This window comes from Schistocerca piceifrons, chromosome 5, assembly GCF_021461385.2.
Source record: "Schistocerca piceifrons isolate TAMUIC-IGC-003096 chromosome 5, iqSchPice1.1, whole genome shotgun sequence".
Lineage (NCBI taxonomy): Eukaryota > Metazoa > Arthropoda > Insecta > Orthoptera > Acrididae > Schistocerca > Schistocerca piceifrons.
Genome location: NC_060142.1, coordinates 178,357,683 through 178,426,918, shown reverse-complemented (window position 1 = coordinate 178,426,918; position 69,236 = coordinate 178,357,683). Strand labels below are relative to the sequence as shown.

The following is a 69,236-nucleotide window of genomic DNA, read 5'->3' as shown; positions in this document are numbered from 1 at the left end:
TTCTTGCAGAATCTTTTCCCGGAAACAGCGATGCCTCGGAAATGCTGTGTCCCACCGCATATGCGCCGACTGTAACACAACGTTCAAACTCACTTAAATCTTGATAACTTGCCATTGTAGCAGCAGTAACGGATCTCACAACTGCGCCAGATCCTTGTTGCCGACCGCAGCGTCGTATTCTGCCTGTTTACATATCTCTTTATTTGAATACGCATGCCTATACCAGTTTTTTTGATGCTTCAGTGTATGCTGCGATTGTAAAGAACCAGTTGCCCCACAGTGCAAAGCCAATGCTAGGCTAGTTAGTATGAAGACACAGAAACATGGAAATGTCAGAACAGGGTGAGTATGCAGTTGATCCATGCCGAAAGTTGCAGACTGTAAGGGCATGCATTACTACGTTAACAATAGATGCGCTCAGAGAAGTGTGAGAACCACAAATTTCATAATATCTCATTGCATTCTGTTTAGAGCAATAGTGGACTCAGTACTGAAAAGAACGAAGGGGCAGTAACACAGATGAAAGAATAAAAATAAAGTCTTCGCGAAAGAAATAGTAGATATATGTAGAGCTTCGATAGAAACGTTGACAGTTGACGACTATGTGTGTTTGGAACGCAAGCTTCATATAGTAGGGTATGAGTTGGACGTCGCATATGAAGCAGTCTTAGACAGAGTTTTCTGCGAAATTTTACAGGTAATCATAGATTATACAACAAATATTCTGTGGTTCTAGGATAGACCATTGCAGATGTTTACAGGCAGGATCCGCACCGTCAAATCTTCCAGACCGGGTCGTAGTACAAAGAGAGAAGCATTGACTCGTGGAATGGACATGACGCACCCAAGAGAAACTGGTGGCTATGGGAAATATGGCACCGAAATCTTCAGTAGGAATCCAGGTGTAATCCGAAAAAGATCCAGGAGAGAAGAGGTAACTCCGGAGTGAGGAACCGAAAGATATAATTAGCAATAGCGCGCTAGATCTAAGGAAACAGAGATATATAGTTGTGCAGTTGACAGAAAGGAGAGAACTTGAGTGACTTTATACTCAGAGGGACATGAGAGAAAAAATCTCCAAGGATTAAGGTGCAGATCTGACCGTATGAATAACGAAGGAGCAACAGTTGTCCACACACGTGAATACGCCTGCAGCATTGGTGACCATGCAGAGATGCGCTTGCAACTTGTGTTTTCTGGATACCACAGAAGATGAAGTTACATAGGAATCACCCAAGGTGAAGAAAGGCACAGCACATATCATGGGAGAAGACAAGTTATGCCACATGTATAGTACAGTTTCAGTGGATACAAGACTAGTCGCAAATCAGCAGATTAAAGGAAATGGTCTGAGTTGACTACTGAGCACTTTGACTACCTCACGACGTATGTGTCCACGATAGGAACCGATTGGAATTTGGTGCTTGTTATTGTTATGTGTCAGTGTCCCACTAGTAAAAGGAAGCCCACTAACGGTTACAAGAATTCTTAGAGTTGCTAATTGCACCTGTACGTTATACTGTCCTCAAGTTGCACTGTCTAAAGTTGTAGGTTGACCAATTTGAAGACTATGGAAGAAAGTAATTTACGTAGGGCACTTAATTACGATCCGGATCCAGAGAAGATAGGCGCGAAAAAGAATGTTTGAGACCTTGTACTACCAAGCAGTTGAAGAGGTTCTTAGGGATAGTGTCATTTTATCGATGGATTTTGAAGGACTCTAGCTAGATGGTGAAGCTGTTACATGGCGTATTGACGAATGGAGGAACAACGAGCGGTCAACATAGCAAGAATAAAAAAAAATTCTTAGCCCCAGATCTTATAGTTTCCTGATTTTACGAATTAGTTCATAATTACAGTGGATGTGAGCAAGGAAGCTACTGGTTCCTTACTGAGTCAAGGATGATTAGGACAGGGTTAACTAGCAGTCTTCGTGCCTATAACAATGAACCACACTGTCAAGGGATATAGTAAGATTAGTAAGAGAGTTCTTAGCCATAGAGAGGGCAGTGAAGCACTAACGACTTTTAAGAATATGGAAGATAAATTTATAATACACATTGATCGCACAACCTTAAATTTGTTGGCGCATATCTGTCATTAAGATGAATGAAATTCAGGATTAAGCTGGCTGAATACGATGTTGTGATACGTACAAAAAGAGACTGAAGAACACAATAGCAGTTGTATTGTAGCGCGGACCAGAAAACCCAGCTGTAGTCAATACGACTGTGGAGGAAGCGCACAAGGAAGAACAAGATCACCAGCACTCAGTGCTTAGTGAAGAAGAGAAACAAGCTATTTTGAAACAGTTTCATGATTCGCCCACAGGTGATCACTAAGAGGTCAGCGCCCATATGACAGTCTTAAAAGGTGCAGATCATGAAGAGGCATGAAGAAATACATAGAAGAATACTTTCTAAGTTGCAAGTGTTTTCAGAAGTACAAAATTACGCACAACAGGTCAATATGCTTTTAGTACTGATAGAAATACCTAAGGGGTATTCTCTCATTGTGACATCGACGTGGGTAGTCCACTTTGGATAACAGAGAAACGGAATAGATACATTCTAACATTTCACGATACCCTCAAGAAATTGATTGTAGCAGAACATATAGATCAACAATATGACGAAAAAAGTGAGAAATGTTGGTACAGAAGTTAAGTTGCAATTTCAGGACTAGCAGTCCTGGAAGAAAGAATATTACGGAGACATGGCTTAGCCAGAGATCGGGGGATGTTTTCAGAATGAAATTTTTACTCTGCAGCGGATGCTCATAAGAAACTTCGTCGCAGATTAAACCTGTGAGCCTATAAAGTGTTTGTCCTCTACTGAAGACTGGGAAGATTCAATTTTGTGCATACCATATGCATACAAACGATACACTCGAAAGAATGCATCAAACAATAGCAAATTATCTACGTCATTACTTAAGAAAGAAGCAGGAGAACGAGGACACGGCATTAATCTACTAGGTTCGCCCCATTGAGCTGTTTTTTTTTTCTTTTTTTTGGGGTGGTTGTGCAATATTATCAGGACCCTATAGTGGGATCTGGCCATAGAACAATACAACTACGATGATTATGCAATAGAAATAAAGGAGGAAATGAACAAGATGCTTCAGATCGCAAGGAGTTTTAATAAATAATATAAGAAAAAATTATGGAATATTAAGACTGCATGCAAAACACCAAGAAAAATAAGGCAGGAGATAGAGAGTTATTACTTAATGGAAGTGCCAAGAGAGGGGGGTCTAAAAATTTAAGAAGTTCCTCGAAAGGAACTTCCCGTGTTGTAAGTACCCAAGGACCAAACGTAGGTTCCAATTAATGAGTTTTGAAATGTAAGGAGAAATAACAGGCTAAATTTCATGTTAAATCTGGCAAAAGTGGATTTTACATATTGGAACACCAAGGTTATAAGTGAGATAGACGTCCTCATTGATCCTCAAAGACAAACGACCTCAGGGAACTTTGCCTCCATTTGCCTACGCCTGGCAGCATTGGTGTAAAAATCAATGTATCTCTGCGCGTACATGTTTACACCAAAGTAAGTTGTAATTTGAAGGCTTATAACAGAAGTGTTGTCAATCAGTTGCTAAGATTTGAAGATAGATCTTGTTCTGGGGCACGAGGGGTTGCCACATTAATAAAAAAAAATCTTCTAACTAAATATACTTGTGGTAAACCCGGTAACTTGAATGGAAGCAAACAGCGCCACTCGCTTTCGCCAATTTAGTACCACTTAAGTCACTCTCACTGATTGCCAATTGGGCGCAAAAGGCAGCGCATTCACGCTCCGTCTTTAAACAAATAGGCTTAAACGCTTTATACAGAGGCCGCTAATAGACAAGCAGGGCAGAATTTCAGCCAGCAGCAAAGTACGACTCCAGATAACATTAAAACTGGAGCCTCGGATGATTATCAACCAACAACAGGAACTATGTCACTGAGAATAATTACTTCACTGTGTGTACCTAATCTTAAAGGTTGGTGTATTCGTTTGTTCCAATAACTGTTGGGAGTCTCGAATAAAAGCGTGAGGCTAGAAGCCCCGTCTATGTTTTAACCTTAAGTTGATTGGGACTTAGAAGTCTAGTGATAAACCACATACTTTTTTCTTCGGTATGTCCAATAAGCAAGTGATAAAGCATAAAAATCAGACCAAAGCCCAACGCAGAGTCTCGTTTCCTGTTACCATAATATATGACTTCTCAGCCATATATCAAGTCATTTTATATTGTGTCCAGCAAAAAGGGACTTGAACAATCTCAACTTGACATTGTCACCTCCTCACCTTCTCACAAAGATGTTCGCATTCTAAATATGGATGACCCAAAATTTCAAGTCACCTGCAATCTAGACGTGAAGTCAAAGAAAGTATGTTGCGATCCACGTTTGAATAGGACAACTACCTCTTATGCCTAGCAGATTTATGGTGAATATGTTTTTAATGGCAAGGACGTACTATTCTATTAATGTTTCTCTATGGCAGTCTGTTCCGACCGTCCTGTCCTCCACCTTCTGAGGCTTATAAGTGATGAATAAACTGATGATTAAGACGCAAAACATCGAATAAAACTCAAAAAACATGAAGCACTAAAAAGATGTTCTCACCACGTTATTTTGTCAACTGGCGTAGCGTAACGAATGTGTTAGCTTTTGAGCTTCGCGAAAAATATTTTGGTTACAAGTGATATTCACTCCATATCAACAACGGTAAATACGAGCTGTTATCTTCTGGATAGCCGCTTTCAATACGATCAAGCTATTGATTATGGAATGATGCATTCTCGTGAACCTACACTGGAGTAAAGTTGATTCGACAAGTCAGTTTCCGCCACAATCCTAAGTATAGATAGAATAAAAATGTGCTATTCTGCCCTGGTTTCGTGGAACGAAATATAGTAATTCTACGCTCGTAATATGGAGCTACATGCTTCTGTAAGCCGCGGACCATACAATTATTAACTATATCGTAATTTTGAGTTGTGTCGCGTGTCATGCATATCGCCGAATCCAGCTACAGCTGTATCTGTTGTTTTTCTCACGTCCAGAATAAATGTCTCGTGACAGATTTCTCTGTTATCCAACTCTAAAACCTAAAGTGCTGATTCTGGTTTGCAGAAATAGTTATTGCAGCGAAATACACTGACAACATCGGGACAACAGGTCGAGGTCTCGTCACAACAGGGACATCCTTCGTTTCCTCTGTATCATAGTGCATCGTGCCTCTCCCAGAGATACATCTACAGATCTTCCGTATTTTTCGGTCGAACGGTTGATTATACTGAGGAATTCGAACAGTAGTCTGCTTGATCTCCTTTAAGACTCCGACGTTTTACCCTTACGTTGTCAGTTTGTTTAAACGCGAGCGTCTGTCTGTACAGTGTCTATTTATGCTTTGTAGGGATACATTACGGCATGTGGATTGAAGGGAAAGTAGTTTAGGGAGTGAAAATATTTGACCAAGTTTCGTTTAATTTACGTCTATGGTCACAAACTTTTTGTTAACAGATTACCGGTTTCGGTCTATAATGACCAACATCAAATATGTTTTATAAAAACATTGTCCTTATGTATTGCAGCCATAGTGGCTTTGTTTTTATAAAACGGATCTGATGATAGTCATTATAGGCCGAAACCGGTAATCTGTTAGCAAAACGTTTGTGACCATAGACGTAAATTAAAGGAAACTTAGTATATATACGTGTCACTGTTTTATTCGCCACAACATCGCAGCTTGTGGATTATTTCAACACTTACCTTTGAGCAGTATCTTTGTTGCAGTCGCTCAACGACCTATATCTTTTGGATCTCCTCTATCACAATCGAACGGTCCCTGCCCTTCACTGCAAATCTTAAATGTATCCTTTACTTCTAGGATCAAGAATGCCATTGTTGACTGTTACAGCTTTTGAACATTCTTCTACAGTTGATAAGGCGGCACATGGATTCGCTCTGATTATGGTCGAACGTTGAAGATACTGTATTTCCAATTTAATATCATCCGTTTCAGTTTTCGACTCTGTCCGAAATCAAAATCTACCTTACACAGAGTCGGGCGAATAACAGAGACGTATCTCTGGATGGGCATACTGTGCAATGATGGAGTACACTCTCGGTGGGACCAGCTGAGCGTCATTATTCCGCATCTACTATAGCTGTACTACATTTCCTCTTGGGTTCGGTGTTATAGAACTTAGACACTAAATGAGTTGAAACAATGACTACTTAGAGTGTATAAATGGCGCTACTAAAAGCAACTAGAGGTACTAACGGAAAGAAATGAAGAGGAATGGGATTTTATGGAGTAACATAGAGCAGGAAATACTTGGAACAAGAAGAAATATTTGATAGGGGTGAAGAAGAAAGCAGTGCTGGAAAATAATATATGAGATGAACTCGTGCAAACTTGTCTCGTACCTTAAACAATTATAAGACTCTTATGTGTTTTAGTCTATGTTGCTACATACTTGGTATTAAATTCGAGTTTGTGAGTAACAAACAAATGTCCAGAAACCAGTGGTTTTTTTCAGTAAGACATATGCACAAGTGCATTCATCCCTGTTTTATAACACTATTAATGTTTATTACGAAACGCTGGAAGTACAGAGTAAGCGAGGCGTAAGTGATAAATTGCCCTCGTTTGACTTTATCGTCGTACTAGTAAATAGCGTTGCAACAACAAGTAGGAGTATATTGGTCGAAGCTAGACAATATGTTGCTGTTGTTGTTGTTGTTGTTGTTGTCTTCTGTCCTGAAACTGGTTTGATGCAGCTCTCCATGCTATTCTATCCTGTGCAAGCTTCTTTAACTCCCAGTACTTACTGCAACCTACATCCTTCTGAATCTGCTTAGTGTATTCATCTCTTGGTCTCCCTCTACGATTTTTACCCTCCACGCTGCCCTCCAATGCTAAATTTGTGATCCCTTGATGCCTCAGAACATGTCCTACCAACCGGTCCCTTCTTCTTGTCAAGTTGTGCCACAAACTCCTTTTCTCCCCAATTCTAGTCAATACCTCCTCATTAGTTATGTGATCTACCCATATAATCTTCAGCATTCTTCTGCAGCACTACATTTCGAAAGCTTCTATTCTCTTCTTGTCCATACTGTTTATTGTCGACGTTTCACTTCCATACATGGCTACACTCCATACAAATACTTTCAGAAACGACTTCCTGACACTTAAATCTATACTCGATGTTAACAAATTTCTCTTCTTCAGAAACGCTTTCCTTGCCATTGCCAGTCTACATTTTATATCCTCTCTACTTCGTCCATCATCAGTTATTTTGCTCCCCAAATAGCAAAACTCCTTTACTACTTAAAGTGTCTCATTTCCTAATCTAATTCCCTCATCATCACCCGACTTAATTCGACTACAATATGATGGGATGGGCTTAAAAGTCCCCTGACTTGGAATTGTTGGATATCCTTCTGTGGTGATACGTAACAGATTTGTAGCATTCAAGGATTTTTGATAATGTCGATCAACTCTGGGAACGCACTGTGAGTGATTTTCAATGCTTGCGCAACCCGCCTGCGATTTTTGAACGTTTGCGGGCGTCGATGTGGAGATATCTGAGGCCAGGCCGCATATGAACGGCGGCCATGTGGTACGACTGTCTTATCGTGCTCGTCCAGAAGTGCAGTCTGGATCATCAGGACTGTGCTATAAGGTGAATATGTACTCAGAGACAGTCGTACGTCATAACGGGAAAACAACTGGCTTCTGAGCCCATGACTCTTTCGCTGTACTCCATTCGCGCATTTCGTTTGTATCCATAAGATATAACGTAAACTCTTAGCCAGGATTCTTGAGACAGATATGTTTTTACCAACGTGTTATTTACGACTTCATTCACAACGGTAAGGAGAGGTGGCCCACAGGATGGTGGAGCAGCTCTCGTCGGAGGAAAGCTAGACAGGAGGAGAAATGATTAGCGAGCAAATTAACACTGTAAACAGAACATTTACTTAACTTGAATTTCCGGTGTACAATGAATCATTACAAACAAGCAGCAAGAAGTGAGTCTAGCTATTGCAGTAGCAACAAGGATGCGGCTCTCTGAACAAAAGCACGAAGCAAGGTGTCAGAGCCACGCCAAGTAGCAATAAGGATGCAGCTCTCTGAACAAAAGCACTAAGCATGGTGTCAGAGCCACGACTAGGCAGCGTGTGCTTGGCGTCATATAGTGAGTACGAGTGGGATGAGTGGCTGGCTGCCACCGGTCGTTCTGTATCGCGCCGGCAGAGGGAGCTCGTGGTAGGGATACATTGGAGGTGTGGCTTAGTGGGTGTGGACCATTGGATCCACAAAATCCCCCGCGACTGCTATTAGCGTCTGACGGAAACTTGCAATTTCATTGACAACTTTATGACGCTTGTGGTTTGGTACCAATACATGGTACTACAAAACGGAAGTAAATATTCTTTATCTTATAGAACATGAAGGTTAATATTTGGTCAGATCTTCGTCCAACTTTCATATCCTCTTCGAAATTTTATTACTATTATACTCAATATTATTGCTATAAGTGCGTATTATTTTTATCATAACATGTGACAGGGAATTGAATTCTGCTCCAGTATTACGATTAGGAAAGATAAATTTTTGGGCAACGGAGCAATTCTGTATTTAATACAGTATAAAATTTAGGAACTCATTACGTATTTGATATGGACAGAATACTAGCCAGAAAGAAAGAAAGAAAGAATGTCAGACTCTCACCTGTTCTCAACGTCATAGCTATAGCAGGTCAGTTCTCGGCTCTTATAGAAAATAAATCAAGAAGGAAATGTCATCCCCGCCTTGCAGACTTCTCTCTTCGTCTATAGTGGATTACCAAAACCAAGAAAATCTTAAATCAATTTTGCACGAGATATCACAGAAAAACCTCCTTTAATAACGTAAAATACACTTTTTCCAGTACAGTGGTTTTCACTATATATGACATAAGATATCGTTGATCTATAGGACAGAAAAATGAGTAAGAGTGAGTACAGATGGAAGCTGACATAAGCTGTCGATAGGATTTATGGAACATGGTCTGCAAACTCTGCGCTTATTGCACCGAGAAAAAGAATGTATCTTTGATAGTAACAGTATTGACATCAAACAACACAAATGTAACAGGATCAGTAACATGAAGTTCTGGTAAATGAAGATATGTAAATTATTCGATTAGTAGATGTGTCTTTCATAAATGGCAATGAAAATATAAGATATACACTGTTATTGTAGTTACACTCCGGTAGTGTTGGTAACCCAAGAGCGAAGTTCGCCGACGTTTGTGAACACGGCGCCGCTCTCCTGGCAAGGAGTATTTCCCCAGGACACGATGCCGATCTGCGTCGAACCACTGACGAGCGGACCGCCAGAGTCCCCATCGCAGGTGGACTTGCCTGCTTCACCGGCGCACACCATCCGCTTCGTGACCATGTTGACGCCTAAGAAGATATCCTGGCAAGTAGTGCGGTCAATGACATTAATGTCCACCTTCTGCAGGACTGTCGGGGCGCTGCCACCGCTGGCTATCCGTCCCCAGCCCGTCACAGTAACTGCAAGGCCACTCGGAGGGTCGTATCCAGCCTCTGGAAGGCTCACTGGCTGCACGTCTGACCCCAGCGGGAAGGGCTCAGCAGGCTGTGAAAGTAGACACCGCTGCTCAGTTAACTTACCAGTGCCCATACCTCCCAACACATTACTACAGAAATGACACTGACAGCAATATTCGAGTGTCAATTAAAAGCTATTCCCTGAAAGAGAAGGATGTACTGGTGTGTGTGTGTGTGGTGGTGGGGGCGCGGGGGGGGGGGGGGGGCAGCAGGGGACGGGGGAGAATGCGGGAGGGGGAGTTTCGACAAGTAACTATTTTATTCAGGATTACAACACACCGTATTATCCTCCATTCTTTTGGTTACAAAATCCTATTGTTCAATATAATCTCGATGCATTGCGACGGTTTTACACCACCATACTTAGAGGGCCTGTATGCCCGCATGGAACCACTCTCCTGGACGACGTCCCAGCCAGCGTCTTTCTGGATCAATAACCTCTCCATCATCAAAGTACTGCTTCCCGAGGAGTATATCCATCATTGGGCCAAACGGATAGAAGTCGGAAGATCCGAGGTCCGCGCTGCAGAGTGGATGAGGAGTCACAGTCCAAGAAGTTGCTGTTACTTACTCGTGGCCTACACCACTGTAGTGAGGCATGTTTAGACATTGCTTTAAAATTTTGACTATATCTGTAAGGAATCAAGAGGGAAAATGTTTTAGTTGTGGTTTTAACGTCTTGGCTAGAGCGATGTCGCTCATATCTTCCTTTTAACCACATGTGAGGTAACAGTTTCTTCTGAAGAAGGCGACCCTAGTTCGCGCTGGAAACTAGTTAAGGAATGTTAAATTCTGTTTGCAGCCGGTTGGCTGAAAGTTTGTAACACTGTAATTAATTACGGTTGCTGAGAACAGCCACGTTCAAAATATTCAGTCCAGGAAAGTTTAGTGCGCTCCTCTCTGGCACGCAGACTTGTGTGAGGCCTTGCACTGTCATGGAAAAGGACAAGTTCGGGTGCGTTTTTATGATGACGAATACCCTGAAGTTGTTTCTTCCGTTTTCTGAGAGTAGCACACTACATTTCAGAGTTCGTCATTGCACCGTGAGGGAGGACATCAAAATGAATAACCTATTTAGAGAAGACCGTTGCCATAACTTCAGTTTTTTTCTTGCTTAGTTAGTTGTATGTTTAGAAAATGGCCCAAAATACAATGTCAACACACGCATTAGACACAAGACAGTGCAGAACCTTATCACAGAAAGTGAATACATCATAAATCAAGAAGAAAGAAGTAGTAAGCCAAACTTCAATGCAGCTTTGACAAGAGAAATAGTTGTAGAAGAAATAAGATGCGTAATAAAGCAAACCAAAAACAAAATATTGACAGGAATAAAAAGTGAGTAAGAAAAACCTCCAAAAAAATAAAGAACATTCTTAGAAACAACGGGTAATTCATTCCGAGATCAAAGGCAGCACCGTGACAATAAAAAAAATGACCAATATAAGTACAAAACCTTAAAATTTCTAGAAGACAATAACATAACAAAGCTAACCAGCGACGCAACAGAAAGATACCAGAAAAACCCACCAACACTTCTAAAAGGTACCTCATGCATATACACAAAACAGAAAGTGAAACGGCTGAAACAAAAGAATTCCCAAGCATTCACAGTGAACAGCCCACTAAAACTCCACAAGGAGGGCATTCCGATACTCCCCGTTGTTAATTTCAGAAGTGCACCAGCGTTTCATTTAGCCAGAGAAATGTACACAAACTTACAGAAACTTTGGATATAGACAAATGACAGAAGCATACACAACACCGAAGAGCTGATACAAAAAATCAAAGACATCAACATACCCATAAAAGCCATGCTAACACCATTTGACATCACGACCATGTACACCAATATCCCCACCACAGAAAGCATCAAAATCAGCAAAAAACAATCAGAAATTTCAAATGTGTGTGAAATCCTATGGGACTTGACTGCTAAGGCCATCAGTCCCTAAGCTTACACACTACTTAACCTAAATTATCCTAAGGACAATCAAACACACCCACGCCCGAGGGAGGACCCTAACCTCCGCCAGGTCCAGCTGCAAACAATCAGAACAGGCAGATATTCCCAAGCCCCACATAAAAGAAATAGCTAGCATTGCAAAACTAATCACAGAGCAAAACTACTTCTTATTTGACAGTCAGTTATACTCACAAGGAGACAGTCTTCAGAAGGGGTCACCAGTCAGTGGACTCCGAGCAAACGTTTTTCTCAATCACATTGAAAATAAAATATTTGAAACAATAGTAAGACTCACCGAATACCAGATAATATATTGGTATCGTTATGTAGATGACATCATATGCCTCCACATTAAAATCCCAGCCGCATCCACCAACTCCACAGTGACATAAACAAAGTCCACCCAAAAATAAACATCACCACAGAAACAAAAAAGACAAAATATTATATTTCCTTGACCTCACAATATACAGACTCAACAACGAATACCATTCCTCCATATTCAGGAAAGTGGCCACCACCAGCACAGCCATTCACAAACATTCTGATCATCCAATTGCGCACAAACTAGCCAGTTTCTAATATATGCTGCACAGACTGAGCAAAACTCCACAACTGTAAACAACTACAACAATGAGTTTCAGACAATGAGACAAATAGCTGCAGAGAAAGGATACGATACAAACACTATAGATAAACAGAACCACAAAAAAAATTAGGAAGGACACCCAATACACAAAAACAAAATCTTTCTCACCAACTTACAAACACACAGAAAACACATGAGCACATACGAACATGAAACACCCACAACAACAAACAAGTGGTTCATTCTATGTACAACAACAAAGCAACCAAAGAATAGGCAACATACCCAAAAAAAAACAAGGCCTAAAAATGACCTACATGATAGACAACTCAATGCAGAGAAAATTATTGGCTCTGTGCACTATGGGAGTTTACTTCTGGGGTCATCAGTCCCCTAGAACCTAGAACTACTTAAACGTAACTAACCTAAGGACATCACACACATCCATGCCCAAGGTAGGATTACAATCTGCGACCGTAGCGGTCGCGCGGTTCCAGACTGTAGCGCCTAGAACCGCCCGGCCACTCTGGCCGGCAGAGAAAACTGAGGACAACCAACACAAGCACAGACAAACACAACACATTTGGTTCTTACTAATTAACATGCCAGGGCTTCAAATCAGTTTATATAGGACAGACAAGCAGAAACTTTAATACCAGATACAACTGAACACAGAAACATTAAAAAGTAAGAGCTGTCATTCCACATTCGCTGAACACCTTATGGACAACAAACATGTCCCTACAGACATCAATACTGACTTGAAACTTCTGAAATCCAGCAACAGTCCCCCACAAAAAACTAATAACTAGAAAAAAGCTATCAAATATAAAAAGCAACAGGTGAAGGAAAGCAAATAATAAATGAAAACACAGTTCTGTGCAATGGAACTCTGTTCTCTGCCTTCAAAGAATTATAACACCGACGTACAGAACCGCCTCCCCCCCCCTCCCTAAATCACCACACACACACACACACACACACACACACAAAATGGCACATACACCCCTGAAAGATTCGAAACAACTGCCAGGAACACCTTCAACTGTTCCACTGTCCGCCATCTTCTTTTTACAGCTAGTAAACTGTGAAACAGTGGCTGTGACAGCTCGATATACATTTCTAGTAGCACTATTCTTACGATAGCAGGTTTGGATGGACCTTCATTCACTGCCTGCAGCAATTCATGTCTGGAAGCAGTTTTGATTCACAAGCCCTTAAAAGCGTCTCCTACAAGTCTTATTCACGTTTTCTTTCGAGCACAGTTTTGACTTCGAGTCTCGTGGCCACGTGCGTTACATCACTGCTTGCTGACACTTTGACCGGTCCACCGCGCGAAACTCCAAATCCAGCGACTTCACGCACCGTGTGGCTTTGGGCACGGACAAACATGGTTACGTCTTTTTGCCACTCTGTCACGTCGTTACATTTACGCATATTTACGTGCAATATCAGCTTGAAAGATGAAAGTTTCACTGATTGCTGTTCCGTTCTACTCCTACAGAGGGAATGCGAGCGGGGTTGGACGTGTAACATGATCGCTGCGCCATCTACAAAGGCTTAAGGATTCGTGTGTGCGTGTGCACTGGGTTGGCAATTTTTTTGTCAAGGAGCTTACGTTCCTTAGCTTTGTATGCGCCCGCACCGGTACCAGGGACCATTCAATCTTGCGATAGGTGGCAGTTACAGGGTTTTGGCTCATGAGTGTACCAATAGTCTCACATTTCTGAAGTACAAAGCTCCTATAAAATGCTCTCGGCAAGCTTAGTGCTCCTAATTAGAGTAAAAAAAGAAAATAAAGGGTGTTACTTGTTGTAGATTCACTTAAGTCGTTCCTATCCTCAGAAAACGGAAGTAGGTATTACAGGACCTGTTGAATGGTAAGTCATCCGAGCACAGACTGTGGACTGACGAGGAGAATAGAGCAAGTGCCATAACCCAATTTCCCAGAAACTTCGCTCAGTGGAAGAGAAGTCAAACTGAGCGAACAAGTGTCTCGGCTTACCCGTACATACTCGACCGTTTCTGAGAAACAATTTTCCATTATTTTATTTGTTTCAGTCATATACCAACGACAGTATAAATGTTTCTTATCAAGTTAGAGCGTAAAATGACCTTCAGTTTATTGCAAAATTAGTTTCATTTTCACAATATATGTGTCTCTGGTACTTTCAAGGGTAGAAATCTTTTTAAATTCTCATGCTCCATTCTTTTATCAATACTTATATTAGTACCTATATTTCACCTTTATGTATATTCTTGAGGAAGAAATGGTGCATTTCCTTGCACGATACCGATCGTAGCAACATTCGAAACATAGAAATTCATAATACTACGAGCATCCTGCGTAGGCAGGCTTGCCATACTGACATTTTTTTTTCATTTTTTCGTATGAATCTCACTAAAAAAAAAAAAAAATCATCATTAACATTGCTGAAGGTGTCACATGTCGGTAATAATGTCGCGGCAGACCACGCATAGTGGACCAAATTACTGCAACTATTGCTTGCAATTAATTATGAATTAAAATTTATATGTAATGGTGTGTAATTCCTGTTGTTATTTTATTATATAGTGGAAAACATATATGTAGGAATCATCTACGGAGATGGGCAGGTAAATGAAGAACAAAAATAAATACAATAATCGGGCTTAGAACACGGAACGCAAAAGTGTGACGTCGTGATGCTAGCCACGGCGTGCACGGCTTCCGTTAAACTATTCACTTCCTAAAAGGCGTCTGAAGTACTTCGATAACTTGGACCGCCATTTTCTCAGAAATGGTCGTGTGCTTACAAATAATCCGAGAGATGCATTCACTCACTTTGACCCTTCTTCCGCTGAGCGAAGTTTCTGGGAAACCGAGTTGTGGCACTTGCCGCGTTCTCCTCATTAGAGCAAGGCAAGTGAAGATGGAATTATTGAGCAAATTCTGCAGCGAGGTTTTCGATATACGTAGATCTAAATTTAAGGACAACATAATATCCAAAGTGAAGGAATTGTGACTCTTTAGAAACAAAAGAGCGCATAACCGAGGAAGCAGCTGAATGTAATAAAGAGAGCATGTTTTGTCTAAAGAAATGTGCTAGTATAGAATACGGCCGCCAGTCTGCGGAAGGAATATCTGAAAACGTACTTTTGCAGCACAGTATTGTGTAGAGGTGGATCACGGACTACAGGACAAACAGGAAGAAAATTTTAATCGTATGATATAAGGTAAGAGGTGCCCTGAAGGATGCCAAAAATTAAGGAGCTGATAATAAGGGAGATGTAATCGGCGAGGAATGGAAGACATGGAAAACACTGACCAGCAGGAATGACAGGAACGTGAGAAATTTGTTAAAACGTCTGGCAATAACTTCCATTATGCTAGAGGAAGATAACTGAGAAAACCTTCGGCAGATGAATATACTTTGATACATGCAAAAAAAACGTTGAAGAGGTTGTGGGCAAGTGCTACTCCGGCAAAAAGAGATGGACATGGGGACAGAGCCTTGTCAGGCTCCAACAAATCGGTCTGAAAACTGATGACACTAAAGGGAAAGTGATAACTACTCATCATTCGAAGTGGGCGTAGACACGAACGGGAAACAATGAATAGCGTAATACACTCCGAATCTGTTGGTGTCCATAATGGTGAAACTCTAAACTGGACGCAACAGATTATTCAACTTCTGAAGCAGATGGCGTCAACGAATTTTGATCTACACTTATATCAGCCAATGACTGTTTTATATTTTTGTCATAGTTAGCGATTTATGAAGAAAATATTACTATCGCGAAAGCGAGCAGCAAGGTAAAAGGGTAGCGTTTAGGCAAAGAAAACTAATAGGCGTTTCCGCAAGGAATCAGACATTCAAAGTAGACGTTCGTGTTAGCGAAATTTTTTGCTCACAAGACATTACAAATTCTTGAGGGCTAGTTTAAAAGTTGTCCTTGACTCAAAAGGGCTTCAGTTTGTAGCCACAAATATATTTGACCGTTTTTGTATAATACGTAATGTCTGACTAGTTTTTAATCTAATCTTATACAATTTCCTGTGGACAACACCCGCTATTCCGTTGACGAATATTTCACTAAACAATGGTAAAACGTCAAGTATATCATATACGGATTCCTAAATTGGATTTCGCTTGGACGAAGAGTTACATTCTAATTTTCCTTGAACTCAAGCCGCTCTGTCGTTTAGTACTCTGTAATGGGCATCGTGAAGCCGTACACAGAATCAAATCGTCTGCACATAACATGTACACCGAGTCGTCCCACATCTACACCCGAAACGGATCAGACAGAGGGAAGCGTGATTTTAACAATGTTGCTTTCCAAGACACAATATGAGCATCGTACTCATAGGGAAGAGACCTAAAACAGGATAGATAGTTAGCCCTGAAACAAATGCGCCATATGAAGCACCAAGTTACTCCTAGTAAGTCTTTTATACATAGAACCAAAGATAGTGGATAAGCTTTTAATAAATCAAATAATGTACTTCATAGACTCCAGAGATCTCCATAAATCTCAATACGGTTTCACCTCACAAACAGACACGACTGACGTGCTATTGAGAAAAAAAAATTTCTGTTTAGCAGTCTCACTGCCGTAATGTGTATTATCATGGTGATGTACAAGGGACCTTTGGCGCAGCTTGGTGGCCTATTATTTTAAAAACGTAGCGTGAGTTTTAACGTCCTGAAAATCCGTACAACGAAACATGCATCTTTTTTAGCAAAAGAACTCCAACATTAACCGTCAACAACTTTCGAACAGACAAAACAGCAGCCAAAGCATGTCCAGTAGGCTCTTGTTGCGGTCCAAGTCTATCGAATATCACCAGCTGCAACATAGACGCGAATATAGACAGTGGACTAGTTACCTTCAAGTGTTTTTTCCTTACTCCAGTCTTTGATCACAATACAAAGTCCTTCGACGATGACCGGTTTGAGTCAGTAATGACCATCTTCATATCTGTTCTACAATTACGGCTTTATCACATTAGGACACGGTGTAGAACAGATCTGAAGATGGTCGTTACTGACTCAAACCGGACATCGTCGAAGGACTGTATATTATGATCAAAGACTGCAATAAAAAAACCTTTGTATACCGAATATATTGTGTAACTTACGGCTAACCTTGCCTCAAACAAGATATTCCCTCACATTTCCTTTTGTGGATGGTCGAATTCTAATAATAAAAGGAGAAACGGAAAAACGCTCCACCAAACCAGACCTTCAAGTTGTATGCACTGCTTTGACCCTAGTAATTTATGTAGTTCTCCTATCAGCGGAGCTATGCAGCAGAACAGTAGCTTAGATTAACGAACTAACAACCACTAATTTCTTTCAAAATGAAGCGGCAAATGTCTAAAAGAAACCACTAAAATAGGTCATTTTAATAGTCACAGTTACACTCGACTGTAAAAGCAGATAATTTCGAAATCTGTAGTAAAAATGGTTCAAATGGCTCTAAGCACTATGGGAATTAATATCTGAGGTCATCAGTCCCATGGACTTAGAACTACGTAAACCTAACTAACCTAAGGACATGTCACATCTATGCCCGAGGGAGGATTGGAACCTGCGACCGTAGCAGCCACGTGGTTCCGGTCTGAAGCGCCTAGAACCGCTCGACCACAGCGGCCGGCCAAATCTATAGTAAAAGTATGTCATCTCTCGCTTATACACAATAGTAAATAAACTGCGTCATTTACTTGTAACAACGGAGTGAGATTACAACTAGGAAATCACCTGCTGTAGCGAAAGGATTGCATCTTGGTGTATGAAAACTGTAGGTACATCACAGCGCAGCCGCAGTACATGCAAACCTACAGCAGGAGTCCCACCTCTTTGACTGTGAAGTTCCAGAGGAGAGGATCCGAGGAGCCTATTGAACTAATTTTTCTTCGATATTGGATGAGGGCTTCTCTATAGTCAAGACAAGCATAAGTTCCCATCATGATACCTACACAATTATTTCTACAGGGCCTATTCTGGATCTACTTTGGACAAAAGGAAGGAAGATTAGGATTTATCTATCGACTGGAGACGAAAGCTCTCAAGTAAGAGCTCATGCTCTGAGTGGGGAACGATGGAGAACAAACTGCTCCGTAGCTTTTCAAGAAACCATCCCGGAACTACAAACAGCGATTAAGAAAATTTTGGAAAACCTAACTCTAGGATTAAAACGAATGCTATTCCAGAGTCATACTAATGGCCACCTCCTTTGGATTACTTTCGGAAGCTATCTGATAATCAGCCAACGCTGTCTCAAGACAAGGCACCAAATGACGGTTGAATTTATTTTTATTACAATCAAATAGAGAATCTTGGATCGTCTACCGCTTATCGCTTGAACTAAGTTATGAACTAAATAAGAGTACATAATTTTCTTATATAGATTCGTATACATTTCAACAATTGAACGTGGAGGAATCCCTGAACACCTAATCCAAGTCACAAAAAGCCTGTGTCTGAACACCAGAAGGAGAACTGACGCAGGTGAAGAGATAATACCTGAAATACAGATTAATCAAGGAATAAAATAATAGTGTAGCTTTTCACGAATATTAGTCAATATCTATTTAGACGACATGCCCAGGAAATTTACAAGTTAGTTAGAACACCATGAAGTATGAATATTCGGAGGAGAAAATATATTAACACGATGTTATTCGCAGATTTTGAAGTTATCATACAAGACAGCGATAATAAATAACAGATTGCATTACTCGTAAACAGTCAGAGGTGGAGAAGTGGTTAGCACAGTAGACTCGCTTTCGGGAGGACGACGGTTCTATCCCACGCCAGCCATTAACATTTACGTGTTCCGTGATATCCCCAAATCGCTCCAGGAAAATTCCGGCATTGTTCCTTTGAAAGGACACGTCTGATTTCCTTCTCCATTCTTGACGCAATCCAGAAGAAGAAGAAGAAGAAGATACAGTTGAAGTGCATTTTAACCGAAGAAAGATCTTTTACTCTACATCTACATCTACATTGATACTCCGCAAGCCACCCAACGGTGTGTGGCGGAGGGCACTTTACGTGCCACTGTCATTACCTCCCTTTCCTGTTCCAGTCGCGTATGGTTCGCGGGAAGAACGACTGTCTGAAAGGCTCCGTGCGCGCTGTAATCTCTCTAATTTTACATTCGTGATCTCCTCGGGAGGTATAAGTAGGGGGAAGCAATATATTCGATACCTCATCCAGAAACGCACCCTCTCGAAACCTGGCGAGCAAGCTACACCGCGATGCAGAGCGCCTCTCTTGCAGAGTCTGCCATTTGAGTTTATTAAACATCTCCATAACGCTATCACGCTTACCAAATAACCCTGTGACGAAACGCGCCGCTCTGCTTTGGGTCTTCCGTCCTCCGTCAGACCGATCTGGTACGGATCCCACACTGATGAGCAATACTCAAGTATAGGTCGAACGAGTGTTTTGTAAGCCACCTCCTTTGTTGATGGACTACATTTTTTAAGCACTCTCCCAATGAATCTCAACCCGGTACCCGCCTTACCAACAATTAATTTTATATGATCATTCCACTTCAAATCGTTCCGCACGCATACTCCCAGATATTTTACAGAAGTAACTGCTACCAGTGTTTGTCCCGCTATCATATAATCATACAATAAAGGATCCTTCTTTCTATGTATTCGCAATACATTACATTTGTCTATGTTAAGGGTCAGTTGCCACTCCCTGCACCAAGTGCCTATCCGCTGCAGATCTTCCTGCATTTCGCTACAATTTTCTAATGCTGCAACTTCTCTGTATACTACAGCATATATAGATGTATCCATGAATCTCTAACGCTATGACACTGTTTGGATCATAAATAAATAGTTATCATAGAGCCTCGGCTTCTTCCATCATCACCTGTAAATACGCCATGCCATAAATAATATACTCTATGCGTCATTCATCGACTCGACGAGCAGTCTCAGGCAGCACCTGATGAAGATACGTATAACGTTGTCGAAATATCGAGCATGAACGGCACTGATACCATTCAGATTCCCGACACCTCAAGACGTCAAATACTTTGAATGTTAACTACGAAAATTTGAACCACATATGACAGTACTTCGATAATCAGTAGTGTTGATGTTCTATACTGTCGTGTTTGCTGTTCCTGTGTGAGATTCGTTATCTCACACTTGAGTTAACCTTCGGACTCCTATCTGGACAACTCTCGCCAACTGCAGGCGAGTGGCCGAGCGGTTCTAGGCGCTAGAGTCTGGAGCTGCGCGACCGCTACAGTCGCAGGCTCGAATCCTGCCTCTGACATGGATGTGTGTGATGTCCTTAGGTTAGTTAGATTTAAGTAGTTCTAAGTTCTAGGGGACTGATGACCACAGAAATTAAGTCCCATAGTGCTCAGAGCCACTTGAATCAACTGCAGACTACTACCTGTTTCTGTCGCTGGGATGTTAGAATTTAATATAAAGAGAGAATATTTCTATAACGCAAAAACAAGTCCAAACAAAATCGATTCTTCGTATGTAATCATAATCCAGCTAGACTAATTTTCCGTCCGAGACTCATCTACTTAGCAGTACCTCTAGAAGGAAAAGAAGAGGGTGATTAACTGAAGAAACGGAGAGCCGAGAATGAGTGGTAATATTTCTCACAAATGTAAGGAAGACTGGTGTTTACGATGCTATTGAGCACAACATTGTTAAACATGGGGATAGACATCATGATGAGCATGTAAAACATCAATGTTATTTTCAGCAGCGCGTGATTAGCCGAGCGGTCTAAGGCGCTGCAGTCATGGACTGTGCGGCTGATCCCGGCGGAGGTTCGAATCCTCCCTCGAGCATGTGTGTGTGTGTGTTTGTTCTTAGGATAATTTAGGTTAAGTAGTGTGTAAGCTTAGGGACTGATGACCTTAGCAGTTAAGTCCCATAAGATTTCACACACATTTGAACATTTTTTTGTTATTTTCAAAAGGAAACATTCAAACATATTCCTTGATTCAAACATATTCCTCAATGATTTAAGAAAACAGAGGAAAATCTACACATATCAGTATGAGCATATGTGTTTTCTAACTCCAGTGTTACCGAATCCCAACCCAGTGCCTTGACAATTGTGCTTTGTCCTTCACTTTATGTAACGAATGTCTATCCGCGATTAAAACTTATTTTTTTCCTGCATGGAGGATTTTGACTCAAATTAACTGAAGCATGACAGCAACAGCTGCGAAAATGAGACAAGAACCTTCTGAACACGGTGAAGACCCGAGAAAATCGCCAAAACGTTGCATAAAAGAGTGTCTGCCGATGAAAAACAACGATTCCAGTAGGAACAACTCATACTGCATTGCATGTTATGTTATCAAAAAAACGGAGAGAGTTACTGAATTAATAACTGTTAGATTTACAGTTAAATGGACTCACTTATTAAACCATTCCGAGCTATTACACCGAGACCAAAAGAATTTCATGTAAAAACCCAACGTTTTGTCCCCGCCTGCGGAGGATACTTTCTTGGATGGTTCTTTGTAGGGCTGAAAGAATATGCTCCTCCTAGGAATTTATTTGAGCACCGCATAAAATCATGGAATATTTTAATAAGTGTATCATTTCCAGCCCTAAGAGTTCCCTTTTTACAATTAAGTGGCACAGGATGTCTTGTCTCACCTGCAGCACTGCAATGTCGTAGTCAACGTTAATTGCATAGTACAGTTTGTTTTTGATGGCCTGTGCAACATCGAGCACAGTTCCGCCACTGTTTCTGTACGAGGAGCCAGCACGCACGGTCAGCATTGACGCTGAGAGGCCGTCGATGCAGTGGGCGGCCGTCAGTGCCCAGTTGGAGCTGATGATGGAAGCGCCGCATCTGAGGGAACCCTCGAAGATGACTGCCAGGGGTACTCCGTTATGGTGGTATCCGTGCCACCGACTAAGCGGTCCTCTCTCCTGGACCACAGCCTTAGAGAACTTGGCACCGCAAAAGCTGGCACCAGCAGGCACAATACGAACACTGAAAACCTCATCATCTCAGAAGCATGTATCACAATGCTGGACACCAGCACCTCTTTATAACTACTGCAGCCGCCTTCGTTGTACCAGTGTTGATATCGTTGGCGTGCACATGGCGTCAGCAACTGATCTCAAGGAGAAAATTTACGCAAGTACGTGGGTTTTTCCAGAGGATGAAACCCCTCCAGTGAAGGGTCGCATTACTGTGATCGTGATTATCAGTAGCATCTCTTCTGGATAACATATGCTTCCTAGTGGCGTCGTATGTTTCGTGACAACTTGTTCGTAAAGGAAACGCGAGTGCTGTTTGTAAATGAGACTGAGAGCGATAAGTAGGATTTAGTATCTCAACAAATGCAGAAAGTACTCTCACGCCATTTGACAAGCCGATCTTTGTACGCCCGTTTTATCCGATAAGATTAGAGTTTTAAGTACAGTGTTGCTCGTAATCTGGCAGCGTGCATAAAATAGCATACATGGAAACTTCTGTTTGAAACAATTATTACACCCTGAAATTCCCCATTGACAGTAATACCAACGTTATGTGGAAAATCGAGAACTACAGTTACAGTAAGTAGCAAAGAGTTCTTAGGACAAAATCTGGAGCCCTATTCGGTAAGAAGAGATACTGTAAGTTGTCAACGGGAAACACATCTACTCTGTTCCAATATTAGCATGACAGAGGAACTGATTCTGTGCGTCCAAATCTCGCCAACAGGAAAGAAAATACTGGAACACGAATGCCAATACCAGAGAACAGAACTTGAGGTTATCTCCAAGAGCGTACTGGTGGCAATGCAGGGCAATAAATGTTCTTATCACGTTATATTGAGTAAAAGGCATCACTAATAAGAAAGCAGACCACCAAATCAAAGTCAAAAAACTCATACTGGAAATGTGTTAGACAACAAAACAAGTCTGAAATTTTAAATTATTTTCAATTGGTTTCTGAAAAATAGGTGGTTTTGAAAAATGTGTAATCCTGAATGCGAAAATTACGTTCTTGCGGATTTATCTGGTCTCGATTTTTAATAAAATGATATATCAGACTTCACTGATTTAAGATATTACAATGAAATTAAAGCAAGGTCAGCATTTTCATGGGCCTTTCATATTTTTCAGTCACATACTCAAATATTACAAATAGTAGTCTTAGCAAACGTAGAGTGCTCATCAAATTTTTTAAATTGGGTTCATAACCTTGGCAGGATCCTGGTCGGTGCGAAACATCGTCGACCCCAAAAAACAGTTCTTCAACTGACAAAAGCACGGAGGAAAGCTCATCAGATGCTACTCCCCCCGGCGGTACAAGGCCCACCGTCGTCTTGGACGACGCATGCAGATCTTCAGAGTCTGGGGAGCCCGCACCAACGGGCTTGGAGGTATCAGAGACTCCTGCAAAGATTAAGCACAAACGCCCAAATTACTTTGCCACATTTAATGTCAACTAATTTCTGAAGGCAGGTAAACTAAAAAAAACTTACAGATGCCTTGCAGCAACAGAAGATACTAATTTCAGCGATTCAAGAAACAAGATTCACAGATGAACACACCTTTGAGTCAGAGGGCTGCAGAATATTTAAAGGTAAAACTGGCAGACGCATTCTAAAAACCATTCCTCATGTTGGCATGGGATTTATACTCAACAAGAGAGTCTAGATTCCATCATATACTTTATCTCACCAAATAGCCGAGTACCTACTATATCTTTCCGAAGCACAAACAAAGTTTACAGCATTTTAAATGTTAATGCACCAACCAACCAGACAAACAAGAGAGATCCTAAAGGAACAGACGAAATTTGGGAAGAACTAGAGGACCTCCTATCCAAGATCTCAAACAAACACATCATCATCCAGGTCGAAAATTTCAATGAGCATCTTGGCAAGCAGAGCAAATTCCATGACATTTTTGGAAATTACCCAGCACATAAATGGACCAACTGCAATGGAGAGAGACATGTGGAATTGTGTAAAGCTTCTAACCTAGTCATTAAATCAGCAGCATTCAAACACTTGCCAAGAAAACAGAAAACTTGGTCATGCCTGCATCCGAATCTTGAAGAATATCAAACTGATCAAATATCATCACCCGAAAAGCACAACGAGAGATCCAGAATGTTAAAGTTCTGAGAATGCCAATCGGGATTCAGATCACTATCTTTCAAAGATTAAAATGAACCTAATTCCAAGAAACTCCAGAAAAACACAGGCAAGGAAGATAGATAGATCTGACAAGGAAAAGCTGATGTCCAACCGAGAATTCACTCATAAACTTGAATCCTTAGATCCAGTGTGCTGGAAAGAATTGCAACAAGCCCTGGTCAGAACAGCAAAGGAAACTGTTCCGCTTCTGAAACCGAAGAAGCATGCTTGGTGGAATAGTGATTGTGAGGCAGCAGTTAAGCAAAGGTGGCATGCGTGGCAGAGATGGAATGCCAAGAAAAATGAAGCTAACAAAAGTAACTTCCTGGATGCTAGAAAACACGCCGCAAATATGATACGGGAAGTGAAGTGTACATTTGAGAAAATACAGTTGGCACAAAGTGAACAAGACTTCCAGAAGACAAATACAGGAAACTCCAACAGATCTTTCAAGGCCAATCTCACCAAGTACAATCCTCCAAGCCTACACTTTAAAGCTTCAAACGGAAAGTTAGTTCACAATGACAAATTACTTTACAGCTCTTTAGAATTGTTAACCTCCAGACTCCACATTTCCCTTTACCGACTACGTAGAAGGACACCCGAATTCATTACCACCCACGAAAGAGGAAATCAAGATCATTACTCATTCGCTTAAGAACAACAAAGCACCATGAGAAAATTCCATTATTTCTGAGCTTTGGAAGTATGCAGAGGATAAACTAACAGAAACTATCAGCCAGATTTGGGAAACTGAATGACTCCCATATGGCTGGAATTTTTCTCTAATTCATCCTCTTCATGAGAAAGGTGATAGAACAGATGTAAATAACTATCGTGGTGTCTCTCTCATATCAACAACATATAAGATTCTGCCGAAAGCTCGGCAAACTAGGACAGAAGAACAGCTAGACCCACAGCTGGGAGAGTATAAAGGAGGTTTCAGGAACGGGCGATCATGCATCGAACAGATAATGAACCTCAAATGCATCCTTTGGAACCTGAAGCTCAGGAATAAGAATTTTGTTCTGACCTCTGTGGATTTCAAAAAGGCATACCACTCGATTGATCGTAAAACCCCGATCAGAATTCTAGAACAACTTGGCCTAGACAAGAAGACCATAGCGATAATCCAGCAAACAATAACCAACACAATCTCAAAAGTGAAATTTAGTGGAGAAACTTCAGAAGCTTTTGAAGTAAAGACTGGAGTGAAGCAAAGAGATGGGCTCTCATCTCTGATCTTCAACTGTGTCGCCGCACGGTGTAGCCGCGCGGTCTAGGGCGCCTTGTCACGGTCCGTGTGGCTGCCCCCGTCGGAGGTTAGAGTCCTCCCTCTGGCATGGGTGTGTGTGTCGTCCTTAGCGTAAGTCAGTTTTAGTTACGTTAAGAAGCGTGTAATCTTAGGGACCGATGACCTCAGCATTTTGGTCGTATAAGACGTTACCACAAATTTCCAAATTTCCAACTGTGCCCTCAAAAAGGTGATTCGTGAGTGGCACAAGGAACTGGAAAACCCAGAATTTAAAAATGGTGTCAGGCTGGGTTACGAGAAACAAAATCTTCAAATCGATTGTTTCGCTTTTATAGATGTTCTTGCAATTTTTTCTGATTCCATGGAAACAGGTGAGACACAGATTAATGAGGTTAACGTACAAGCACAGGAGACTGACCTCCAAATTTCATAAGAGAAAAACCGAGTTTATAATGAACATATATTCACCACGAAGGGAGCTTGTAGTGGGTCAAGGCAAAATTAAGCGAGTTGAAAAGGTTATATATCTCGGAGAATGGATAACAGCCACCTTATTAGAGAAGGAAGCGTTCATATAACACGTGAATAAAATGGAAATGGCATTCCATTTAACCAAATAATCTACAGCAAAAGATCAGTATCGTTCGATGTATAGTTAAGGCATTACTGCAGTGTTATCCGTCCGGAGGTCTTGGACGATTCTGAATGCCTAGTAATGAACAGAAGAGGTCTAATCGAAAACTGGAGGGCAAAGGAAAGGAGTATTTGTGAAACATGTTAGGTCCCATGAAACAGAATGGCGAATATAGAAGACGTCATAATCATGAACTGTATTCCCACATAGAGAAGATAACCGATACCATCCAGGAAAGAGGGATTATGTTTATAGACATATGACCTTGACATATGACCCGAATGGGCCCTGGAAGACACACCAGTCGTATGATCACCTACTTTCAGGAGAAGAAAACAAAATGGTCCTAGTCTACAGAGGTCGGGAAAGATCTTAAAGAAGTGGGGATCACCCATGACGACATCTTGGAGCGTGTACCAGTCAAGGAGGTACTTATGGCGTGGCAGGATTTTCCAGAAAAGCCAAAACTATAAACAGGAAAGGCTTGGCCCCAGGAGAGGAAGGAGCAACACCGAGAACGAATGCGGGAGCACTGGGCAAACATCAGAACACGTAAAGCAAGACAGTGGAACTAACGTGGTCCAAAGATGGCCTATACGAAATGAATGAATGAAATCTATCAAAAATTTATGGGTAGTTGGTAAGAACTGTGATGGTATAAGATAGATTTGGTATTGTGGTGGTATTTGTGGATAAAAAATGTATTGTAATTATTTTTGAAATATAATTATTGAAGTAACTTCTAATTGTTAATGGGATGGGAGAGCGGTTTGAAGTAAATCAACTAAAAAATTGTCTTGTGGTTCAGATGCTTGATGTAAAGGAACTATGAACATTTTTTTACTGTTAACCATGATGAAAGTTTTACACTAGGTACACTCTGTTACAGAAATACAATGTAATACGACTTAAGATGGTGTTTCATCTCGCGTATCTTTCAATAACCCGTAAAGAAGTAGAGGGACATATGTAATATGACAGTGTCATTTTCGAGTAATTCTCTAAAGATAGAGGAAGTGAAATGTTGAGTAGTGGTAACTCGTTCAGAGCTGCACATGCAAGGAGAGGAGCAGTGTATGCTCCTGAAATTTACCCGTGTGAACATGAGTCACACTAGAGCAAGCTGGTGGCAACTGGTACACGAAGCCATAGAAGGGCAAACCGCCTGCTGAGCGATGCCAGCTAGTGGCTAAATATTGAAACTAATAAACTATTTCATACGTTGTGTACAAATAGATTCTTGTAATAATGGTTGAATATATGGAAAGAATATCAGTCGCTGTTATTATATTAACTAACTCATTAAAGGTATTCAGATAATTTGGCTTGACGTAAAGAGAGTGTATTACACGGGGAACCCCCATCAATTAGAGAACTTGAAATGTTGGCGTGCAGTATTCTGGCGCAAAGTATCAGACGTTAGAGTGATTTTTTTCACAGAAGCAGTAAGTACCACGTGCTGTGAGGCTGCGCTGCTAACAAGCGAACTTTTGTGAGCTAAAACTGCTGTGCCTCGGGTAACGTGTTTATCATTGAACTTTGTGGAAGATTTACAGCTGAGACATCTTCTTTCGTCTACGTACTCCAGAAGACTTCAGTCGTAGGTAATCCTTGAAGAAATCCTTCCTAACGTTTTTTTTCTGCACCTGTTAGCAACGCGGTGAGTCGCTCGCGTCAAAGCACATGTACACGCGTCACTAGACGTGAGTCAGAAGAGCCAATGTATATTAGTTTCGGAAATTATTGTAGGTTCTGAGGCTAACCTGTCGAAGAAGGCTTCGTCTCCTACAGTTCGTCCCATGATGCTCCCATCCAGCAGTTCACGTCACATTTGTTGGACGGCAGACTAGTAATTCAACATATGTTGAATGCATTAACACACGCAAATGCTTAGGTATTAAGGGAGGATGTAAACGCTTGCAGTCGAATTCTGTGTGTCAAAAAACTTACCGCCTTTGTACAAGATATCTGTGGGTCACAAATTTATCGTGTTAATTAGGAACAAATCTCGGAAATAGATATTGTGAGACTCACAGCAAGTGTATAAGTAAAAGAATCCCTCATCATTTGAAGCATCACTGGCGTGTCTGTCGACATTAAAGTGCCCACTCAGTTTACTGCAACTTTTCACACGAACTCTAAAATTTTAAGGAAGGCATGTAGGAGGAAAAATCATACCAGACCACTTTGTGTTCTTTACGACAATTACGTAGAACCATCCGTCACGAGACTACAAAAGATTTGCTCATATGCATCATAGTACAGACGCGATGAAGTTAAAAATTCCTTGATTTTTCCGAATAGTGTCCAAGACGTTAATGTTTGTCTCTACAAATTTTCGACGTGTAAGGGAAATGAAAAAGCATCTGTCACTAATAACGTAGGCCATTCTGCCATCGTGCCTAGCAAACTTTAATCATCATGACCGAGACCACAACTAATGTTTCCTCCAAGCTGCACAAATACGGGTAATAGGTACTGTCTGTTTAATTGAATTAATGACGTGTGTTAGACGGGAGCGGACAAACAAGCTCCAGCAGAACGTCACTGACAGACAACTAACAGCCAGAAATAGTTCGAGCTTCTCAGTTCCTTTGAAAGTGCCATTGCCACTGATAATCTGAGCATACTTAATAACTGACTGTAAAATCAATTTCCACTAACTCTACTACGTAAAAATAATCAGACCGATGTTTCATCATCTGGGCTCACACCTCTAACAGTAGAAGCAGAAATGACCACTGTAGCCATGGCCTAAACGTCGGCTTTACCCAGCCTCAGTTATTTTACAATGGGATGCGGCACCGTAGGGAGAATACCTCCACGTTAACTGTTTAGTGTTGTTATTCTTGTGTAAGTCATCCGTTATTTTACTAAATGTTCTATTTTAGTACCTCTTACAATATTCTCTCTACAACTTGAGTTCTTGACCGTGATTTCTCTGCCAATTTGTTTCATTTGAACAGTATCGGATGATGTGAATAAAATAGCAAGCCCGTATTATTATGAAACGACGTACCCTCGTGTTTCTAAATGACTATGCAGCACGTAGCTATGTTGTCGTCACATTTTTTGACAAACGTTTATCAGCTGGCACAGCTTGTTACATATGTATGTGACATAAGGGATGAGTTACTAATTAACTTAGGATTAAATTTTCAAAATTATAGAAGTGAAATAGAGATGTGTAGACAAGTTAGAGTAAAATTCAGTAATAAAGATCTGAATGTTAATTAACTGACATTTATTTCGACATCTTTGAGTTATTTTATTGTTTTCTTGTTCAGATCACCTGATGATCTTGTCATCATAAAGAAAACCGTTAAAGTCATTAATTTTTACCATTACAGTACGAATGCATTAGCTGTGAGTTCTTGTTACCAAGCGTAGGGGAAGTAACTTCCTTTGCTATGGTTTGTGAAGTGTGGTGTACATATACGTATAACTTAGTAACTTTCTAGCCTATTTAAAAGAGTTACATAACACTTGACACACATAACAAGCAAAATAGTGCGGTTTAAAGATTAATCTAAAATCCTCAGTTTCTCAGACAACTGCGGCCTTGGCCTGATTCCGAATTAATCCGGTATGAATCACTTTGAGGGAAAACTGTGGAAGGAGCAAAGTTAGGCAGGCGGAACAATACTTCTGTTCTACATACAACGAGAAAAATATTTTACCGGAAATGGGCTTCTAGTTTCGACAGTGTTAGTAAATGCATGTGACGTAAGGTATGTGTACCATGGCTGGCGATAGAGGAAACTGTACAAGTGTGGGATAACCTGACAAATGCCATAAGTCATGAATGGAGAGAAATACGATTTTTTTGCGACTGATGACCTCAGTAATGAAGTCTTATAGTGCTCAGAGCCATTTGAACCATTTGAGCCAACTATGAATTTATTACAGAGAGAAAATAAATTTCAACATTTAACATTCAGATTAATACAATTAATGGCAATACAAAAGTGCCACCTCTAATATGAACAAAAGTGTACCATATGCTACAGCTGGAAAGTCAGCGGCGGAACTGTCCTTCATGTTAAACTCCTGTAGTATTGGTGACCCAAGAACGTAGTTCTCCAATGTTTGTATAAACTGCGCCATAATCTTCGCATGTGAAGTCTCCCCAGGACACGATGCCCACCTGTGTGTACCACTGACGAGTGGACCTCCCGAGTCCCCGTTGCACACAGACTTGCCTGCCTCACCGGCGCACACCATCCGCTTCGTTACGAGGCTACTGAAGTTTTCTTGGCAAGTAGAGCGATCGACAATGCTAATGTCCACCTTCAGCAGTGCGGATGCAGGAGTTCCACCGGACGCTGTCGTTCTCCAGCCCGTCACAGTAACGGCCAGGCCCCTCGGAAGACCATATCCGGCATCTGGAAGGCCCACGGGCTGCACATCAGACCCCAGCGGGAATGACTCAGCGGGCTGTGAAGGTAGACAACTACTGCCTGGTTTGATGCGGCCCGCCACGAATTCCTTTTCTGTGCTAACCTCTTCATCTCAGAGTAGCACTTGCAACCTACGTCCTCAATTATTTGCTTGATGTATTCCAATCTCTGTCTTCCTCTACAGTTTTAGCCCTCTACAGCTCCCTCTAGTATCATGGAAGTCATTCCCTCGTGTCTTAGCAGATGTCCTATCATCCTGTCCCTTCTCCTTATCAGTGTTTTCCACATATTCCTTTCCTCTCCGATTCTGCGTAGAACCTCCTCATTCCTTACCTTATCAGTCCACCTAATTTTCAACATTCGTCTTAGCACCACATCTCAAATGCTTCGATTCTCTTCTGTTCCGTTTTTCCCACAGTCCATGTTTCACTACCATACAATGCTGGACTCCAGACGTGCATCCTCAGAAATTTCTTCCTCAAATTAAGGCCGGTATTTGATATTAGTAGACTTCTCTTGGCCAGAAATGCCTTTTTTGCAATAGAGAGTCTGCTTTTGATGAACTCCTTGCTCGGTCCGTCATTGGTTATTTTACTGCCTAGGTAGTAGAATTCTTTAACTTCATTGACTTCGTGACCATCAATCCTGATGTTTTCTCGCTGTTCTCACTTCAACTACTTCTCATTACCTTCGTCTTTCTCCGATTTACTCTCAAACCATACTCTGTACTCATTAGACTGTTCATTACGTTCAGCAGATCATTTACTTCTTCTTCACTTTCACTCAGGATAGCAATGTCATCAGCGAATCGTATCATTGATATCCTTTCACCTTGTATTTTAATACCACTCCTGAACCTTTCTTTTATTTCCATCATTGCTTCCTCGATGTACAGATTGAAGAGTAGGGGTGAAAGGCTACAGCCTTGTCTTACACCCTTCTTAATACGAGCAGCTCTTGGTTGTTGTACATATTGTATATGACCCGTCTCTCCCTATAGCTTACCCCCACTTTTTTCAGAATCTCGAACAGCTTGCACCATTTTATATTGTCGAACGCTGTTTCCAGGTCGACAAATCCTATGAAAGTGTCTTGATTTTTCTTTAGCCTTGCTTCCATTATTAGCCGTAACGTCAGAATTGCCTCTACCGTCCCTTTACTTTTCCTAAAGCCAAACTGATCGTCACCTAGCGCATTCTCAATCTTCTTTTCCATTCTTCTGTATATTATTCTTGTAAGCAGCTTCGATGCATGAGCTGTTAAGCTGATTGTGCGATAATTCTCGCACTTGTCAGCTCTTGCCGTCTTCGGAATTGTGTGGATGATGCTTTTCCGAAAGTCAGATGGTATATCGCCAGACTCGTATATTCTACACACCAACGTGAATAGTCGTTTTGTTGCCACTTCCCCCAATGATTTTAGAGATTCTGATGGAATGTTATCTACTTTAGTGGACTTAAATTGTATAATATTCAGTTCTCAATTAAGTTCTTACTACTGTAAGTAGGCTGTTTAGGTTTTTATATTGGTAACGCCACGTAGCGCCCTGTATGAAAATCACGGGCTGTGCTGTGTGCAGTCTTTGCCTGGTTTGCATTGTTGTTGGCTATTGTAGTGTTGGGCTGTTGGGTGTTAACAGCGCGTAGCGTTGCGCAGTTGGAGGTGAGCCGCCAGCAGTGGTGGATGTGGGGAAGTGAGATGGCGCATTTTTGAGAGCGGCTGATCTGGACCTGTGTCCATCAGAAACAGTAGATTTGTAAGAATGGATGTCATGAACTGCTGTATATATATTATCATTTTTGAACACTATTGAGGTAAATACATTGTTTGATCTCTATCAAAATCTTTCATTTGCTAACTATGACTATCAGTAGTTAGTGCCTTCAGTAGTTTGAATCTTTTATGTAGCTGGCAGTAGTGGCGCTCTCTGTATTGCAGTAGTTCGAGTAACGAGGATTTTTGTGAGGTAAGTGATTTGTGAAACGTATAGGTTAATGTTAGGGCCATTCTTTTGTAGGAATTAGTGAATGTGAGATTGCGTTGCGCCAAAATTATTGTGTGTCGGTTTAAACACAGTCTTGTACAATTTTTCTAGGGGGACGTTGCATATGTCGACCCTTAGCCAAGGATACCTCACTGGAATCTTCTGATTTTTTCTTGTAGTTTGTGTAATTAGTGTAGCTTTTGTGTATTGCTAGCGCGTAATTGTAGGGAGAATCTCCTTTGTAGTTGCAGTCTTTCATTGTTGTACAGTAAAACAGTTGTGGCATGCATGTAGATCTGCACCAAGTATTTCGCAGCTGCGCTTGCTATTAACTAGATATTATTTCCAGTGCTATGTTAATGTGTTCGCTTATTTTTGCTCTTCAAATTGTGCTTTTCTGTGTCATCATGTGAAATATTGTGACAATAATGGCGTGTGAAAAACGTAACACTAGGCTCCAAAGTAAACTGAGAAATAATGGTGATGACGAGCTCAGCTTATCAGCACCACTGTGTAATGAATTATCAGACATTCAAAGTAGTAATTTGGTAATAGTGCATAGGGAAATGGAGCTGGCAGCAAATAATGGCGTAGACAGTGAAACAATTAGTGAACAGGGAAGCATTATCGATCGATCGGTCGGCAACAGCTCGCCTCAGGAATCGGAAATGACAGGACACAATCTTGAAAATACTGCAGATTCAGGTTTTGAGTCCTCACCGTTTTCTCAAATGAGTCAAGACGCATTTTCTGCTTGTCAAAATGTGAATATTGCCGGTGAAAATGCACTGCCAAAAAGCATAGAGGAACAGATTCCTGACACTAATACATTATTATTGCAATTAATGCAGCAAATGAAACAAAATCAGAGACAAACACAGCAACAGTTAGACACAATGGAACAAAATCTTCGGAAGTTAGACACCACGCTTGAACAAACACGTGAAGATTTAACTACTGAGTTACATAAAATCGAATCCAAATGTCAAAAAGTCTGTAATGACGTAAAAACACTAATCTGTGAGCATTTCCAGCCTATTTTTGCGCGTCATGAAAATGCATTACAAAATCACGAAACAGCCATAAAGGAACTGCAAACTATTGTTCATGAAAATCACGACACCTTGCAAGCTAAAATTGACTCAGTTGCATCTACCGATTCGGTTACGCAACTTGCAAAAACTCAGGAGAACTTAAAGGATACAGTAGATATTCTGAAAATTGGTTCAGAAAGACACAGGGAGGAAATTAGTTCATCATCAGAGAAAGTAGTTGAACTTTCGGATCAGCTAAATAATTTATCTACGAAGGTACATGATAATCTGAATGACACAAAACCGGTAGTCTTTAATGACACAGAAGAGTGTGAACAAATCAGGAAATTCAAACAGAATCAGAATCGAATTAATACGCAACACCAAAGAGAAATCTGGGAAGTACAAGATCTGCTGACACAGGTAATACAAGAATTACATATTTTAGAGGACACTCGCCCTCCAATACGGGAAGAGGGACATATAAATACGGAACAGCCACTAAATAATAACACAGCGCATTTCGGAAATTATGAAAGAAATTGGCAAGGTGCACCGAATTTTGAAATAGAACCGCCGAAACGCCGTAACAATGACCGACATGTGACTCGCCGACACGATGATTTTGACAATAAGCTGTTCATTACTACACGCAAATTCCAAACATTTAAGATTTCTGGCAACGACATTCATCCACAAGCGTGGCTTCAACAATTCTCTCTTTGTTCCCCCCCCCCCCCCCAACTGGTCATTAGAGCACAGATTAGAATTTATGTGTGGCTATTTAGAGAATGAACCAGCAGTAAGTATGCGATCGGTCATTCACGATTGCCACAGTGAAGGAGAATTTTATCATGCTTTCCTCTCAGCATATTGGTCTCAAGCTACACAAGACCGAGTAAAACATAGCATCATAATGATGAAACATTTCGAACAATCTGAATTTTCCAGTCTTGTGTAATATTTTGAAGACATGTTGCACAAGAATCAGTACCTGTCAAACCCATACAGCCCCTCAGAACTCATCCGCATTTCCTTAAGCAAATTGCCTGAACATTTAGGACATATTATTTTGGCAGGACGTTGCTAAGATGACATTGGAGCTTTTCAGGGACTCTTACAAGAATTAGGAATTGACACTGACAATCACGGAACGCGAAAACAGGAACACAACAATCACAGGTCACATCCGTCGCAATTCCGCGATGAAAGAAATAATAACTGGACACGACAAGGCTATTCTCACAACACAAATCGAGACCAAAACAGACACCACCCATATGACAACCGTTGGCAGAGTAGTAATAATTACAGGGAAAGATCACCTCTCCGCGGTAGTGACTATCACAGAGACAATCAGAGAAACAGACAATATGGCAACCAAAATAATTATTATCAATGGAGACAGAATAACTTTAGATGCAACGGTCCAGCACGCAGTTACGATTCAGGGAGAAATTCTCCACCACGTGACCGACAAGAAAGACACTATGGAATCTACCGACATGACGACAGACGATATGATCATAACGACAGACCTGAATTTCATCAGAACTGGCGGGATTCAAACAGGGCAGGGCCCTCTCGACAAGGTTAATTTGTCGAAGTTAGGTCTCCAAATCCCAATAACGGCGCACGCCAACAAAGAGATAGCAGACAATGACTCACACCGCAGGCAGCCACGTGCGCCGGCTGGCTCAGAGAAAAATAACATAGACGCTAACCTTGAGAAAAATTTGAGCATTCTTTACCGATGTACCATATACCACATGACAATTCCGTTGAAGCTGGAGCTGTGCATAGTAGGAAGAGGAAATGTTTACACCACATTTCACATGTAAAACCGTTTATGGAATGATAATCTGCTTTTTAACCTAATCTTTGCTATAAACTTTTTCACTTTACATTACTAGTGTCCTTTGTCAGACTTAGAATCTGTTAACATGCAATAATGATTGAAGTTAAATATCCAGTCAAGAACCAAGAAAACTTATTTAAACAGAAAGTGTGAATGCATTGTTACAGTGAACAGAGGACATGGTGTTATTGTGTGTGTACATTCTTGCTTGTTAATTGCATAATTATGTAACGACTATAAGGCTTACATACTTAGAACATATGCTGCTAATGAGATTTTAATGCAACAGTTTGCTTTAGTTGAAAAGACATTCTTTATTTGAAGTACTTTCTGTGAGATTAAAGATGACTCAGTATTTGGTTTCTTTGGCAGCTACACGATTATACCATGACGCTACTAATGTGTGACACAATATAATTCTTGCTTTTGCTGTGTATCTGTTTTATATCTGCACAGTTTTTATGTATTATTCTGGAAAGTAAAACATGTTTTAGTAGTAACTTTTGTGGTATAGCTACATTGAGACAGCCTTTTTCGTAGCACAACAATACGTTACATTATAGCACTTTCTTGATCATGGTAAGGTATGTAATAACTACGATATCTATATGCAAAGCATTTCACTTTCGTTTATGATGAGGTAAGTACATTGACTTCAGCAGAACTTTGCTTACAGAGGACGATAACTACGACACTTCTAAAGAATTATCTTACAGCAAGACCCACATTTAGCGCTACAGGACACGCATTTGACTGACTGATTTTGTACTTAAAACATTTATTTTTAAAGATTTTTGAATTAAAAAGTAAGTTTTCCATGATACATTTCATTCCATTGCTGTAGTCTGTAACACCTGAGGGTATAATTACATTAATCCTCGTGGGGGTACACGCTTACTTTGTGTACCATGTGTTTGGCAAGCACAAGGAGCCCTAGCTAATATGGTATTTGCTTATACAACTTTACACATCGGTACCATATTACTCTAACACAGAATTAGACAGCTATCTGATTATTTGACAGAGAAACAAACATTCTTTTTACTACATTAGTGACACATGTTTACGCAATTACACAGGTGAATAATTTCACACTTATGAAATTGTATTTTGTCTGTACTTTGTGAACTGTTCATATTTTTTCAGAACCATTGTGATACTATGAGAGCTTTGAATGATGTATTTGGAATGGGATCATGATTTTTAAAGTACATTTGAGGTAGATGACACTACTGAAATGAGCAGAGAATTTTATTTAAGTTTTGAAATTATTGGAGGAAGGCACGATGTTTTTGAGATTTGACTGAGTTTTTATGATGTTATTATTATGATGACAATGTGTATTATGCTGTTATGTTTATGATCAATAAGCTGATGCTATATGAGGAATTTGATTATGCTACGTATTTATTATGATGAAATATTCAAGAAGTGTCGACGAATATGTATATGTGTAATAAGGTAAGGCATAATGAGTAGTGGTTAAGGACTCTGGCTTGTTAAAAAGGATGTTGGAAACCAAGAATCGTACTTTAAGAGTTATGAAATGCGTGTAAATGCATGAATGTATCACAATGCCGGCAAAAATTTTTTGGGCACTGTTATATTTATAGGACTTTGTTTCTACACATTTGCAACGCAAATTCTCGACCTGTGAAATTTTTTTATATGAGACTGTCACCGTAGTGCAAACTGATTTTGGTAAGAAAGTTAAGTGACCGTCACGTAATGCATCTGGGCACCCAGCTGCGTGACAGTCATCTGGAAAAAAACCATTAGTGTGTGCCTTTCAGAGGTACAGGTGGAGACAAAAAGAGGTCATTATCCTCGCTTTTGACATTTCTTTGTAGAAAGCATCGCAAATACGACACACTCAAACTTCAAAACGTTTTTGATTACACTGTGGAGTTCTTAATTTATGATATTTACTAAAATGCCTAATGAAATGGTGAGAAATATTTTACATCTATTGCCTTTTTAGTTGAGAGTTTGCTCATATTGTTTAATATCTAGTTTCTAGTTGGACTGTAGCACTGGTTAAAATAAAATTTAATAGATGTACTAATATCACTATTTTCTGTCTACAGACCCAGTAAAGAACATGTTTATGATGCACTTTCTTAGAAAAGAGAGCACAAATAATCGTTTCCTTCACAGGAACTGCATAAATAAGGTAACTTGTCTGCTACATTAAGTTCTCGTGATGCATCACTCTAGTGTTAAGTTGTGACATAGGTATTAGACATGGCCATCTTTACTGTAATATTTTTTTCTGCTTGAGCTTTGTCATGTTTAGATATAAGTTATTGCATTTGCTGCTGCTGTTTGTCAGGCATAGTGCTACTGAATTTCACTTTGTATTGCTCTGTTAAGCCAGTTTTACTACTGATTTATTTTTCTTATTTGCTGCACATTGCCTTGTAATATTGCAATTGCGTTGCTAATTTATATTTTTTGCTTCTTGCTTTGCCAATTTGCATTTTTTGTCATTGCTGTTTGTGTTAATTGTTTTGTGCTGCTGCAGTGCCTCGTTCCTTGGTTTAGCATCTGAGCTCAGTAGATTTCAGTTAGCTTAAGATGTGGTAGGCTACATGAGAGAACGAGTTGTGATGAATCGGAAGAAATACATTGAGAAGCTATAAGAAAATGGTTTGGACAAAAAAGTATTTTGAAAGAGGATATGAACAAAAAAGTACGGTTTAGGGACAACAGGTTTAGGTAGGATTTTCTTGGAAATAAATGATGAGGTAAGATAATGGAAAATAAATAATGAGGTAAGAAATATGTGAACATATAAATGCAGAAGGCATGCTTGGATTGGATTTTTTTTTGGCTGGAACAAATGTCGAAATAAGAGGGACAATCTATGGAATGAAGTATTGGGTTGGACTGCAGTACCAAATGTTACACTAAAAACAAACCCTGTCCTTTCCTTTTGTGTTATCCCATTATGTGTTTGTGTACCCTTGTATATTTGTTTTCTTCCTGTCTCTGTGTACTGTTTCATAGAATTTTTTTCTCTCCTAATACTAAGCTACATTCACTATGATGAGGAATACTGTTATCCTCAAATATAATTGGCATTAATAATATGTTATTTACTTTGTAAAGATGTATAGACTTTATTTATTCTGTATTGTTTTAATGCTCATATGTGAAGTTGATGTTTCAAAAGTTATTCTGATCTTTTATGTATTTACTTATGTCATAATTCCTGTAACACTGATGTATATGTTAGTTCAATTCTTTTGTAAAGCCCGTAATACTACAAATGTTATGTGTACTATTATGATCTTTAATGATGTAGTTGTACCTTTGTTATTGTATTCTTATGTTATAAAATCGTAATTGACACCAGTTCATCAAATTAAGTAACTTGTAAGTTACATTTCACTGCACACATTACTGTTGGTCATAGTATATGCACAATATGTGGCAAGTTGGGACTGATAGTGTTTGCACGTGTGTTAATAATTCAGCAAGGGACTGGATAACAGCATTGCTGGTTCTAAGGACATTTAAAAAAAAAATTTTGTGAGTGCACAAGTGGTGGTTCATGGACTTGCTATATTGTCCACAAGACACTTCTATGGTGATTGTGCACCTACACAGTCGCAACGGGTGGCTGCTAGCCATCTCTACAAGGACTATAGTGGGTCCACACCTTCGATTGCCCACCAATACCATTATTTCTACAAGGACTGTACTGGGTCTGCACCAGTGGTAGCCCACCAATACCGTATTCTCTACCAGGACTACAGTGGGTCTGCTCTGTGATGATCTACCTACCAATATTCTTCAAAACTTCGATTGACTCTGCGATGGGTTTGCTCTCTTGTGGCCCATTACCTGTCTGCATGTCAAGAGTCAGCCTTGTCTTTCTGTTGGAAGGACAACTCTACTTCTTCAAGACATTGTAATCCACTACTTCCATGTGCATTGTCTTTTACTGCTCAGACTTTGAGAAAAAAAAACTTTGCTATGATGGATGATCAGGACTGTCTTTATGGACTGTGAGAAAATTTTATCTTTTGACCAACATTGTACCGATAAGTGTGTGCATTTGATATCTTTTTTATTGTAATTATGAAAAATTTTATCAAATAATTATTGGCCACTGCCCAAGATAATTTGTAACATTTTTCGTGCGGAGCATGGGGGCTATGTAAGTAGGCTGTTTAGGTTTTTATATCGGTAAAGAGACGTAGCGCTCTGTATGAAAATCACTGGCTGTGCTGTGTGCAGTCTTTGCCTGGTTTGCATTGTTGTTGGCTATTGTAGTGTTGGGCTGTTGGGTGTTAACAGCGCGTAGCGTTGCGCAGTTGGAGGTGAGCCGCCAGCAGTGGTGGATGTGGGGAAGTGAGATGGCGCATTTTTGAGAGCGGATGATCTGGACCTGTGTCCATCAGAAACAGTAGATTTGTAAGAATGGATGTCATGAACCGCTGTACATATATTATCATTTTTGAACACTATTGAGGTAAATACATTGTTTGTTCTCTATCAAAGTCTTTCATTTGCTAACTATGTCTATCAGTAGTTAGTGCCTTCAGTAGCTTGAATCTTTTATTTAGTTGGCAGTAGTGGCGCTCGCTGTATTGCAGTAGTTCGAGTAACGAAGATTTTTGTGAGGTAAGTGATTTGTGAAACGTATAGGTTAATGTTAGTCAGGGCCATTCTTTTGTAGGGATTAGTGAAAGTCAGGTTGCGTTGCGCCAAAAATATTGTGTGTCAGTTTAAGCATAGTCTTGTATAATTTTTCTAAGGGGACGTTTCAGTACTTCACTACTTATTTGAATCGACATGCTAATTACCATCTGTTGGCGAGACGACTACGTAGACACTTTTATATATGGGACTCAGGTGAGAGTTCTACTGTAGTACAATTGCATGTAACAACGTAATACACAGAAATTACATGGGAAAGTGTAACCATTCTTGGAGATAGCACAGGGGTCTACGAAAATCTAGAGACACCGTGAGACATTCATGCTTCAACATAAATGCAGATGCTAACCAAGCCTCGTTGTTGCGCTGTTTTATTTGGTCACGAATGGCACATGTGCGATGTCCTCTGTAGTGTTGGCAGAAGAGCCAACACTGTGTTTCTAGAGGAGGTCGAAATGCACGCTTTTAATTACACGCTGACTGGCGTGAGGTCTGGAACAGGACAATATCTTGAGAATTGCAAATAAAGTACGTAGTTGATGTAATACTTAACTTTAATCCATAATTGTAGAACATCTCTCGTTACGGTACATGCTTCATAATATTAATTATCAACTGCTATGGCGCTTTGCTAGGTCGTAGCTAATGACGTAGCTGAGGGCTACGCTAACTATCGTCTCGGCAAATGGGAGCGTATCGGTCAGTGTAGCTTCGCTAGCAAAGTCGGCTGTACAACTGGGGCGAGTGCTAGTACGTCTCTCTAGACCTGCCGTGTGGTGGCGCTCGGTCTGCGATCACTGACAGTGGCTACACGCGGGTCCGATGTATACTAAGGGACCGCGGCCGATTTAAAGGCTACCACCTAGCAAGTGTGGTGTCTGGCGGTGATACCACATCCTCAGTGTGCTACATGTGTTAGTACTGGTCAGAATAGTGTTCTGTACAGTTGTAAGTACTTTACGTCTTTGCTAAATGAATCCTAACGTGGGTACATTGTTGGAGTTCGTATGGGAGGTGTTTCCGCAATCAAGATAGCCAAAGTGTTCGGTGTTTCAAGAAGTACGCTAACGACTATCAGTATTGCATACGGGGAAAGTGGAAAAACATCGCCCTTTGACTCATAATGCCGACGATGGAGTGTGTTGATTGATCGTGGGAAGCTGTCTTTGAAAAGCAATGCGATGAAAAGCTAGAGGAGGACAACTGCAAGAACATCTGCACAACTAAATGTCGCTTTCGCGGCCTCTGTCCGCAATAAAGCAACAAGAAGGGAGCTCAATAATCTGGGAAATGAAGGGAAAACTACAATTCTAAAAACACACTTGTGTGATCGAAATGCCGAAACGATACAACCAGAACTAAGAATATATAGAAGAAACTCATTTGTTCGGGTGAGATTTGTTACAAGCTTTTGCCAACTTCCCGCCGAGTTCACTTCCCCGGAGTGGAACACGGAAGGCACTGGGTGGTGATATGGGCAGAAATAACGACGTATTTCAGGACCTCCATGATTACTCCGCAAGATGGCATTACCGCCGCGGATTATGTGACCATTTTCGCTAATGAGTTTCATCCCATGATAAATGGTTTTCTTCTACTCGAGGTTATGTTCCAAGGGAACAAGCCCCTCTTTCCACAGATCACATCGACCTAGAATGGATTTATAAGCATGAGGACAAAATTTCGCATCTCTCTGATGACAGCTGTCACCAGATCTTAATATTATTGAGCCGTCATGGGGTACTGTTGAAGTTTGCTATCTACCTCTGTCACCTTTTCCTGAAAGTGCCTCTATTTTTCAGGGAAAGTGGTATAAGATTCCCTTGGAAATCACACAGCACCTGTATATATCCATTAGGGGAAGACTATAAACAGTTTGGAGTACTGGCAGATTTATTACACAGTATTTGGCATGACATGTATCGTGGTTTCGGTGTTTCCTAATTACTGTCCATCTGCTCAAATTAAATATTGAAAAACCTAAAGAATCCAGTGTACCTCATAACTGGCTTATATTTTTAGTTAAGACAAATTAAGTCGAAAGAGATAAAATTTAGTAGAATTTCAATCTGTAAGTCCTTAACATATTGTGAAAGAAATAACTAGAAAACAGAATTGTTTCACACAACTAGTGGTAGGGTGGAAAGATACGAATAGTATATTAATAAATTAGAAGAAATTCCTATTTGCTAAAAGATACGAATTCCTTCAATGCTGACTTTGAATAAAGATCCTCTTCATTCAGGCTCACAGCACAACACTGTTTGGAGTTAAAAGCTAACGATAACAAAACCAGAGCTGTCGTATGTAATATTATTGGAAACTGAGTTTTATGAGTAGTTCGTGTAGTGCGAAATTAACAGGTAAGGTACTATATACTGACAATTTAGAGAGAGTAGGTGAGGGAGTTATGTATGGAATAGTCTTCCCGGAAGGAAGTTCAGTTTGTTAACGTAAAATGTAGATTTAGTGGTAGAAGTAGCTACGGGCAGAAAAAACATAGCATTGGGTTTTATGTCATGGATATAATGGTATACCAATGCAAAAAGAAGCAGAAAACGAAAGAAATAACGTTCTTGACTCTGAAATGGTTTAACGCTGGTATGTACCGGAGTACGCTCCTACAACAATTTTCCTCATCAGTCAGTGTTTTAAAGACGTAGACAGTAAAAGCTTATGAGGTGAAACCATGTAATCGGCTCTTAAAGGTACTGGTCTTGCTAGCTAGCGCACTGCGCATTACGCTATACGACCAGGAAGTGTTGAATGTATTTCCTTATTTATTATAAGTTTATATACGTGCCAATTGGAAAAGACGGAAATCTAGGTCAAAACAAGGTAGTATTATTAAATCAGAATAAATATGCAAACAACTTTCAAACGTCTCGTGATAAGATTATCAATTACGACCTTCAAATATTGTTCAATGTATTGAGAACGGAGTATAGAATATCCACCCTAAAAACATCAAAAGCAATGAAAACTTTTCAAATAGTACCTAATAACCCTAATATCATAATACCGCGACAAAAGCTATGTGTATCGATAATCAATCGAAAGGAACGGTGTTAGTTGTTCACTAAAATGGGTTCCTATGTACTGACAATGCTCGTTTATAAATACCTCAGTGGACAGCAAAAGAGTGACCTCACCTGCACCAACACAATGTCGATAGTCGGCAATGGAATACAGTCTGTGTTTGATAGCCTGTGCTACAGCGAGCACAGTCCCGCCACTATTTCTGTACGTGCAGCCGGCACGCACGGTCAACAGAGATGCCGAGATGCCGTCGATTCAGTGTGCAGCCGTCAGCGCCCAGCTGGAGCTAATGATGGAAGCTCCACACCCGTGGGACCCTTCTAATAGGAGAGACAGCTGCCAGGGATAGTCCGTTATGGTGGTTTCGGTACCCTCTGTCTTCTGAGCCAAAGCCTATGAGAATTCGCCGAAGCAAAAGCTGGAGCCAGTAGGATCAATGCGACCACTGAAAATTTCATTGTCTCTGAAGTGCCCACATGTTGCCGTCGTTGGCGTAAACGTTACGTCAACAGCTGATCTCAAGGAGAGAACTTACGCAAGTAGGGACTTCAAGAGGATGACAAGGCTACTAACGTGTTCAGTGAGAAGGCTGATGTCTTGCATCACAATTATCACTGTCGCCTCTTCTGGATAACAAGAACGGGGATGTGGAGTCGTATGTTCTGCGACAAGTGACTGATAATGGAAACGTAAGCACTGTTTCTGTTTGTTTGAGATCTAGACAAAACATTCTGGTTTTGGTCCTCAGACTGGAATCGCAGATTTTTATAAACGACTTTTGTCTTATACAATGTGTCTAAAATTTCGTGGACTGTCTTGAAAGTAATCAACTGGCACGCGTAAAAGAGTGCACATGTACGTCATTGTTTGAAACTATTATTACAATATATAGTCATACATAAACACTAACAATAATGCCACATATAATTTTTCACTAGAGAAATAAACAGCAGATGCGCGACCTGTCTTAATTTTTCTCCTACATCTCACACACATTATGATAACCAGAAAACAGTTAACAATCGGTTTTCTGCGTTACTGTACAACTAGGTAATAGCAGGACATTTTTAGTTCACACAAGGCCAACGACTCTTGTAGTAACTAGTAAAGGCTATTTTGTAAAAATGTAGAATCTCATTTGGGAGAAATGCACGTTCTGTTCATTCACAACTGGTAACAAAAATCCAATTCAGTTCCAGTATGTGACAGACAGAGGAACTGATGTGGTAGGCCTAGTTCTTGTGAATATAAAAAAAGTAATGAGGCCGAATGCAAATTGCAGAGAAGAGAATTTGAAAATAATTCCAAGAGCGTACTTGTGACATTGAAGTAAAGTGATAACTGAGTGTGTGGTTCATATGTGCTATTACCGAAAACGTATCACCAACCAGGAAAATAAACCTCCAAATAAGTCTAGAAAAATCTGTACTGAAACGTGTGTTGGGCTATAAAAAAAGTCTACAGTTTTTTAAATCTTCTTTGATGGTTTCTCAATAAAGAGTATTCTAGAATCAAACTTTAACGCGAATTCTGAAAATTTCGTTCATCTTGTTGTATCAGGTGAGGACCTTTCATGAAACCCCCGACTCATTTTCCAGCGATTTAAGATATTGTAACACTAATCTCACAACAAAATTCAATCATGGTCACTGCAATTATAGCTATTACATTCAGTCATTTACACATATGTGAAAGACAGTTGTCTTAGATACATTATGAGTATTCAACACGCAGTTCTGAAACTTTCTCTTTATGTTTTCCTCATTAAGATGTTCATCCTTGCTGTCCCTCTTCAACAACAGGAGACCTCCAACTTTGGTTCCATCTTCCATGGTACCTCTTCTCAATCTCCTTAACCTTTGTTCTTCACTATAATATCTCTAAATCAGAGGGAAGTACTAAATACATGAATGTAGGAAGTGGACTGCCGAACTTAAGTTGCAAACCAACTTCTTGACAATTCTCTACAATGTTTTACGTTCTTATGAATTAAATGGTTTTTATTCCCTAGAAAGTTTTCAGAAACGGACCCGAAAAAAATAATAGTATCTTTCCCACCAAAATTTATCGCAGTCGCAAGTTCATGCTAGTACATCTATTTCTGAATTTGAGTATCAACAAAAATTGAAACTATCAGTTTTTTTCACTGATGAATGGAAATTTTTTTTATGAAGATGTTTAAATTAGAATGCATCTTATGGAAAATCCTACATACTGCTTCATTAATCTTAATTTGATATGAAGTGGTGGAAGAATTTTTTTTGTCCCCAAGTGGTTCATGCATGATTTTCCTAGTCCCAGGTACAAAATTTCTACAAGCTGGCCAAAACCTATACAATCCAATCCTAAGCACTAAAATTCCTATGTTAGACAACAAAAGCAAGAGAGATGATTCTCCGTCTTCTACAGTTTATACTCTTTGCGGCTCCCTGTAGTACCATGGAAGCTGAAAGAAGGCAAGTCCTTCAGCTCGTCGTCTTTCAGTTATTTAGCCCATAGTTACGGAATCGGAAGGGAGCTGAGTTAGTTTACCAGGAGTCTTGATATTGCTGTGAATGTACAGCTTATTTCTCTTCCTCTTCTCAACCTTCTGTAATATAACACGCTACTCGGTATATCAATTTGCTCTATAGATGAGGTTTGGAAGAGAGATGTGAATGTGAGACCGACGATTTGTAACAAGGCTCAGTGAAACAAGCCATGGGGACCCGTGGGAACACTGTGCTCTTGGCGATACATGGGGAGAAGGAGTGCCGGTATAGCGTCCTAGGAAATAGAGATGAGGTGTGGATGGGCAGTTGCTTAGGCTACTGGTGAGCTAGCAGAGGGGCCATTCTGTTGTTGATAGCATTGTCAGTGGTATAGCCGAGGTAAAAAGCCTTTTTCCCAGACGACAGAACACAGTTAGCAAGTGTTCGTCACAAGGAGCTTATTGAAGAAGTAATTAAGTAGATAAGCATACCCTGGCTTCCTTAGAAAAGATAACAAAACTGTGTTCTGTGCTCTATATTAAATTCGGTAGACGCAGCGCTGTTAACAACAAGCCTCGTGGACATTTTCTTTGACATTTTCACGTATCCAGTAATGGATGGTGACTGGCGACTGTTAAGGGGATTGGTGGTTTGCTTTCTCATTGGTGGGAAGGAAGGAGCAAGTTGCTTTTTGTCTATGCAGAAAACATCTGATTCCAACAAGGCACAGAAATCAGATGGTTTCAAGAGTTGCGGCTGTGCTCTCAAGTGGCGGAGACATGTGGGGTCCAGTATCAGTGTCTTCAGCTGACCATTCTTAGCGCAGAACTTCAGACCATTGAGTCAGATTCTCTGCTCCCTTTACATTGACGTTCACAGCTCTCTCATTTGAGGACAAGAGAGATTATAGTAAATCAAGTTCAAAATAGGTTTCACTGTCTCATATTCATCAGTGCTTAATCAGTTCTTTTGAGTTCTTACTTTGTTGCTGCAGACAAACACTGTAATCGTCATAGTCAGGCTGCAAATCAGTTCATAGAGCGAGATCTGAGATTATTATGAAATTCCACTTCATTTAGTACTTTTCCACCACAGAGTTGTCGTTGGAATCCACATTAGTTTAATGTTTAAATTTTTATAGTTGTTTTTTAATGCTTTCAAATTCCATCTGCCTTTTGTAAGACACTACGGAGTCGCCGAAATATTAAATTTATTACCACTTTCACGCCCTTTCAACCAAAAATATTGTGTGATTCCCCCTCCCCCATTTTCAGATACATTGCTAGGGCCTAGATTACTGATAGCATTAGTAAATCGGTAGCGTATATTAAATATTTTCATGTTAACTGACTCTGGCTGAAGGAGCCTATGTAATGTTAATTTCACTTTATCACCAACAACAGTTTAGTGTTGTTATTCTTGTGTAACTCATCGAAGATTTTACTAAATGTTCGGGGTTTTAGTATCTCTTTCAGTGTTCTCTCTACAATTTGAATTCTTGACCATTATTCCTCTGCCAATTTGTTTCATTTGACACAATCGGTTGCTGAGAATAAAACAGCAAGAACGCATTATTATTTCGAAACGACGTCCCTGCATGACTATGCAACACGTAGGTATGTTCTCATCGCATTTTTTTTGTAGACGTTTACCAGCTTTCACAGCTTGTCAAATATGTACGTGACCTGTGGATGGAATTGATATTAATCTTAGGATTAAATTTTGGAAGTTATAGAACTGAAATGGAGATATGTAGACAAGATAGAGTAATACGCAATAAGATATATCAGACTGTTAATTGATTGACATTTATTTGGGCATTAGTTAGTTTATTAATTTTTTGTTCAGATCACCAGATGATTTAGAATTAAATAATGTTTCACATTACAACACGAATGCAAGAGCTGTGAGTTCTTATTACCTGGCGTGCTTTGGTTTGCGCTGTATGGTATACTTATAAGTATAGCTTAGTAACTTTCTAGTTTATCTAAACGAGTTACATAACACTTGACACACATAACAAGCACAATAGTGGGATTGAAAGATTAGTCTAACGTACCGCAGTTTCTCAGACAACCGCGGCCTTGCCCTGATTACGAATCTATCCGATATGAATCACTTTGTGGGAAAACCATGGAAGGAGCAGAGTTAGGCGGGTGGAAAAATACTTCTATTTTACACAGAACGAGAAAAAATATTTTACCGACAAATTGGCTTCTGGTTTCGACAGTGTTGGTAAATGCATGTGATGTAAAGTATCTGTATATTGGCTGGCGATAGAGGAAGCTGTGCAGGTGAGGGATAAGCTGACAAATTTAATAAAATAATTAACGTCACGTATGCTGAGAACTATGAATTTATTTTAGATAGAAAGGAAATTATAACATTTCACATTGTGAATAATACAAATAATGGCAATACAAAACGGCCAATTGGAATATGAATAAAAGAGTAACATACTCGTATAGTACAGTGCATGTCTCATTTGTTGTATGCCCCAGCTGGAAAATCAGTGGCGGAACTGTCCTTCCTGTTAAATTCCTGTACTATTGGTGACCCACGAACGTAGTTCTCCAATGTTTGCATAAACTGCGCCATAGCCTTCGCATGTGAAGCCTCCCCAGGACACGATGCCCACCTGTGTGGTACCACTGACGAGTGGACCTCCCGAGTCCCCGTTGCAGACAGACTTGCCTGCCTCACCGGCGCACACCATCCGCTTCGTTATGAGGCTACCCATGTTTTCCTGGCAAGTAGAGCGATCGACAATATTAATGTCCACCTTCAGCAGTGTGTTTGCATAGCTTCCACCGGTCCCTATCAGTCCCCAGCCCGTCACAGTAACGGCCAGGCCCGTTGGAGGATCATATCCGGCGTCTGGAAGGCCCACGGGCTGCACATCAGACCCCAGCGGGAATGTCTCAGCGGGCTGTGAAGGTAGACAACACACTTTAGTGCTCATAAACTGTTTGATATTCAGTTTTAAAAGAAGTTCATAGTACTTCACTACTTATTTCAATTGGCATGCTAATCATCATCTGTTGACGAGACGACTAGGTAGACACTTGCGAATATGGGACTCAGTTGAGAGTTCTACTATAGTACAAGTGCATGTAACAACATAATATATGGAAATTACATAGGACAATGTATTCATTCTTGGAGAGAGCCCAGGAGTCCGATGAAAATCTAAAAACAACGTGAGACATTCATGCTTGAACATAAATGCAGTTGGCAGCAAAGCCTGTATTTGGCCACGAATGGCACATCTGCGATGTCCTCAGTGAGCTGCAAGTGTCAGTACTGGTCAGAGTAGTATTCTGTATAGTTGTAAGTGCTTTACGTCGAAGCTAAACGAGTCCTAACGTGGGTACATTGTTGGAGTTCGTAAGGAAGGCGTTTCGTACTTAAAAAAGTACGGCAACGACTATCTGTACCGCATACGGGGAAAGCGGGAAAACATCATCCTCTGACTCACAACGCCGACGATGGAGTGTGTTGACTGATCATGGGAACTGTCATTGTAAAGCAGTGCGACGAAAAGCAAGAGGACAACAGCAAGAACCTTTGCACAACTAAACGTCTGTTTTGTGACCTCTGTCAGCAATAAACCAACAAGAAAGGAGCTCAATATTCTGGGAATTGCATGGAAAACTGGAATTTTCAAAACAAACTTGTGTGATCCAAATGCCTGTAACAGGAAATCTTGGTGCCAAAACAATATGACATGGACTAAGGAGCAATAGGGGAAACTCATTTCTTCGGGTGAGTTTTGTTGCAAGATTTTGCCAACTCCCCCCCCCCCCCCCCCACCCGAGTTTACTTTCCAAGAGCGGAACATTGCGAGCGCTCGGTGATGATATGGCTAGGAATAACGTGGTATTTCATGGCCTCCATGGCTACTCCGCAAGATGTCATTACTGCCGCGGATTGTGTGACCATTTTGGCTAATGAGCTTCATCCCATGTTAAATGTATCTCCGCTACGGTAATGCTCTGTTCCACGGAAACAAGGCCCCTATTTCCAAAATTCGCATCGTCCAAGACTGGATTTGTAAGCATGAGGACAAAATTTCGCAACTCTTTGTTGACCGCTGTCAAAAGATCATGATATTATTGAGACTTTGTGGGGTACTTTGGATGTTTAATATCCACCTCTGTCACCTTTACCTGAAAATGCCACTCTTTTTCAGGCAAAATGGGATAAGATTGCCTTGGAAATCATACAGGACCTGTACGTATCCATTAGGGGAAGACTAGAAGCTGTTTGGAATACTGGCTATGTTCGGCATGATATATATCGTGGTCTCGGTGTTTCCAAATTTCAGTCCACCTCCTCTAATTAAATATTGAAAAATCTAAAGAATCCAGTGTTCTGCATAACTGGCTTATAATTTTAGTTAAGACAAAATAACTCAAGTGGAAAGAGATAAAACTTAGTAGAATTTCAAGCGTTAAGTCCTTAAAATTTTGTGAAAGATATAATGAGAAAACAAAATTGTTTCACGCAACTAGGGGCGAATTCCTTAAATGCTGACCCCGACAGAACATCTTCTTCATTCAGGTTTAGAGCACAACACTGTTTGGAAACAAAAGGCTGACGATAAGGAAACCACAGATGTATGTAATATTACTGGAAACGGAGTTTTCTTAGAGGTTTGTGTAGCGCTAAATTAACAGGTAAGGTACTACACATGGACAATTTAGAGAAAGTTGGTAAGGGAGTTATGTATGGAACAGACTTACCGGAAGAGAGGGCAGTCTGTTCGTGTAAAATGTAAATTTAGTGGTAGAAGTAGCAATGGGCAGAAACTACGTAGCATTTGTTTTATATAATGGTATGCAAAAGCAAAAAAAAAAAGTTGAAAACGAAAGAAGTACAGTTCTTGACTCTCAAATGGTCTTACGTTCGTATGCGCTGGACTACGCTCCTACAACAATTTTCCTTATTGATTTAGAGATATAGACAGTAAAACCGTATGATCTAAAACCATGTAATCGGCTTTTAAAGGTACTGCTCTAGCTAGCTAGCGCACTAAGCATTACACTGTAGGACCAGGAAGAGTTTAATGTATGTCCTTATTTATTATTAGTTATATACGTGCCATTTGGGAATGACGGAAATCTAGGTCAAAACAAGGCTATACAATTGAATCAGAATAAACATACAAACAACTGTCAAATGTCTCATTACCAGATGGTTCGTAGATTGAGAACAGAGAATATATTATGCATTATTAAAACGTCAGCGGAAATGAAAACTTTTCAAATAGCTCCTAATAACCTAATACAGTGACAAACAATACGTGTATCAGTAATCAGTCGACAGAAACTGTGTTGTAATAGATCTTCATTTAAATAGGCATCTATGTACTGACATTACTCGTTTCTTTATAAATACCTCAGTGGACAGTAAAAGAGTGACCTCACCTGCACCATCGCAATGTCATAGTCGCCAACCGGGCTGTAGAACAATTTGTTTTTGATAGCCTGTGCTACATCGAGCACAGTCCCACCACTGTTTCTGTACGAGGAGCCGGCACGCACGGTCAACAGAGATGCTGGGGCACAGTCGATGCAGTGGGCAGCCGTCAACGCCCAGTTGGAGCTGACGATGGAAGCTCCGCACCTGTGGGACCCTTCGAGGAGGAGAGACAGCTGCAAGGGGTACTCCGTTATGGTGGTTTCAGTACCTCGATTATACCGTCCTGTCTTCTGGACCATAGCCTGAGAGACTTCGGCGCAGCAAAAGACGGAGCCAGTAGGCTCAATAAGATCAATGAAAACTTCATTGTCTCAGAAGTATGTATCACAAATGCTCGACTTCAGCACCTCTTTATATTTCCTGCAGCCGCATTCGTTGTCCAAATGTTGCCGTCGTTGGCGTGCACGTTACGTCAATAACCGATCTCAAGGAGAGAACTTACGCAAGTACGTGCATCGAGAGGATGACGAGGCTACTAACGTGTTAGGTGAAAGGGCAGATGTCTTGCAGCACAGTTATCACTATCGCCACTTCTGGATAACACGAACTTGGAAGTGGAGTCGTAGTTTCCACTGCAAATGACTGATAATGGAACCGTAAGCACTGTTTCTATTTGTATGAGATATAGACACGACATTCCGGTTTTGTTCCTCACACTGAAACCGTAGATCTTTAAAAACAGCTTCAGGATAATCTCATGCACGTGTCTATAGCCAAGCCACATGCTCTTGTTTTAAGTGATAAAATTAAAATTTCGTGGACTGTGTTGAATGTAATCGAGTGGAGTGCATAAAATAGTACATATGAACGTCATTGTTTGTAACAGTTATTACAATATGTAGTCTTACATAAACACTAACAATAATGCCATGTGCAATTTTTCACTAGGTAAATAAACAGCAGAAACGACCTGCCATAAATTTTCTCCTACATCTCACACACTTTATGATTACCGGAAAACTGTTAACAATCGGTTTTCTGCGTTACTGTGCAACTAGGTAATAGAAGGACTTTTATAGGACAACGAATCTTGCAGTAACTAGTAAAGTTTATTTTGGAAAAACGTGGCGTTTCATTTGCGAGGAATGCACGTTCTGTACATATACAACTTGTAACAAAAATCCAGTTCAGTTCCAGTATGTGACAGACAGAGGAACTAAGAGAACTTCAAAATAATTTCAAGAGTGTGCTTGTGGCACTGAAGTGAAGTAATAACTGAGTATGTTGTTCATATGTGCTACTCCCGAAGACGTATTACCAACCAGGAAATTAACCGTCAAACAAGTCTAGAAAATTTGTACTGAAACGTGTGTCTGGCTATAAAAGAAGTCTACAGTTTTGAAATTTCTCTCTGATGATTTCTCAATTACAAGTATTCTAGAATCAAATTTTAATGCTGATTCCTAAATTTTCGTTCATTTTGTTGTATTGGGTCAGGACTTTTCATAAAACCACGACTCATTTTTCAGAGATTTAAGACGTTGAAACACAAATCTTACAATAAAATTCAATCATGGTCAATGCATTTATAGCTATTGCTGTTAGGCATTTACACATAAGTGAATTTCAACTGTCTTAGAAACATTATGAGTATTCTATACTTAACTGTGAAACTTTCTCTTTCGTGTTTTCCTCATTTAAGCGTTCATCCTTACTGTCCCCCTTCAACAACAGTCTACCACCAGCTTTGAATCCATCTTCCATGGTACCTCTTGTCCATCTCCTTAATCTCTTGTTCTTCACTATAGTAACTGTAAGTTAGAGGGGAGTACTCAATATATGAAAGTAGGAAGTGGACTTTTGAATTTAAGTAGCGAACCAACTTCCTTAAATTTCTCAACAATGTTTTATGTTCTTATAAATTACATGTATTTTATTTCCCAGAAACTTTTCAGTGACGGACCTGAAGAAGGTAAAAGTATCTTTTCCACTACCATTTATTGCAGTCGCCAGGTCGTGCTCCTCCATCTAATTCTGAATCAACAAAAATTGAAACTTTCTGTGTTTATTGACTGATGTATGGAAATTTCGTGTAAAGGCGTTTAAAATAGAACGCATGTTATGGAAAACCATATATACTGCTTCATTAATCTGAATTTGATCTGTAGTGGTGGAAGAAAAATTTTTTTATTGTCTCGATGCAGTACATGCATGATTTTCCTAGTCCCACGTACAAAATTTCTACAAGCTGGCCAAATCTATACAATTCAATGCTGAGGACTAAAAATTCGTGTATTAGAGATCAAAAGCAAGAGATCTCTAATCAGAAGGGCATTCTCCGTCTTCTGCTGCAGTTTTTACTCTTTACGGCTCCCTGTAGTACCATGGAAGCTGAAAGAAGGCAAGTCCTTCAGTTCGTCGCCTTTCAGTTATTTAGCCCATAGTTACGGAACCGGAAGGGATCTTAGTTCGTTTACCAGCAGTCGTGATATTGCTGTGAACGTACAGCTGATTTCACTTCCTCCTTTCAACAAAGTCAGAAGAGAGACGTGAATATGAGACCAACGATTTATAACGAGGCTCAGTGAAACAAGCCATGGGGACCCGTGGGAACACTGCTCTTGCTCATACATGGGGAGAAGGAGTGGTGGTGTAGCGTCCCTGGAATACAGGTGAGGTGGGAATCGAAAGTTGCTTAGACTACTGGTGAACTAGCAGAGAAGCCATTCTGTTGTGGATAGCATTGTCAGTGGGATAGCCGAGGTAAAAAGCCTTTTTTTCAGAAGACAGAACACAGTTAGCTAGTGTTCGGCACAAGGAGATTATCGAAGAAGTACTTTAGCAGATAAGCGTACCCTTTCTTTCTTAGAAAACACGACAAAAATGCTGGCTCTATATAACATTCGGTAGATGCAGCGCTGTTAACGAAAAGCCTTGTGGACATTATTCTTTAACATTTTCGCACAGCCAGTAATGGCTGGTAACTGTTAAGTGGATTGATGGATGGGTTCTCGTTGGTGGGAAGAAAGGAGCAAGCTGCATTTTTTCTAAGTCACAGATATGAGATGTTTGCAAGAGTTGCGGCTGTGCTCTCAAGTTCGGAGACATGTGGGGTTAAGTATCCTCGTCTTAAGCTGATCATTCTTAGCGCAGAAATTCAGACCACGGAGTCAGGGTGCCTCCACTCTGCTCCCTTTACGCTGACGTTTACAGCTCTCTCCTTTTAGGACAAGCTAGATTATTGTAAATCAAGTTCAAAATAGGTTTCACTGTCTCATATTCAAGAGTGCTTCCTCAGTTCTTTAGGATACTTACTCTTTTGATGCAGACAAACATTGTGATCGTCATAGTGAGGTTGCAAATCAGTTCATAGAGCCAGATGCGAAATTATTAAGAAACTCCACTTCATTTAGTAATTTCCCACCTCATAGTCGTCGTTGGAATGCACATAATTTTTTGGGTTTTAAGTAATATAATTGTTTTTTAATGCTTCCAAACTCCATCTGCCTTTTCTAAGAAACTACAGAGTCACCGAAATATTAAGTTTATTATCACTTTCTAACCCTTTCATCGAAAGATATTATGTGATTTTCCCTCTCCTCATTTTCAGATTCATTGCTAGGGCCTAAATTACTGATAGCATTAGTAAATCCCTTGCGTGCATTAAATATTTTCATGTTAACAGACTCTGGCTGAGGAAGCCTATGTAATGATAATTTCAGTATATCACCGACAACAGTTTAGTGTTGATATTCTTGTGTAAGTCATCGAATATTTTACTAAATGTTCGTTGTTTTAATGTCTCTTGTAATATTCTCGCTAGAACTTGAATTCTAGACTGTGATTCCTCCTTCAATTTGGTTCATTTGAGAGAATCGGTTGCTGAGAATAAAACAGCAAGACCGTATTATTACGAAATGACGTACGTTCCTATTTCTACATGACTCTGCAACACGTAGGTGTGTTCTCATTACACTTTTTGGTAAACGTTTACCAGCTTGCACAGCTTGTCAAATATGTACGTGACATTTGGATGGTATTACTGATAAATTTAGGATTAAATTTTCAACATCATAGAACTGAAACAGAGAAGTTAGAGAAATCTCTGACGGTTTATTCATTGGCATTTATGTCGACATTTTTGAGTTAGTTTATTAATTTTTTGTTCAGGTCCCTGATGATCGTGTCATCATAAGGTAAATTGTTGAAGTTATTAATGTTTGTAATTAAAACACGAATGCTGTAGCTGTGAGTACTTGTTAGCAGGAGTAGGGAAAATATCTTTCTTTGGTGTGTCTTGTAAAGTATACTTTCTATCCTATTTATACGCGTTGCATAACACTTCACACAAATAACAATCAAAATAGTGGGGTTTAAGGATTGGTCTAAAATCTCCGAATTTCTCAGACAACTGCGGCCTTGGCCTGATTACGACTCTATCCGACATGAATCTCTATCTGCAGTCATTTGGGAACATCACGGAAGGAACAATGTTAGGCAGGCGGAAGAAAACTTCTATTAAACATCGAACGAGAAAAACTATTTATCCGACAAATGGGCCTGTAACACCACAGCTCTTATGCTGTATGGATTTATTTATTTTTTTGCTTTTGCTTTATTTAATGTCACATTGTTGATCTTTTGTAAATGTGTTTGAATCGATAACATAAAATTGTGTACTCTTTTCTTTGTCAAACCTTTGATGTCGTGATTTGATTCTATGCAAAGTAATGTATCTGTAATTTAAAGTTCTTTGTCCCATTTGGAGGGAACAGAACTTATTGTATGTAATTGTAATTTTGTGTGAATAATTTTCTGTAGACATGTTAATATGTGCAAATGTTCTGTGTTATTCAATACGTTTGTTTGCTGTTATGTAAACTGCTGATCCTCACTTAGGAATTTTAGTAGTTTGGTGTATAAGAGGTAGGGTGGTTCCCCTCAGGAACGGAACTGTGTAGCGCGCGCAAATTGTGGTTGGCCTAGGTGGAAAAGGTGGAACTGATAGTCAGTCGGAGACGAGCAGTAGTCGGAGACGAGCCACCAGTCGGAAAGGAGCTACCAGTCTGTGCACTGTCAATGTAAAGGTGCATATCATGCTGATTCAGAGAGAGGCTTTTACTGCTTCTTTCCAATGCCTCGGATGGGTGGATAAATAGCTGGATCTATTCTGGAATTTGTATGAATCATCGCCATGAAGATACGATAAAGTCCGGCAATTCTACCTGTAATTCCACCTACCAACATGCAGTTGCCACCACATTGCGCAATCACTGTAACGTAATACTATATTGATGTACAGTGAAGGATCAGCCTAATGGATGTGTTAGTGTGCTGAAATATAAGGTAATTCATATCGGAATTTATTTACCTACCTTGATTTTACTCCTCATCATAACACCTCTCAGGGTTCTCTCCGTTTGAAGTAAAGTGATTACCGAGTGTCCTTACTCAAAGTACGTTGAAGCCTAGAGCTTTGTTAAATAATGCCTCTTGAACTTATTTGAAAGATAGTTAAAGCTAATGTGGTAACAGAGTGAGTTAAAGCAAATGTTATTTGTCCAATAATAATTTTCCTATTGAAACTGTTATTTAAAGCGCTGTTACCAACTTCAAACTTTAGGCTGAGTCTTATAAAGTAAATGATCACGTTGTTGTCTGTAGTAAATTCTAAAAAGGAGAGTCAATTCCTTGCAATTTTGTCAACATTGTGTTTCGTTGTAGTAAAAGTGAGAAAGCTGCAGTTGTGAAACGTTACATTATCATGTATGCCAAGTGTTTGTCTCTCTTGTGTGCATATTAACAGTATAAAGACCACTCAGTTTGTGTAAACCCTGAAAGTGATAGTGTTTTTCTGTACCTGTTATAATTTTGAAAATAGTTCCTGCTGCTCTAACTGTTAGCTTCAATCTTAAAACATATGTGTGTTAGAGTTCATTGCACTCGCGTCTTGCTAAGTCTAGGTTGTGTCTGTTGTGTTGTCCATTATAGTTACTTATACCTACTTTCATAAACGAGAATGTTAATCTTTCTTTTGCCTAATTAGGCTGGCGACCGTTTCCCTTATTCTATAAACAGTATAGCTAGGCAAAATTTTGTTTGTCACTATTCCTATATTAACGTAATTCTGACTTTCATTTCCGATAAGCCACTTCCATTAGGAACAATACGGTCAACTTAACAAAATTCCTCTCAGAGGGTAACACTGCTCTGTTGCTTTGTGCCATAGTTACTTTTACAAAATTGTTTTATGTTACAACCTGCTTCTGGCATTGAGGTTATGGTACAGTAGTTAGCAGACGGGGAGTGTTATACGTGGCGCCGCGTGACAGGACGTTGTTCAATTTGCACCTACAGACGAAAAAAATTATAAGTAGTTAGCATTTTACAAACATTGAGTGAACATAAAACGTCCAGCGGCACGAACCTGTACATTATTTGACAGAACGGATAGTGAAAGTTCAGTTGAAATTGAAAATAAAAGGTATCAGTACTTAATAATAGCTAAAATGGACAGGAAACTAGAAATAAATTTAGACGCGCGAGAGCAAAATGCAACCGAGAGCAGTTCAGGCAGCACACCAACAGATGGCATGACGCGCGAGTTAAATTACGTACGTTATCACGCAGACATTAATAAACAGATCGAAGCTATGTGTGTAGCGCGTACTAAGCAAGACAATGTAGGCGATGTTGTCGAAGACAGTGGCTATGCTGATGAATCGAGGGATATGTTTGAATCACCAAAACCAGAAAGGGGTGTAGGATCTGAACACGAAAAGGCAGTAGAACCTAAAAGTGAAAAGACATTAAATCTGACTGACTTGCTTAAAATACTGTCTGCACAAAATGACAATATTAATGCACAAATTGCAGCACAGGGGCAGTTAATTACCACACAAGGTAGCGATATTAGTAAACAGATTGAGAAAGTTGATGTAAAAGTAGACATTGTGAGTAATGAAATTAAAAACCTCAAAAGCGAAATTACTGTCATCAATGGCAATATTGCCAACATACAAGGACAAATTGATGACATTAACGAAAGATTTGACTCTGAAGTAATTAAAATTCAAGATCAAATTGAACCCTTAGTCTGTACTAAGGTTGACGAAAAGGTATTCGGTATTAAATCCGAAATACAAACCGAATGTAACGCGGAATTTGCACAGATTAAACAATCTGTAACAGAAACAAGCAGAGCTCTAACCAAACAGATTCTTACTTGCGAAAAGAAGTGTGAACATAACACTTCACAAATCCAAGGCAAAGTGTATGACTTGGAAAGGAAAATACAAACCGGACCTACACATTTTACTGAAAGAATGCCTCTCAGTAAAATATTAGAGGGCGAGGAAAAATGCGACCCAGCGAAGAGACATAACGGCTGGCACCCCCTAGACTTTGTAAAGAACTGCGAAAGAAATTTTCCTGAATATTTGTCTGATCAGGAAAAAATTAATGTTGTAATTAGTGCACTAACGGGAGAAGCAAAAAGGTGGGGGTTGAATCTTGATATTAACCAGATGTCTTTTGAAACCTTCAAACAAAAATTTATTGACGAATACTGGTCAGAACAAAAACAAGACCAGTTGTGGCGTGAGTTTTTAATGGCCAGGTTGTATGACATCAGAGGTAGGCAAACCATGAAAGAATTCTGCGAATCATGGTACAGAAAACTGATACATTTGAAGGCTAGAAGAACTGAAGCTGAGATCGTTTGGGTTCTTTGGCAGAAACTGCCTGAGGATTCGAAACGATATGTTGGGAGTACACACAGTAGTTTTTCTGCGTTCTTGGAAAGGGTAGAGGATGAAGATCACTGGCGAAGAAATCGCGAGTACCGTCCCCATAATAACAATAATTATTCGCGAGAAAGTAATGACCAAGCTGAACGACAGGAAAACGATAGATTTCGTGTAAACACGATTCAAAGAGGTCGTGCGAGAGGTAGAGGAAATTATACGACGCGCGGCAGAGGATACATAGCACGAAATTCCCAAACTAGAGACGAAATGGAAAACTAAAGACCGCGTGTGTTACAGGCCGGATTCACGCGGAAACCGGTTTTGGGCCCAAAGAAAAGATGCCAAATATTAGATTCGAGAAGGAAAGACGTGAACTACGGGGCAGGAAGGTTAAGGGCGTGCCTATAGCAGACGGGCGCGGAATGATACATAGGGGCGTTCCCAGTGCGAAGTCACGTGACGGTTTGTGCTCGGGCCAGCCGTTGCCGAAGCAGCGTACATTGCACTTGGCAGCAGACACAAATGGCAGATGTCGGAACAAGATGGCTGCCGTAGAGAGAGACAGAAGAGGCGGGATCGGACACTTCCGATGGCCGGTTTCAGTAGTAGATGAATGTAGAGATGAAAATAAAGTTAATATGTCATATGATAATGATAACTCGGTATCGGAATCGTGTGAAAAGACTTTTTTAAAGAATGAAAGGGAGCCAGAAAAGGCGAGTGGAAAGGAGAACATTTGTACTGTTAATGATGTGTATGAAGTAAAAGACGTAAATGTGGGGGAGGTTGTGATGAATAAAGAGGAAAGGGAGGTAGAATATGCCACGCAAAAGACGTGTGCACAATTAATAATAGGCAAAAATGAGGTAGAGGAGGACGTTAGTAATCATGACATTATGAACAGTGCAGATGAAATTGTTGTTGATGGAAAAGTGTTTTATGATTCTAATGCAGAAGGGTCTAGTAAGTATTTCGCACGATTACCTGAGAATGATAACAAAGGGGAAAATGGAATGAAAGTTATCGAAGTACATGACGATTATACTAAATATGAAGTTAAGGCTGAAATCGTTCAAAGTGATATAACAGAAGTGTCTGACTGTCCAAACGATGTACATTGTGTAGAAAATGAGTCGGAAAACGAAGTGACTGAAACATCTAGTGATAATCTGCCTCACTGTCTAAAAGTTGCTTTCCTGCTAGAATCTGATGACGAAACTGAAATCAGTGATAGCTCAGATGATGAAGGGTATATGAATACAGATAAGAATGAATATTCTAACTTTCCCTATTGTGCAAAGGTCGAGGTCTTAAGTGAATCTGATGGTGAGGAAGAGAGTAGTGATGACTCTAGTGAAGATGAATTTTCAGGAGTAAACGAAAGTGAATATATTTTTACTGAGAGAGGGTATGAGAAAATTGGTGACATTTTTCCAAAGCAAGATACAGAAAGTGAAAATGGGCCAAAACCGAAGGAATTATTCAGTAATCTAACACAGGGGCATAATCTGCAGGAACCTCCAGATGATACTATACTGGGGCAAGCCCTAACAAATGTTTTGAAGGAGTGTGAATTACAGGAACAAAAAGAACCACCTGATAAAATAATAGCAGAACAGGAGATGTTGTGCCTTGCTAAAGACATTGAAATTCCAAAACCTAAAAAGCCACCTGATGAAACAAAACGTTGGCAAGATCTGAATAAGTTAGTGAAGGATGTAGAAGATAGGAGGCCTAAAAAGCCACCAGACTTAAGTGACTGTTTTGTGAACCATAAAAGACTGCCTTGTTAATTAAGAGACTGGGGGCAGGATGTATGTATATATTTTGTTAATATAATGCATGACTTTAGTATTATGATTGTATCTGAGTGTTATCTGAAAGTGAATTATTGTTTTGTTGACCTTTAGGCCTGGGGCAGTAGGTTGCTTATTTATTGCACTGTACTGTATGACTCTGCTTAGGAACTGTTTCAATTTCAATTGAATACTTACTGTTGCCAGTCTAATTATGAAGAGAGGGCCATCTAGTATGAGAAACCTGAAAACTTTATGAAAGTGTAAAGAACTCCACAAGATAATAATTAATTTCTAATATACTTAAAGACCAGAAAGGGCTTATGTTTGCACCATGTTGTGTATTTAAAGGTACATGTCCTCAGATGAGGGTTGTAAACCCTCAGGGGGCAATGCACTCTTTGCATTGTCAGGTGCCTGACGAGCACCAGGGACCCGAGTCGTTGCTAGCACTACTTCCATTTCTTTTCGTGCTGCCAACCTTCCTCTTCATCATTCAGAACTTTTACTATCTTCTTTCCTTCTTCTCTATCAGAGTGTATTGAATAGTGTGGCAATGATGTAAGATATTGTGTATTGTTTGTGGACAAGTAAATGGAAAAATAATATGGGTACACTAGAAAATGGCAAAGAATAATGAAAATATAGTGGGTACTGTAAAGGAAAAATGAAATTAAAAAGTAATTGGAAAGAGAAATATGGATGAGAAAAGTTAAGAATATTGAAAAGAAAAGGTAAATGAATGCCATAATATAATTAAATGTAAATGTTTTTGAAAAAGAAAGGGGCAAATATGGTGTTGAAAAACTGTATATGTGTTTAAAACTGAGGAGATGAACCTGGCTAAGGTATGTGTAAAGTAGATGTGAGGTATGTGTCTAGTGCCAGCAAAAGAGTTGGCAGAAATCACTTGCAATAGGATATGAAATTATTGTCCTGATCTTGATGTATGTAATGACCTAACTGTGTGTGGAAAAGCAATGATAAAGGATTAGTAAGAAATACTTTATCCTAACTTGATCCTGAATATGACATTTAATTCTTTCTCGATTAATGTATATGTTACCTGATTGTGTCATTTGAAAAGAAATGGTTCTGTTACCAGTGTCTAATTGCTGTTTCAAAGTTACAGGTTTCATGTTTTATACCACTAATGCAAATTTTACCAAAAGTGTGTCAGAATGATAAAAAACCTGGAAATGATGACAATAAACTGCTCAAAAATATGTTGATGGTCTGTAAAACAAGACAAAATAATAAAAATGCTGTGGTCCTGATGCTAAGGACTACAAAATATACGATGTGAGCAGTAACCAATGGACTTGCCATTGTGGGGCAAGGAGCTGATAAGTGGTCATGAACTGCCAAACCTAGAGGATGGGGCAGTGTGTCAATTTAAAAATGTGTTTTTTGTGTATTCTTAATGTAAATTGTGTTTTTGTGTCTAAATGCGTATGTAAAAAGACTGCTAAACAAATAGTGGGTAGAATGTGTAACATGGACTGCTAGTGCTGAGGCAAGCAGTGAATTAAGTTAGGTTTTTTTGAGTAATATGTTATAAACTGACTATTCTTATTGAAGTTAGTGAAAAGTTATTATAAAATGTATAAGGAATCTTATTTAAATGGATGTAGATGTTTTTGATACTAGGTTCTTTGAAATAACGTAAAGTTTTGGACTGCCTTGTTTTGAAACACAGCAGTGATGATTAAAGATAGGCTCTGAATATGTTAGTGTGTTTATGTGCAACAAATATTTTGGACTGCTATTAATGAAGAGCAGCTTTAAAGTTAATTATTTTGAAAAAACCTTGCAAAGTTACTTTGGTATTTGAGGAGTCAGTTGGAAAAGGTTCCCATAGCTGTTTGTGTAAATATTTGTACATATGTAAATGCAAACGGAAATTTTCAATATTTCATTAATTGCTGAACCTTGCAAAATGTACTATGACCATTAACATGCTTGTGTCTCTGAAAGTTACATTCTTTAAAAACATTGAAAGACAAATTTCTGTTTTATTAAGTTAAAATGTTCTGTGCTGTTGTGTATATGTGTATTTTCTTTATTTTATTTGAAGGCTATACCATATTCTAAAATATGTAGATTATTTTGTGTAATGTTTTATTTGTTATGTGAACTGTATGTGTATGAAATGAACATGCTCAATGATAACTTGTATAATGATGCAAAATTAGTTTCCATAAACCAGTCTGAAAATGAAAATTACTGTAAATGCTTTACTTTGAGGATGTTTTGGAAGAAATGTATGAATCTTCTTAGTGTATATACTGTATATTTGTAATATGTGTATTTTTTTGTCCCAACTGATGTTGGATGTTATAATTTTTTGCAGCTAGCACCACTTAGGTGTTATAGATGTTTCCTTGAAGTATCCCTTACAGGAAACTTCAACGAAACATGGGGCATGTGTAACACCACAGCTCTTATGCTGTATGGATTTATTTATTTTTTTGCTTTTGCTTTATTTAATGTCACATTGTTGATCTTTTGTAAATGTGTTTGAATCGATAACATAAAATTGTGTACTCTTTTCTTTGTCAAACCTTTGATGTCGTGATTTGATTCTATGCAAAGTAATGTATCTGTAATTTAAAGTTCTTTGTCCCATTTGGAGGGAACAGAACTTATTGTATGTAATTGTAATTTTGTGTGAATAATTTTCTGTAGACATGTTAATATGTGCAAATGTTCTGTGTTATTCAATACGTTTGTTTGCTGTTATGTAAACTGCTGATCCTCACTTAGGAATTTTAGTAGTTTGGTGTATAAGAGGTAGGGTGGTTCCCCTCAGGAACGGAACTGTGTAGCGCGCGCAAATTGTGGTTGGCCTAGGTGGAAAAGGTGGAACTGATAGTCAGTCGGAGACGAGCAGTAGTCGGAGACGAGCCACCAGTCGGAAAGGAGCTACCAGTCTGTGCACTGTCAATGTAAAGGTGCATATCATGCTGATTCAGAGAGAGGCTTTTACTGCTTCTTTCCAATGCCTCGGATGGGTGGATAAATAGCTGGATCTATTCTGGAATTTGTATGAATCATCGCCATGAAGATACGATAAAGTCCGGCAATTCTACCTGTAATTCCACCTACCAACATGCAGTTGCCACCACATTGCGCAATCACTGTAACGTAATACTATATTGATGTACAGTGAAGGATCAGCCTAATGGATGTGTTAGTGTGCTGAAATATAAGGTAATTCATATCGGAATTTATTTACCTACCTTGATTTTACTCCTCATCATAACACCTCTCAGGGTTCTCTCCATTTGAAGTAAAGTGATTACCGAGTGTCCTTACTCAAAGTACGTTGAAGCCTAGAGCTTTGTTAAATAATGCCTCTTGAACTTATTTGAAAGATAGTTAAAGCTAATGTGGTAACAGAGTGAGTTAAAGCAAATGTTATTTGTCCAATAATAATTTTCCTATTGAAACTGTTATTTAAAGTGCTGTTACCAACTTCAAACTTTAGGCTGAGTCTTATAAAGTAAATGATCACGTTGTTGTCTGTAGTAAATTCTAAAAAGGAGAGTCAATTCCTTGCAATTTTGTCAACATTGTGTTTCGTTGTAGTAAAAGTGAGAAAGCTGCAGTTGTGAAACGTTACATTATCATGTATGCCAAGTGTTTGTCTCTCTTGTGTGCATATTAACAGTATAAAGACCACTCAGTTTGTGTAAACCCTGAAAGTGATAGTGTTTTTCTGTACCTGTTATAATTTTGAAAATAGTTCCTGCTGCTCTAACTGTTAGCTTCAATCTTAAAACATATGTGTGTTAGAGTTCATTGCACTCGCGTCTTGCTAAGTCTAGGTTGTGTCTGTTGTGTTGTCCATTATAGTTACTTATACCTACTTTCATAAACGAGAATGTTAATCTTTCTTTTGCCTAATTAGGCTGGCGACCGTTTCCCTTATTCTATAAACAGTATAGCTAGGCAAAATTTTGTTTGTCACTATTCCTATATTAACGTAATTCTGACTTTCATTTCCGATAAGCCACTTCCATTAGGAACAATACGGTCAACTTAACAAAATTCCTCTCAGAGGGTAACACTGCTCTGTTGCTTTGTGCCATAGTTACTTTTACAAAATTGTTTTATGTTACAACCTGCTTCTGGCATTGAGGTTATGGTACAGTAGTTAGCAGACGGGGAGTGTTATATGTGGCGCCGCGTGACAGGACGTTGTTCAATTTGCACCTACAGACGAAAAAAATTATAAGTAGTTAGCATTTTACAAACATTGAGTGAACATAAAACGTCCAGCGGCACGAACCTGTACATTATTTGACAGAACGGATAGTGAAAGTTCAGTTGAAATTGAAAATAAAAGGTATCAGTACTTAATAATAGCTAAAATGGACAGGAAACTAGAAATAAATTTAGACGCGCGAGAGCAAAATGCAACCGAGAGCAGTTCAGGCAGCACACCAACAGATGGCATGACGCGCGAGTTAAATTACGTACGTTATCACGCAGACATTAATAAACAGATCGAAGCTATGTGTGTAGCGCGTACTAAGCAAGACAATGTAGGCGATGTTGTCGACGACAGTGGCTATGCTGATGAATCGAGGGATATGTTTGAATCACCAAAACCAGAAAGGGGTGTAGGATCTGAACACGAAAAGGCAGTAGAACCTAAAAGTGAAAAGACATTAAATCTGACTGACTTGCTTAAAATACTGTCTGCACAAAATGACAATATTAATGCACAAATTGCAGCACAGGGGCAGTTAATTACCACACAAGGTAGCGATATTAGTAAACAGATTGAGAAAGTTGATGTAAAAGTAGACATTGTGAGTAATGAAATTAAAAACCTCAAAAGCGAAATTACTGTCATCAATGGCAATATTGCCAACATACAAGGACAAATTGATGACATTAACGAAAGATTTGACTCTGAAGTAATTAAAATTCAAGATCAAATTGAACCCTTAGTCTGTACTAAGGTTGACGAAAAGGTATTCGGTATTAAATCCGAAATACAAACCGAATGTAACGCGGAATTTGCACAGATTAAACAATCTGTAACAGAAACAAGCAGAGCTCTAACCAAACAGATTCTTACTTGCGAAAAGAAGTGTGAACATAACACTTCACAAATCCAAGGCAAAGTGTATGACTTGGAAAGGAAAATACAAACCGGACCTACACATTTTACTGAAAGAATGCCTCTCAGTAAAATATTAGAGGGCGAGGAAAAATGCGACCCAGCGAAGAGACATAACGGCTGGCACCCCCTAGACTTTGTAAAGAACTGCGAAAGAAATTTTCCTGAATATTTGTCTGATCAGGAAAAAATTAATGTTGTAATTAGTGCACTAACGGGAGAAGCAAAAAGGTGGGGGTTGAATCTTGATATTAACCAGATGTCTTTTGAAACCTTCAAACAAAAATTTATTGACGAATACTGGTCAGAACAAAAACAAGACCAGTTGTGGCGTGAGTTTTTAATGGCCAGGTTGTATGACATCAGAGGTAGGCAAACCATGAAAGAATTCTGCGAATCATGGTACAGAAAACTGATACATTTGAAGGCTAGAAGAACTGAAGCTGAGATCGTTTGGGTTCTTTGGCAGAAACTGCCTGAGGATTCGAAACGATATGTTGGGAGTACACACAGTAGTTTTTCTGCGTTCTTGGAAAGGGTAGAGGATGAAGATCACTGGCGAAGAAATCGCGAGTACCGTCCCCATAATAACAATAATTATTCGCGAGAAAGTAATGACCAAGCTGAACGACAGGAAAACGATAGATTTCGTGTAAACACGATTCAAAGAGGTCGTGCGAGAGGTAGAGGAAATTATACGACGCGCGGCAGAGGATACATAGCACGAAATTCCCAAACTAGAGACGAAATGGAAAACTAAAGACCGCGTGTGTTACAGGCCGGATTCACGCGGAAACCGGTTTTGGGCCCAAAGAAAAGATGCCAAATATTAGATTCGAGAAGGAAAGACGTGAACTACGGGGCAGGAAGGTTAAGGGCGTGCCTATAGCAGACGGGCGCGGAATGATACATAGGGGCGTTCCCAGTGCGAAGTCACGTGACGGTTTGTGCTCGGGCCAGCCGTTGCCGAAGCAGCGTACATTGCACTTGGCAGCAGACACAAATGGCAGATGTCGGAACAAGATGGCTGCCGTAGAGAGAGACAGAAGAGGCGGGATCGGACACTTCCGATGGCCGGTTTCAGTAGTAGATGAATGTAGAGATGAAAATAAAGTTAATATGTCATATGATAATGATAACTCGGTATCGGAATCGTGTGAAAAGACTTTTTTAAAGAATGAAAGGGAGCCAGAAAAGGCGAGTGGAAAGGAGAACATTTGTACTGTTAATGATGTGTATGAAGTAAAAGACGTAAATGTGGGGGAGGTTGTGATGAATAAAGAGGAAAGGGAGGTAGAATATGCCACGCAAAAGACGTGTGCACAATTAATAATAGGCAAAAATGAGGTAGAGGAGGACGTTAGTAATCATGACATTATGAACAGTGCAGATGAAATTGTTGTTGATGGAAAAGTGTTTTATGATTCTAATGCAGAAGGGTCTAGTAAGTATTTCGCACGATTACCTGAGAATGATAACAAAGGGGAAAATGGAATGAAAGTTATCGAAGTACATGACGATTATACTAAATATGAAGTTAAGGCTGAAATCGTTCAAAGTGATATAACAGAAGTGTCTGACTGTCCAAACGATGTACATTGTGTAGAAAATGAGTCGGAAAACGAAGTGACTGAAACATCTAGTGATAATCTGCCTCACTGTCTAAAAGTTGCTTTCCTGCTAGAATCTGATGACGAAACTGAAATCAGTGATAGCTCAGATGATGAAGGGTATATGAATACAGATAAGAATGAATATTCTAACTTTCCCTATTGTGCAAAGGTCGAGGTCTTAAGTGAATCTGATGGTGAGGAAGAGAGTAGTGATGACTCTAGTGAAGATGAATTTTCAGGAGTAAACGAAAGTGAATATATTTTTACTGAGAGAGGGTATGAGAAAATTGGTGACATTTTTCCAAAGCAAGATACAGAAAGTGAAAATGGGCCAAAACCGAAGGAATTATTCAGTAATCTAACACAGGGGCATAATCTGCAGGAACCTCCAGATGATACTATACTGGGGCAAGCCCTAACAAATGTTTTGAAGGAGTGTGAATTACAGGAACAAAAAGAACCACCTGATAAAATAATAGCAGAACAGGAGATGTTGTGCCTTGCTAAAGACATTGAAATTCCAAAACCTAAAAAGCCACCTGATGAAACAAAACGTTGGCAAGATCTGAATAAGTTAGTGAAGGATGTAGAAGATAGGAGGCCTAAAAAGCCACCAGACTTAAGTGACTGTTTTGTGAACCATAAAAGACTGCCTTGTTAATTAAGAGACTGGGGGCAGGATGTATGTATATATTTTGTTAATATAATGCATGACTTTAGTATTATGATTGTATCTGAGTGTTATCTGAAAGTGAATTATTGTTTTGTTGACCTTTAGGCCTGGGGCAGTAGGTTGCTTATTTATTGCACTGTACTGTATGACTCTGCTTAGGAACTGTTTCAATTTCAATTGAATACTTACTGTTGCCAGTCTAATTATGAAGAGAGAGCCATCTAGTATGAGAAACCTGAAAACTTTATGAAAGTGTAAAGAACTCCACAAGATAATAATTAATTTCTAATATACTTAAAGACCAGAAAGGGCTTATGTTTGCACCATGTTGTGTATTTAAAGGTACATGTCCTCAGATGAGGGTTGTAAACCCTCAGGGGGCAATGCACTCTTTGCATTGTCAGGTGCCTGACGAGCACCAGGGACCCGAGTCGTTGCTAGCACTACTTCCATTTCTTTTCGTGCTGCCAACCTTCCTCTTCATCATTCAGAACTTTTACTATCTTCTTTCCTTCTTCTCTATCAGAGTGTATTGAATAGTGTGGCAATGATGTAAGATATTGTGTATTGTTTGTGGACAAGTAAATGGAAAAATAATATGGGTACACTAGAAAATGGCAAAGAATAATGAAAATATAGTGGGTACTGTAAAGGAAAAATGAAATTAAAAAGTAATTGGAAAGAGAAATATGGATGAGAAAAGTTAAGAATATTGAAAAGAAAAGGTAAATGAATGCCATAATATAATTAAATGTAAATGTTTTTGAAAAAGAAAGGGGCAAATATGGTGTTGAAAAACTGTATATGTGTTTAAAACTGAGGAGATGAACCTGGCTAAGGTATGTGTAAAGTAGATGTGAGGTATGTGTCTAGTGCCAGCAAAAGAGTTGGCAGAAATCACTTGCAATAGGATATGAAATTATTGTCCTGATCTTGATGTATGTAATGACCTAACTGTGTGTGGAAAAGCAATGATAAAGGATTAGTGAGAAATACTTTATCCTAACTTGATCCTGAATATGACATTTAATTCTTTCTCGATTAATGTATATGTTACCTGATTGTGTCATTTGAAAAGAAATGGTTTTGTTACCAGTGTCTAATTGCTGTTTCAAAGTTACAGGTTTCATGTTTTATACCACTAATGCAAATTTTACCAAAAGTGTGTCAGAATGATAAAAAACCTGGAA

General features: G+C 39.7%; 1 protein-coding gene across 1 annotated transcript; it reads right to left on the bottom strand.

The window, feature by feature from the left end:
• Positions 1–9,251: 9,251 nt before the first annotated feature.
• Positions 9,252–51,381, bottom strand: LOC124798867 (chymotrypsin-2-like). Its single transcript, XM_047262399.1, has 5 exons — positions 51,088–51,381; positions 48,297–48,587; positions 30,407–30,605; positions 21,830–22,050; positions 9,252–9,653 (listed from the first exon to the last, which is right to left on the bottom strand). Exons 1-5 carry the CDS (start codon positions 51,379–51,381, stop codon positions 9,252–9,254), a joined length of 1,407 nt encoding a protein of 468 aa, XP_047118355.1.
• Positions 51,382–69,236: the final 17,855 nt, after the last annotated feature.

Excerpts from the sequence above, each read along its gene's own strand:
- LOC124798867 (XM_047262399.1), bottom strand. The coding sequence starts at position 51,381 with ATGGTCCAGAAGACAGGACGGTATAATCGAGGTACTGAAACCACCATA. Across the intron at positions 30,606-48,296 it reads TCGTCAGTGGTACCACACAG|CCCGTGGGCCTTCCAGATGC; the intron begins GTGGGCATCGTG and ends TCTGATGTGCAG. Across the intron at positions 22,051-30,406 it reads GGTGTGCGCCGGTGAGGCAG|TCATCTTCGAGGGTTCCCTC; the intron begins GCAAGTCTGTGT and ends TACCCCTGGCAG.